This window comes from Lissotriton helveticus, chromosome 1_1 (assembly GCF_964261635.1).
Source record: "Lissotriton helveticus chromosome 1_1, aLisHel1.1, whole genome shotgun sequence".
Taxonomy (NCBI): domain Eukaryota; kingdom Metazoa; phylum Chordata; class Amphibia; order Caudata; family Salamandridae; genus Lissotriton; species Lissotriton helveticus.
The window spans coordinates 721,896,042-721,968,130 of record NC_136057.1 but is presented as its reverse complement, the minus strand read 5'-3'; positions in this window follow the sequence as shown (position 1 = coordinate 721,968,130).

Sequence of the window (72,089 nt, the reverse complement as noted above, 5' to 3'; positions counted from 1 at the left end):
GTGTCACACATTTCTGTATTAGTTCCACTTCTACTTAAATCTCTACATTAGCTATACATTCAGAATATAATTTCAGATACTATTAGCACTCATGGCATTTCTCCTCATGATTTATGCTTACTACAGGTAAGTGTGATGCACTCATACATTTAGGTCAGTTTGCGCTCTCTCAGTTCCCCCCTTTGATGACCTCTCGGGGTCATCACTAACATTTAAACTGCAGTTATTGCTGGCATAATTTGTCTCTGCGCTTCCAGAGCCCTCAGACTCCTGTACTGATTATCTTGTATGGCAGCCAATCTCTGCAGCTGTTCTCTTTGGGCCCTTTCTGACCTTCTTGCTCTGTACCATTTGAATACCCTCACCAATCCCCACAATATAATCCCACAGATCAATATTATGATGATAGGTTTTAGTATATACCACACAAAGCTTTTGCCTATGGTGGAAATCCACCCTCCAACTTCACTCATTCCGTGGCCCACCTTTTCCCAGACATTTTCTCTACTCAAGTCTTCGATCTCCTTGTGGATATTAGTTATGTTCCTAATAACTTTCCCAAGGGGCTTTGAATTGTCTGGAATGTAAGTACAACATTCCTGGACCTTCAAAGCCTTACAGACTCCGCCCTCTTTTGCTAGTAGGACATCTAACGCAAGACGGTTCTGAAGAACCATAGCCCTTATCGATTGCATCTCTCCTTCTACCAGCATTAAGGACTGAGCAGTGCTGGCAGACAACCTGTCGACAACTGTTGCCAGTCGTCTAATTTTAACATCATTAAGGATTACTCCCAAAAGAGGGAACATAGCTCCAAAGACATCTCCAACCATTTCTGCATCTCCTACATCTCTCTTTCCCCTTGATGATGTCTTGCCCTCGATGATCACTAAGTCTTGTGCATGATATATTTTGGGGAAGACAATTGCTAGGTAACATGATCCATACCAGTTGTCAGGTAGTCGCACGTACGCATTTCTTCCACATACAAAATACACATTTGGAATCACTTGCATTCCCTTCAGGAAATCCTTAGTATAGTACTCTATATTGAAAGCATGTTCACAGTCGACTTCTCCCACGTATACATTTTCATAATACGTTTTGGCTCGGTGAAGACATAGCTTTCCTCTCTGCGTCTTATCTAAAGCTATTGGACCACTACTACCCTTTCTCTTGTGTGCCTTCTCTTCCTCGGTCCAATCTGTTTTCCATTGTCCTGATTTTTTCAAAATCTTTTGTCTCCTGTAACGATCATCCACCTGCCCTATGAACTTCTTCTCGACTTCTGACACCTTGCATGTCAGGTTATTTCTACGGGCATGTGAAGTATCTAAGGTAATCCAAGGAATGAAGAATTTGGCCAATCTGTCTTCACTCTTCCAGTAGTCCCATTTGTTCATCTGCTTATAATTTGGGACTTCTGGCAACACTGAATCATAGTTGGAGAAATAGTATTCAAAACTATCTCTCTCATAAAATATACTAAGCAATAAGCTACATGTAATGCCATATGTCAGCGGGAGGTGATGGTATCTAATGCCTTCATCTACAGACGCCGGCAACTGCATGCAGACGTAACAGTCCTTAACCTCCATGGCATCCACGTATTCATATAAGAGTTTAGCATAAGCATTTGACCTAAAGTCTCCTTGGGACTCATCTACGTGTAACCTGCGGGCTTCTGCAGCTAATAACGCTTTCTCTTGAATGTTTTCCCTTTTCACACCAGCAACAGTGGGTGTAAGCGTTTCTACAGACTTCACATCAGTTACCTTCGCCTCTTCCTCATGTCCCTTTACATAAGAAATTGTTACCACTAAAGCTATTAATATTATCACTCCTACTATTAGTGTACCTATTATACATTTAGCTCTGCGGTTCTGGGTGCCGGCCTCCATTTCGTCAGACAATATGGCTCTCTCTTATCTTAGCAAAAAGTTCTTTTCCTCTCGTTCCTTTACAGTCTCTTTTTTTCCTTTTTGTCTTTAGAATCCACACAACTGGAAGCTGACAACCTTTTTCGCAAAAGTCCTTTAACAGTTCAATAAAGACAACCCTAGCCCTTCTCCATCAACTCAAGGGAAGTTCCCTAAAATTCTCTGCTTCCTGGGCGCTAGGTAATCTTCTTTTTTCTGTTCACTTTATTTACAAAGTCCTTTAACAGTCTACTATCAAGCCTGTGCCTGCAGCTTCGATAGCAAAGTTCAGTATTTCCAAACGAAGATTGTGCTCTTCATGTGCTGTTATCGTTGTACCAAAGTCGGGGAATTGCAATTCTGAAAGAAACATGTGTTTTAACTTGCTGAGGCGGGGAGGTCTGGGGAGCATGAATGTTAGTGACCCTTCTTGTTCGACTCCGGGTACCAACAGTCGTATTTCCACGGTGACGATGGGCTCAGAACTGGACACCACCACCGCTCGAATCCTCCCTGTCTCCTGTTTCACAGACATTTGTCGCCAGATATGTCCACTCAGGAGTGGAGTATCTTCTGTTAGGCACACGCACTCTTCTTGACCTTCTTCGGTCCGGTGCTTCAGCGCCCTGAGCACCTTCTTCCGGGTCTGAGTCTTCTGATATCGGAGGAAGGGTTACCTCTGGAGTTGACCTCAGGCTAGAACTCCTTCTTTGCGGCCAATTAGCTTCTCCACGTGCCCTTCTACTCCTTCTCCTTCTTGTCTGTTCTCGCTCTCTGTCAGACTTGTCAGTGTCTGACTCGTACTCCCAGCTACTTTCTCCTTCTGTAGCGTCGTCTGTTTCGCTGTTGTACTGACCGTCCTCAGCTTGGTCAGACTCGTTCCCTGCTTCCGCTGGCACCTCTTCAGCTTGGCTAGCCCCCTCTATGGCTTCTCGGTCCTCTGCTGGACGTCTATCCGAGAGAGGAGCTGTTTCTTCCCGAGGTGCTGGAACCCTTCGCGTATGTGACGCGTGGATCCAATTGGGCAGGCCTCCCACCTTCACAGCCGTATTCGCAATCAAGATGATCTGGAAGGGCCCACGCCAACGAACATCCAAGCAGCTTCTTCTCACATGTTTTTTCACCAGGACCCAGTCCCCAGGATACAGGTCATGGCACGGGCCCTGGCACGATGGAACCTCGGCAGCCTGCACCTGAAGGGACACAGAACGAATGGCGTCAGACAGCCCCTTACAATAGTCCAGGATCATATCATCTGTGATATTTAACAGTGCAGTAGTTGGGACAGATGGCAGCCTCATTGCTCTCCCCATTAACACCTCATGGGGTGACAACCCCGTTCTTCTGTCTGGGGTACTACGAAGGCTCATGAGAACCAATGGCAGGGCGTCAGGCCAACTCAGGGTCGTTGAGGAGCACACTTTGGCAATTCGGGCTTTGATCGTGCCATTGATCTGCTCCACAATTCCTGAGGCTTCTGGTCGGTAACTACAATGCAACTTCTGATCGATATTTAGAGCTGCACAAATCATCTTCACAAGCTCGCTATTGAAATGCGTTCCCCTATCTGATTCCAAAGAGGCCGGCACCCCGAAGCGCGGAATGAGTTCCCTAAGCAGTAACTTGGCCACTGTGAGGGTGTCGCACCTACGTGTAGGGTATGCCTCAACCCATCTGGAGAACACACAAACAACCACCAGGACATAGCGGAGGCGGTTGCACCTCGGCATTTCAATGAAATCTATCTGCATTCGATTGAATGGACCTCCAGACCTTCCTATGTGACTCAGTGCAACTGGTGTTCTTTTCCCTACGTTCAGCTGCTGACAGGTCACACAACGCTGACACACTGCTTCTGCTGCTATTCGAAACTTAGGATTGTACCAAGTCTGTCTAAACACTCTCAGCATAGCATCTCTCCCTAAGTGTACGGGACCATGTATGAGTCTGGCCATTGGACTCACCATCTCATTGGGCAACACTGCTCTGCCGTCTGCTGAGACCCAAAAATGGGACTCACCCATTACACATCCTGCCTTTTCCCATGTTTCTTTTTCAAAATCAGGAGCATTTTCTTGCATGTTTGACAGTTCATCCCAAGTATCAACAGTTTCCAATATCATGGCTAATTCAGTTCTTACATTTATTCCACCCACTTCCACCTCTGTGAAAGAGTACCCTTGTTCTGCGCAATACCGCGCAACTTCATCAGCATATCTATTGCCTTTCGAAACGAAGTCCTCATTTCTGGTATGTGCGGTGCACTTTACAACTGCGATACCTGCTGGGCATTGCAACGCCTCTAACAACAGGCGCACAAACTCTCCATTGCGAATGGGAGAGCCTGAAGAGGTCATGAACCCTCTTTGAGACCATAACTGCCCGTAATCATGAACCACCCCATAACCATATTGGCTGTCGGTGTATATGGTGACTCGAATTTGATTGCTTGCCAAGCAAGCACGTGTCAAGGCAATAATCTCGGCTACCTGAGCGGAGTGTACTCCTTCCAGGCACCCAGCTTCCACAACTCCAGTAATTGTACAAACAGCATAAGCTGCTCTCAACTGCCCAACTTCGTCTCTTACACATGAGCCATCGACAAAGAAAATTTCATCTGGGGTCAGTCAGTGGCTCATCTACGATGTCGGGTCTGGGTTTGGTGCATAGTTCAGTCACATCGAGGCAGTCATGGTCTGTACATTCATCATCATCCTCGATATCATTTGGGAGTGGCATCAAGGTGGCAGGGTTCAAAACAGAGCATCTCTTGAGGGTCACATTCTCTGCAGCAAGAATAACTTGCTCATAGCGCGTGAGCCTGCTGTTGGTCAGATGCTGTGTTTTGGTCCTGGTCATCAACAGTTCAACAGAATGGGGCACGCACACCTCTAACGGGTGCCCCATGACGATATTTTCACATCTCTCAATGCTGACACCCGTTGCAGCAACGGATTTGAGACATCCGGGCAACGCTGCGGCTACTGGGTCTAAAGTAGCCGAGAAATAAGCAACTGGTCTACGGGCATTCCCATGGATTTGGACTAACACAGACAACGCGCAACCTTCTCTCTCACAACAGTAAAGAAAAAATGGTTTATTGTAATCAGGCATTCCCAGTGCCGGAGCACGACACAGGTCCTCTCGCAGCTGTAGGAATGCCATCAAACAGTCTTTGTCCCATGGTACCGGATCGCTCACCTCCTTGTGCGTCAGTTTTTGCAAGGGCTTTGCTTTCAGTGAAAAGTTCGCGATCCACTGTCGGCAATAACCCACCATCCCTAGGAACATCCTGACCTCTCTCTGTGTCTTAGGCGCATTCATTTTCATGATCGCCTCTATCCTGTCTGGTGACACCTTTCGTTTGCCTTTCTCTATTCTGTGTCCCAAGTACTGCACCTCTGTCAGACAGTACTGCAACTTTCCCGGGGACACCTTGTGCCCATTGGCAGCTAGGTGATTTAACAAAGCAATGGAGTCCTCCCTGCAAGCTTCTTCTGTTTCTGACGCCACAAGGAGGTCGTCTATGTACTGGACCAGAACTGACTTCTGGGGCAGCACTAGACTTTCAAGATTTTTCTTCAAAAGCTGGTTAAAGATCGATGGGCTCTCTGTATACCCCTGAGGGATACGACACCATGTTAGGACGCGATTTTCCAACTTAAATGCGAAAAGAAAATGGCTTTCTTCGTCCAGAGGGATCGAAAAGAAAGCCTGACAAAGATCAATCACAGTGAACCACTCAGCTTGGAATGGAATCTGAAACAGTATCACTGATGGATTCGGTACCACTGGACAACATGAAACGACTATGTTATTAATCTTTCGAAGGTCCTGTACTATCCGAAATTTCCCATTTGGTTTCTGCAGACCCATAATCGGGGAGTTGCATGGACTACCCACGATTTCTTTCAGTATTCCCTGTTTAATCATGGACTCGATCACGGGCTTTATGCCTGCAATCGTTTCTGGAGTCAATTTATATTGGGGTGTTCTTGGGAACTCAGCATGCGGTTTCACTACAATTTTCACTGGGTCCACCCCTTTGACCAATCCTATCTCTTCCCCAGTGAAATCCCATACTTCTGGTGCCACTGTCTCTCTCAAGTCCCAGGGGAGCTCATCTACTGTTAAAGTAGGGTACAGCTCCACGCATATTCTTGAGTTTGCAACTTTGAAGTCTGCATCATCATCATTGGTCAATACCTCCACTCCCTGAGGTGTACAGTATATAGTACAATTCAATTTACACAACAGGTCTCTTCCTAGCAGACACACAGGACTTGAATCGCAAACCACAAACTGGTGCTCATCGCTGTACTTCCCTATTTTCACCTGTACCGGTTCTGTCAATTGGCTGGTTATTCTCCTGTTTGCGACCCCTACCACTTGTACGGTCTCTCCAGACATGGGCAGGTCTGGAACTGCAGCTGATCTGATCGTGGACCTAGTGGCTCCTGTGTCCACCAGAAATGTCGTGGGGCACCCTGCTACTTCTGCTTCAACATAGGGTCCCCTCTGATCCACTTCCAAGGCTGCCCCGAGGGTGCAGTCTTCTCTTTCCACTCTCTGTCCGGTTAATGGGTCCACATAATAGCACTCTTCTCCTTCTACAAACAGGGGCATCTGTCTATAGGTCTTACCCATGGTCCCTACTCGAGGAGGTTGCGGGAACTGGGCTCGGGGAGGAGCCCCCCCCCCTTTGAGCACCTTTCCTTGGTATGGCGTCACCCCTTTCGTAGGCGCTCTCTGGACCTCTTCCTCCTCTTCCTCTTGTTCTCCTATCTCTACATTGTAGGGACACTCGCGTTTCCAATGCCCCACCTCGTTACACTGGTGGCACCTTGTCGTTTTCTTCAAGGCAGCTATGTCTAATCTGGGTCTAAAGGTGGAACTCTCCTCATTGCCCTTGTTCTGACTGTACTGCTTCTTTCCTCCTGTACCTGTTCCTTGCTGCTGTTGCTGCTGTCCCCCCTTTCCTGCTGCCTGCATCTGTACCACCATCAACTTTTCTTTTAGTTTCTTAGCCTTGGAGTCTATCTCATCACAGCAGTACCTGGCATACCTCAGTATTTCGTCTAGGGGTTTACTTTGCCAACAAATCGAGTGTTGCTGAATCATTAAACTAATATCCGGTCTCAGTCCCAGGACGAACTTGGACACGAATTGCCCTATGTCTTTTGGATCCATTACATCCAGGCCGCTATACTGTTTAAACGCCTTCAGTAATCTCTCGTAATATTCGTGGACGGTCTCTTTGGGTTCCTGTCTGGTTCGGTCTATTCTGACCCAATCTATGTCTTGCATTGGCACTTTCTCTTTCAGCCAATTCATCACTCTCTCGAATTTTGCCATCACAATCTCGGACGGCCCATTAGTCTTAGCATCTCTCTCTGGCTCCGTTGTGGGCCACTCAGCGCTAACCTTGCATGCTGTCCACAGATCTCCTGGTACTACAATGTCGAACAGCGTGTTCAGATCTATCCATAGGACCTTTGAGATTTTTACAAATCTCTCAACTTGCTTGTACCACTCCACCGGGTTTTCCCGCAATTTGGGGAAGGAGGTGGTAAAAGCAGCTAAATCTCCCCTACTCCAAGGGACATGCACATAGTTCCCATTGGCGACTTCACGCAAAGGGTATGCTTCTATTCCCTGCAGCCTTCCTGGTGTCGTCCCAAGCGTGCTTCTCCTACCGGTCCCTTTCTTGGACCACCTTTCTTCCCACTTATCTAGTGCCCTCCATGTCCTTATTCCAGTGATCAGTTCCCTTATATGCGTTTTCAGCCCAATCGTTCTCCTCTCATCTAGGTCTCGATCTGTGTAATGTAGCCTGTGGTTACCCTGTAATGCTTTGGTTCTTGACAGATCCACCATATATTTGCCTGCTAGTTCGACTAACTTCTCATGGATTGCTCTCGCCTTTCGAGTGATATCCTTTGCCATATACAGTATTTCATCCTGCTCATACATTTCCATTCTTTCTAAAGGCAGGGTACCATCTATCATGTCATCCAGGTCTGACCTTAAGCTGGCGACATCGAGTCTCTTAGCTTTTATCTCAGCTCGCAATATGTCTTTCGAAGGGGGCTCACTGGTCTCCCTACCATCCCAACTTCGAGCTCTACGTTTGGGCTCGGGAGAGTTAATGAGTACTCTCCCTTGCTCCCATCTCTCCAGGTCCCATGCTCGGCCATCCGATCTTGGAAGGTGATGGAACACGGGCCTGTTACCCCCACTCTTGTTCTGCCCACTCTCTTCTTCTTCTCTCCTTTCACCGTACGCCTCTCTGTTATTTTCCCTCTGGTCGCTACTCTCCCTTTGCCTAGTATCGCTCAGTATCCGATACGATCCTTCCTGGTTCCCCATATTCCCTGGGCTGCGCTCGTTTCCGTCATCACAGGGACTATGGTGCGACCTCTCACAACTCCCATTCTGTTCTCTGGTGCCGGGCACACAGTGTGGACACTTAAAGCTGTTTCTGTACTCTTGCGCTCTCCTCTCCCCTTCACTGAGTATTGGGCGCGCCACCCCTCCACTCCCGGGGCCCCCGTTTTCCAGGTCTGTTCTATCCCCACTCCGGGCCCAATGGGTGACTCCCCTACTATCTCTCTCTCTACAGTCCCACTCCGGGCTGCTCTCCCCAGCCCCGCAGTGAGTCCGAGCTCTGCTGTCCTGACTTTCCCTTTCAGCTTCTGCAGCTATGATGCTCTTGTGAGCCTCCACTGCCTCATCCCACTTCTTCATGTACTCATTTAGCTCTTGAAAGGATTTTCGTCCAGTTCCCCTCAGATCGGCTGGCCATCTAGGGCCCCCAGGATCCCCTCCTGGATCCCCTGCTGTGTGCATCGGGGTGCTCCACTCTCTCGGTATCGGCATCTGACTTGGGGAATTGATCGTATCGTTCCTCCTTGCCGTCTCTGCTCTTTCTCTGTCCTTCCGTACCCGTTCTTCCCCTCTTGCTCTCTCTTGGTCATATATCGATATTATAGGACCTATGGTAACAGGTACCTGTAGTGCATCTGGTAATCCGTAGGATGTGGCGCACTCCGTTTCCGGCGCTCTTTGTACCACAAACCTCCCGACTACCTGTTGCACCTGACTAGGCTGGGACAGCTCTTTCTTTGCCTCAGGATCCCACTCTGAACTGGGAAGCGGTCTATGCTCTCCTGCATTGCCCCCCTTTTCTCCTTCAGTATGCTCGACCTCTCCCCCTGCTCTATTATACGGGGGTGGCCTGTCTGTCAATAATCTGTTTATCAGGCTGTCCTCTGTTTCGCTCTCATCATCTTCTTCTAAGGGGCTTTTATTACCGGGCACCTCTAACACTGGGTACAATTTATTTACTTCCATGTTATGCACTCTCCATCTTTTAGCGTCCGCATCCCACCTGGCGTCCTGCACTGCCCTTACCGATCGTTTCACCCTTTCTTGTCGTCTGTTCATATTCTTTTCATGCGCTGCCCTAATCCATGCATCAAGGGCTTCAAACTGGGTCGGTCTAGGCAAGGGTCTCATTGAGGTCATGACTGATTTTAATCGATGTAACACCTCTAATCTGAACGTCCCGTACTTCGGGAACGTCAGTTCCTCATTTCCTTCAGTAATCTTACTCCACTCTGATATCCAAAGGATCGTATGCAGCCCAACATTCACTGCCATGTAACGAGCTGGCGTACCCTCCGGCGGGGCTTCTTCCCCCTCATACGATCCCCGCTTCTCTTTTTTAAACACCGCTCTCAGCCATTTAAAACACTTCATAATTATGCGCACAATATCCAGCCTCGCTACTCTGTTTACTTCCTGATGACAATCCACCAATCCTGTCGCGGCTTTGCTAGCTTGGCCTATCGCAGCGCGGTCTTTCTCCGGTCGGCCAATCACGTCGCGACACTTTCTGACGTCTTTTCTAGCTGGCCTATCACGGCGCGGTCTTTCTTCGGTCAGCCAATCACTGCGCGACACTACCTGACGTCACTTTTCTCCGCTTCGCAGCAGCACCCCTCCTTTCTCAACTCGTCTCCCGGTCATGCATGCGTCCCATTCATACACCGAAAAATGACTACTTCCGACCAAGCGGTCACTTCCCTCGACTGTACGTCCACAGTCTATATGTAATTGTCAACACAACTGACGAAATGTCTATCGTCTCTCTGATAGGTTGCTTACACACACAGTAACCTCCGACCAGCGTCCGTTACTCACGCACTCACTCTTACGTTCCCCCTATCTCGGTCTTTCGGGTGATCAATGGTACCTCATGACCCCCTTCACACTATTTGACAATTACTCTGGGTGTCCGATACACCCGAACCACTTAAGCTCTCCTTGAACTTAAGATTTCCACCGGTTGCGCGCGCTCACAACCTGTTCCACAGTCACTCTACAGACATTCAACTCCGCCAGACATTACAACATAGATACAATACAAAAACACCGCAATCTAACACGCATGACCCTTTATACTCACTCTCGACCGATACTGCTGCTTTTTCTGTCTCACGTCATCCGGATCTTCTTCGGCGGGCGGTTCTTCCGATCATCGATTTCTAGGGGCCTTGGGGTAAGCTAACCTGGCCTAGGTCACCGTCCTCAAGAAGGCAACCATCCTCTATAGCTACCAACTGGAAGGGCGAGATTTTGATCGATACCTTATCACTATTGATCCAAACCTCGATCTGGTCGACTGAACCTTTATTGCCTGTCTTTGAGGAAGAAAGTGCACCTCTCTGCAAGTTAGTTCACCCAATAAAGGACTCTGCTCCCAAAGATCACAAACAACTTCTAGCTTTCAAAAGTTTATTGTAAAGATATGATAAGCTGCAAATACAGGCATCTCAGAATGAGATTCACGAGATACACAGGTCCAACTACATACATGTGCTCTCTGAAAGCCCTCAGACGAGCAACGGAAATTACTAACACAAGTTCTAAGAATAATAAAGCTATCAACATTGACGCATATCTCTCCTTCATTTAAGTTGGAGGAAAACACACAGGTTAGGCTGTCCCTACCCTGCTCTAGATGGTATCCCTACTTAACCAAATCCCAACCTAACGAAGGTGTCAGCAGTGAATGACCCCCAAGGGAAGTCACTCACTCTAAGTCTCTTGGTGAAAACCTATAGTTCTCCAGTCATGACCCCTCTCTGCCTACCCATCCGCTCTCTAAAGGGTCCTCAGGTATCTGCTCTAACTCCACCCAGGGGTGCTGTCCCTAATACAAAACAGTCAACAACATTTGAGACGCCCCTCGTGAGACGCCTCTCACGTGGTGTAGCTTCTGGCTTTTTCCATGCTGCTTTGTATTGGGCCTCGTACGTTGGAGTTGACCTTGCTTCTCAGACTCTTCTCCGGCCCGCTGATACCCCTTAAACATTCCAGAACCCTCCTCCATGTCTGGGCCGTCTACTGAACAGACCTCTATTCATTTTATTTATAATCGGATCCTCCCTTTCTCTTGCAGACAGACATCTGCAGCCAAGAACCCAACTCTCATAGACTTCCAAAAAGGCTTGCAACATTTCTCAGCCCAGACATGTACGTATAAATCAATGTTTAAAATAATTCAGGCCCACAGCATTTCTCATAATGATTATAGCATTCAACTTCTTCATTAATTAAAGCATGTTAATACTCTTATTCTATTATTCAGTAAACACATCTATAAATCATGGCCCATTAATGCAATGGCCAAAACATTATTTCAATCTATGTCGTGAAAAGAAACACTTTCTAGCTTTGGCCCTGAGGCCTACCACATTCTGCGTTTTACCACATGCCATCTTACATTTTAGCAGCTACACGACATGAATTCAGGAATAATCACATCTAATAAAATCATATAGTGTCACACATTTCTGTATTAGTTCCACTTCTACTTAAATCTCTACATTAGCTATACATTCAGAATATAATTTCAGATACTATTAGCACTCATGGCATTTCTCCTCATGATTTATGCTTACTACAGGTAAGTGTGATGCACTCATACATTTAGGTCAGTTTGCGCTCTCTCACACGCATTATGTGCATTGCATGTTTCTTTGAATTGCATGCTCTCCAGTTTGGAGAGTTACCATGATGCAGTTCTAACCATTCAAAAATCTTTTTTTAATGTCAGGTATAATTCATTCAGTATCTAACCAGTCTTTCTATTGAATGCCTAGGATTTAAGCTGCAAGCTGAGATTGGAAATGTCTAATGTGGCAATAAAGTCATTAATGTTTCCTGAAAGTCATAGGTGATAGCCTCAATATTCATACTCTCGTAATTTGTGTTGTTTCATTTCGAATTTCCAGCGTGTGCACTGTGGAGGTATCTGAGAACCAATTGTAACCACCCACATCGTATCTGTACCACAACCAGACATCTTTGCTTCATGATGTCCTCTGGCTTTGAGTCATCATTTTCGAAGCAGACAATTAATGTCTAACAACAAAGTTGTAAGGGGCAAAATTAAACTGAGCAAAGTTCTATGTAAACAGGAGAAATATATTTTAAATATGCCCCATCTAAATTTCCACAGTTCATCCTGCAACGCGTGGGATGATCTGCAAAGGCATACAGTCTTTAGAGAGTGCTTTGAAATAGAGTCTGACGACCTGACCCCTGTGAAAAGGTTGCTGTGCTGACAGTGGTGTTTTGTGGTTGAGCAATCTGGCTAAAGGTAACCCACACTCCTGCATATCGTTCACAGTGATGGAGCGGGGTATTAAACCTCAATCTTTTGGTAGAGTCATTAAACAGATTCCCACACTAGTCGTATGAACCTTTGCTATTTAACTTAAAGCATTTAGGGAGAGCTGACATTCAGAACTCAGTTGCATTTCAATGAAGCAAATACAATTCCAGAATAATGACAGAGAAAATGGTATGCAATCACAAAGGTTTATTCTTGAATTAGTAAATCATAAAACAAATCAATACATTTGAAAGAATTTATAAGATGTATTATTAAAGGAAAAAATAAAGTGTCCGAACACTGACTTTAAGTTTTATAAAGTACAAGGTGCAAATATCCAATATACAAGAATGCAAGATATCCAAATCAAGTGTTCCGTAAATAAACTCTCTCGATCTAAATTATGTAATGAAAGTGTGAAGGGGATTTCTAAAGGGCAAATGTGGAAGGGTCAGCATCATGTGACCCTCAGTAGAAGTTCAAAGACAAACGAAAGAGTGTTTAGCATGAATCTTTACACTCAGGGAAATTAGAAAGATAGAGAGTTCTGCTCTTTTCCAAGTTGGGAAAGGGTCTCTAGTCCAACTGCTTTAGAACATAAATTAAAAGCATAATCAAAATCGACAGAACATCCATATCTCGCTCCCACAGTCCAGAGCCAATCCTATGGTGGCATGTGCAGAGAGCCAACAACACCCTAAATGCCTAGACCAACACAATTGGGTAAACATCTGCTCATCCTTGAAAGTTGCATCTCCCTCGTACGCCGGATACAGAACTCTCCTTGAATCATAGTTTCTCCTTCCTTGCTGTCAACTTCGCATATTCATGCCTTTCTACCAGTCTAGTACAGAATAATGAACCTTTCTCTTATTAATAAGGCACCCGCAAATAAATGGATAAGCAACATACTGACAGCTCAAAATGTGCAACACTGTTAAGGCCTAAAGTTATTTAGAAACTCAAATGGAAGTACAATATAGCATTAGTAACCATAAGGAAGAACGTTATTATCCTTATAACGTGTGTTTTTAATAAATGTAAATACATTAGTTATTTATTCACCCCACTATACTGCATGTAAGTTCTAAATGTGCACAATAATATTATCTGTGATAATGCATAAAGGTGAAACACACATTAATGAGTTACGGCATGTGTTGAAATACAGATTGTATATCATAACATATGAATGCAGTATATGCAGAGGGTGAAGTCTAAATTATGCTCCAATAGCATAAGTGCAAGCCTTAGTTCTCTCATGGTTTGAGTGGAAATACCTTCATCTCTTTTCTATCGGAGTATACTGCACTCCTAAACTAAATGTAGCATTGATCCTCCTTCTTAACAGGAAACTTGTATTCTATTGTTTTATATTGCAGTAGAGTTTCATACCCAACATGTAGCCGCACCTCTGAATCTCATCAGTTCAAGGGCCTGCTTGGAGGTGTTTTTTATTTTTTTTTATACATTATTTATTGTAGAGTGACCGAAGTGGAAGGTGTTACTGGAGTTGTGTGAAGTTTGAAGATGTGTGCCAACAATGGTGCCGCATATTTCACAGCACATTAGCATGAAATATTTTGGAGAGTGTGAGAAGAGATGCAGCTGTTCTCTTACTTACTAGTTTGCATGGGTCTTAGTCAATGACTTGTGTGTAGAATGAAGGGAAGATCCATGCCTTTAGTTCTTTAATGCTTTTTCAAATGGAAGTGATTGTTAGTTCTTCTTATTTGAGCAGTCATTAAACAGAGGAGAGTTTCCACTAGTTTAAATCCTTCCGATGGGGGGCTAGTCAATAATGGAGCAAGCCTTAAATGCAGAAATCTTGTTTGTCATCCCAAGTGAAGCTTGTGTGAAAGAAAGAGTGGAGTTGTGCAATGGATTGTTTGTGAGCTGTATATGGTGCTTTAAAGGTGATTTTTCTAGTCACAGTGAGCCAAGTGTAGGATAAAGGAAAATACAGTTATGATTTCATCCACATGGGTATGTTAAGGAGCTGTCAGGTGGCTGCATTTTGAATACTTTGTACTTTCTGTAGTATTCATTTTGGACTCTTATACACAGTCCATTGGCATACTCAGAGTGGGGAGAGTGCTAGACCAGCTTTGTTGAAAACTTCTCGTCATGTGGAAGCTTTGTGTGGCCACGTCATTAAGAAGACATAGTTTGATGTCCATCAGCACTCACAACTGTGTATACTTTCACTGACTGTGTCTTAGTTCCTGAGGCCATACAGTTGATGACTGATGATTCATTCAGTTGCCCAATGAAAGAGTCTCTGTTTCTGGTTACTGATGTTAAGTGGGTTAGGAAACATCCAGTGCTCAAACTCATAAATCTTTTTCATATGGTACATGAGTTGAGGTCAGATGAACTTTAAAGATTTTAAATCATCAGAGTGTCGTCTACACAGTTATGGCAGTTGAGGTTAAAGGACGATCCTAGCGGTGGAGTGGAATGGTTTAGCGGAAAAACTGAGAAATTATATGGTGATTATTCTTTCAGATAGGTAAGATTAGTTCTTTGAATCGTTAGTTAATAAAGTCTTTGAAGGAGGGTGATGTGATGAACTGCATTGAAAACCAACACATTTTTGCATAGAAGTAGAGCCAGTACCCCGTTATAGCCAGCAGTTCTCCGCATTCCATTATGCCTCAGCCAATAAGACTGCAGTACCACTGTATGGACAGAATCCATTTTGGTAATCTAAAAATAGGTTTTCATCAGTGAATTCTGATCTTTTAATCAAGGAACATTTTCTAGTAGTCATTAAGCTCTAAGGGGTCAGTACCAACTTTTAATGAGTTTAGTTTAGTATGTCAATTTCAGTTATTTTGGGAAGGTTCCAGTCACTAAGGAATTATTAAATATGGCAAAGCCCAATTTACATTTTAGAGGAGTGTAATCTTGAAAATGGGAACTGATTACGGGTCCACCTGTGATCTTGATAATCCTTAGACTTTTGTTTTATTCAAAATGCTTTCGCTGTAACCATTTCACACTGCCCATCTCTTTAGATAAACCACTTTACACAATAGCTGCATAACTTCCCAAGAAGCAAGTTCTTAAAACATCTTTCTATCGTAAAACCCAGACTTTTACACAATGGTGTTCAGAGGTTTGTGATTCATCATGTGTGAGCTTAGTTATGTGTCCCTCACAATTTAACGATTCTACAGAAGTAGTAAACAAATCATTCTAATCGCCATAAAAATTCAGCAAATTTGCAAGATCACATCTACAATGGAATAACCCCATTTATATCATCAGCTTGACAAATCTGACGAGTCTAAAAGCACATCTCCTTCAAGGCCTTCAACAGCTCCGATAGGGCTATTTTTAACACTGGGCTGGTATTTCTGCAGCACAAACTCTGCACTTTGAAATCAAACAGATTATTACATTGAAGAATTGGTGGGTTATTCTTTATGGTTCCAGCATCCGAGCTATAGCAACCACACATCGGAAATCCAAAGCCCTTCTACCCACCTAATTATCCAAACCTGTCAATTTTCAGCTGATTGACATCTTCAACCATCCAAGCTTCTCGAACAACCTAATCTCTAACAAATGAGCTGACGTAGAGCCCAGCCAGGTATCTCAACTACATACATGTGCTACGGTACTCTAAATTGTGTCATAAGCAAAACACCTGGTCTGTACCAACATAACAAGCAAAGCCCTCTAGCCCTCACACAACACCCACCCTCCTATATAAGTATACAGTGTCCCAACATCACGTAGCCTCACATAATGGGGGGTATTGTGACAAGTGTGTGTACAGTAGACCATGTCTCAAGACCACAAATGTAGTATATAACTGATATCATTTGGTGTAAAACAGCTACGAGGGCAAGTAAGTCAGTTGGTAGGTCATCACTTTTGAAACATTGTGGACATTTCTGCCTTAGTTTTAGTACTTCCTATGAATCAGTACCTTTTCCGAGGTCCATATTCTTACATAATTAAGTAGTACATGTGGTGTTTGACAATACAACAGAAGACTGGCCAATATATTTGAAGGTTATTGTAGAAAATGCCCAGCCATGCTCATGTTTCTCTTTTGCCAGGCTTAAGGTAATTACATTTTATTTAAAACAATGTTTATTCATTAAAACCCTCGAAGCATAAAGTAGCACTATAAAGAAACTGCTATGCTAGTCTAGTTTAAGCTATCAATTTAGTCACAGGTTTCAGAGTTTTGTAATGTCTGCTTCATTTCAGGCAATTTTCCTAAATGCATCTTGTGTAGAAAATGTAAATACAAACTTCTTCTTGCTGCTGATTGTTTCATCTATATATTTGGCACATAAAGCTTCAGTCCGACCTCAGTGAGTTGCACACAGTAAACTGAAAATGACTTAGCCATTCTGCACCAACTTTATAAAATGGAAATACAATTAAATATGTTTTTCACCAAATGGAAAGTTTTCAGCAAACTTCCCTAGTGGCCACCATAGATTAATTCCACATTACTATGGATTCAGGAGATACGGAAGCCCTCCTCCTCCTGGGCCTTTCTACAGTATTTGACACAGTCTCCCATTCTATCCTCCTCCAATGCCTACAAGACATCAGAAACCAAGGACACACAATCCAATGGATCTGGTCCTTCCTAACTGTAAGGACCCAGTCGGTTGCCTGGTACCATACACCTCGGATGCCTGTGATTTCATGTTTGGAATTCTGCAAAGATTATCTTTGATCCAGACCCTCTTCAACCCACACACGATCCCTCTACTCAGTTCTATCTGCTCTGAAGACATCCATATCCTCTCCTACGCTGATGACACACAGTTCAATCTTTCCCTCATGGACAAGATATCAAGTACCCGGATCAAGTTCAATGCCTGCATGACTGAAATCTCCCACATGATGATGCAGTGGCGTCACTAGGGTTGGTGTCACCCGGTGCTGGTAACCTGTGTCACCCCCTCACAACTTACCCCATGGACCTCCTCTGTGACAGAGCCAAGGCCATCTCGTCCGGCACGCCTTCCCGGTGGTCATCCTGGCTCCTGCAGACCTGCCGTTCGTCCACGTCCTTGGTCAGGGTGTCCCTTCTGTATCCGCCAGCCTCTGGTCGCGCTGGTTGTTCTCCCACTGCTTTCTCCTCCGTAGCGTCCGCTACCATGTCTTCATTCATTTTGTCCTCCTTTGTTCTCCTGTTTTCACCTCCTTGCATCCCCTGCGCAGTTCCGGGACATCGGAATATAAAGTCCCTCCTGGCCTTTGCACCGGACGTATTACACCGGCAACAGAGGAAGAGACCAGGAAGCAGGACTCCTTGATTCCCCCGGGGCTCCCGCCACAAGCCCCCAAGGCCTCTTCCTCACAGTATTCCCCTACCAGACTTGGCCAATCGGGCCAAGAGTCAACCGGAGCGCGAGAGAGGAAGTCCACATTGGAGCGACCCAGAAGGTAATACTGAAAGGACTGGAGGGCCCATTTAATGGCAGAGGCGTGGCTGCAAAGTTTGGTGAGCAGCCAACACAGCATAACCAGATTGGTGTCACCCCATGTGCTGGTGTCACCTGGTGCGGTGCTCACCCCCACATCCACCTAGTGACGCCACTGTGATGAAGACCAATTGTCTGAAGCTGAACACGAACATGACCAAAGTTGTGAGCTTTGGGAAGAGCACTTCACTGTGGCAGTCCACCTGGTGGCGAACAGAGCTAGGACTGATGCCCAACCCCCTACCCATGCTAAGAACCTCAGAATTGTCATTAACAGAAAACTCAACATTACCACCCAGCTCAACCCCATCACTGCTTTGTGCTTCCATAACCTGAAGGTACTCTGGATGATTTTTAAATAGCTCCCAATCAGCACCCGGAAAACCCTCACACACGCCCTCATCACAAGTAACCTGGACTATTGCTGGGATCAACAAAAAACTCACTTGAATGCTGCGGACTATTCAGAACACAGTAGCCATAATCACTCTTAATCGCACCCACTGCACTCGCATCCCACCACACTGGAATGAGCTCAACTGCCTCCTACTCAACACGCACAACACACTTCTTACAAACAGTTGCAAGGCACTACATAACACTGGCCAGCATAACCCAACAATCATATCTGCTTTCACAAACAATCCAGACCCCTCCGCTCAAATAGGACTCCTCCTTGCACACATCCCACACATAAGTAAAAACAGATCTGGTGGTCTAACCTTCTACATCGCTTCTAAAGTGTGGAATAACCTGCTGCCACACAAAAGAGGCTCCTCCTCACGTCTTGAATTTTGGAAGAAGTTGAAGACCTAGCTTTTCGAGTAGTCCCACTAGACCATAGGTTTGGCTAGACTCGCAGCTGCTCAGTGCCAGGATACCCTCCTGGGTGATAATACGATCTACAGATCTGAATAACTTAGCACATAAAAGTTGATAGAAGTGTGGTCTCAGCACAAGAGCTAAGGTGTTAGCTTTAAAAGCAGTATCGTGAGTGAGTGAAATTTTATGGTACGTCTTTTTATCAGGTACATAAATGTAGCCTCATTAAAAGTGCTGAAGTCAGAGCACTGGAAACAAATTACATTACTTCAGAGCAAACATAAAGGCAATGACTGCCATCTGCGTCAATTCTTTGAAGCCAAGTGGATTCGGAGCGGGATTTCTCATGGTGGTTTTTAGGACTGCACCTCACTGATGACTAAGTAAAGGCAAGCAACTGATTTCACTTGGGATCATGGCTGGTGCTATGTTGTTTGTCTGACGGAGTTACCACTTCAAGGAAAGCGAGTGTGCAAATGGCAAAATATTATTGTGCCTGGGGCTCCTGAAATCTGCACTGCAGCTGTTAGGGCATTTTACTAAGCTGTATGATGACAATTAACTCTGATCGCCAGCAAAGCAGATTAGTTTGCATCATTTATAAAACCCATTTTGGAAATATTAATATCATTTGTTTTGCAGGGACAAGATTTTGGGATCACTTTGCGAAACTGCCAAATCTGTGACAATGGTAGCATATTTTTTTTATTGTTGTGACTTTTCTGTGGTAACTGGTTTTAAGGTTTTGAAAAGTGTTAAAAACATCGTGAATTGATTGGGACCAGTCACATATCTATTCAAAACATTCCACATATTTTGTACTAAATGGCTTTCCATGCTAGGAGTAATTTGAAATTGGGGAGGTGAGTGAACGCAGGGTATTTGCATTTGTGTCCTGCAGACGTTATGCCGTCCTCAGCAGTCGAACTTTCAGATTTCATTTGAATCATTTCCTGAGTCAATTACCCTGTGAGAGACGAAACATGGGACTCTTCAATGACAGTGACTAGAAGGAAATGTGTCAAAGTGACTGATAGCAGAAGCCTCAAGAGGCACCCGCTAATCAGGGCCCACAACTAAAAGCCTGATGTTCCCCCTTTAAAATATTTATGAATATTTCAGTGAATTCCTATGCAATTTATATCTACTGCAGTAATGTCTTTCCTGTTCCAGTTATTTCATTATGGCCAAAGTTTTTGTGATGCCACTACCCTTGATTCTATGGAGATCAATAGCCATTGTTCCTCTGGCACGATATGTGATGTCATTGGGAAGTGAAAGGATGCGCGACTCCCATACTGAACATTTTTCTGGACTTCTTCAAAACCTTCATTGGCCTCTCATAAATAAGCGGACCATTTTTACAATCCCTTACATACGTTATTTGGCCTTGTTCAGTGCTGGCTTGATGTGTCTGAATTACAGATAAACTCTCTTCAGAAATCTTAGGTGAGGTCAGCGACTACCCACCACCAAACGATCTGATCCCTCAAGCGCGAAGAGCTAGAATTGGAGGCAAGATGTTTCCTTATGAGCCCGCCCAAGACCTGAAACTCATTGCCAAGCCATCTCCTTTCCCTTACTAACCATCTTGCCTTCAGTAAGTTTTTCAAGAGCTGGCTCTTTAGCATATCTGTGTCACACTAATTATTTGCTGGCCACCCTCCCCTTCCTCCCTGTTCTTCACAAGTGCTGGGATACCTTTCAAGGTCCAGGCCGGGCTATATAAATTGTACTCCTATTTGTATCACTTCTGCTACCACTATGTTTTATGAAAAGTGACTTTAATATATTCAAAATGGTTTCATTTGTCTTCATTTTGGCAGCAATTTATTAAATAGATGAGAAAATATGAAAGAGTGGAGCATAAAAAGATTATACCCTGAAGTGACTATTCATGTCTATAGTAGAAATGTGCCGGTAGTTGTCACAAATAAAGATGTAAAATGTAATTACATTCTTAAGTGTTCCCTTGTTGCTAAGCGGTGCAGCGAATGTTGGAAAAAAGCTTACCATATATCGAGTGAATTATCTTATTTTAAAGACTTACATGTAATAAATTATAAGACATTTTCATGAGCTAAAATTTAAAGTACTCATTTAGCAATAACATGATCTGACAGGATTCAAGCTTAGTTAGACTGGAATTTACATTGTGCACGTTGGGCATTTCAATGCTAGGCTCTGTCCCCTCGTTTGAAATACACTAGATGTCCTAGCACCAGCTAAAAGGAAGATGGAGGCATAGATACCATTAATTAAATAGTGAGTGCTCCATCTCTATCCTTGGCTTGAGCAATATCTGTAATAGCGAACTAAGGTGGCAGTAATCGCCACTCAATTCTTGCATGCAGAGAGGAAGGCTGATGGTGGTGCCATCCTGCTCTGAGCTGGTGGTGCGCTTGTTTCTTCATTACAGAGGCCCTGAGAATCCCCGGGGATTACCCCCGCCTGTTCAATGTGCAGCAGGCCAGGGTACGGTCTCAAGTGGCCTTCTGAGGCAAGTGAATGGGGGAGGATTCCTTTTTCACCTTCACCTCAGGGAGCAATGGTAATCACTTGGATTGCTTTCAATGGAATTTTTGGGTTTCAACGTTTTCCCAGGTTGTGTATACACTCCAAGGAGGTGTGTTTGTATTCCCCCATGCCATGTTGAATCCCTGGGTTTTGCCCCCAATCTGATGGCAATGCAGAAGCTTCATGGTACCTAATGTTTTAAGAGCTACAGTTCCACCAGACGGGATGGTGTATCGGCATGGACCCTCCACCGTAATGATGTTCACCAGTACCTTGTCACTCTTTGTAATGGCCAGCCTGCCCCTCAAATTAAGAGGTCATTTTGTTGGCAGCCATGAGTGGTAGCAGGAAACCGGCTTGAGCGAGACAGTGACTCAATCAGGTCTAATCAAGTCTTAAAAACCGCTGCGATTCTCGAGTGAAAATATGTGATTTTTCCATAACTCACATAGAGCATAGATTAAAATCTGAATGGGCTCCTTTTGTAAACCTTCCATGTACATGATCGTTCACTCACTGGTCTGTGTTTCGACTTTCACTTATCATATTATGGAAGATGTAATAACTTATGGGTTTCATACATCCCAGGAATGTGAGTGCAGTTCATATTATAACACAAGGCATACACACAAAATTGTTTGACTTCAAATAGATAATAACAGAAATAAACATTTCCAAATACACACTCCTAATTCAAAAAATGTGTTATGGCCAATTGAAAATAGCGAAACGTCTTCTGCAATTTATCAGTTCTGGCTGTTCTATGAATATATCTTAAATGCCTGCTGGCCTGTAACCTCTTGAAGTATGGATTTGGGACTCAAGATTGTGATCTGAAAGCTTTAACAGGCATTTAGTGGAGCATGTGGCTGGAAGCAAAGTCGCCTTAGGGAAATAAGAAAACATTGTTTTGAGCATGAGCTTGTGGAAAAATCATAGGTTCCCCTTTTACTAAGGAATACATTATTTATGTTCTAAATGTATAATTTCCCGAGCCCACAGGACAATTCGACAGTGATTTGCAGAAACGTGCAGGTAGGTGCTAACAACGTGATCTAATATTTCATGCTCGCCATCTTCTTGTAGCAAGAATCCAACAGTAGAACACAATACTGGCACAGGAGAACTGACAGGTTAATCCTCCATAAGAAGGCAATTGCATCCATTGGGTGCAGTTAGCAGTATTCACAGTGGTTAATTAACGAATGGTGTTACAGTAAGTCTCAAAACCGAGAAAGACACCAACAAATAGACATTCTGGCATCCCATTTGTTGGTGATACAGAGCCCAATGAAAAGAACTGGATATTTCTCGTTCCATTAGTTGACCCCCCCATGCACCTTTGATAAAGCAGTCAATGAGTACAATGTTGCAATCTTCAAGATGCAGAAGTCACTCCATGACATTAGAGGGCCCCTTTTATTGTACCATTAAGACATTGGCCACTCTAAATAGGATGCTTAGTGTTGATCCAGTTTTTCCCACTAGATGGGTTAAAGAAGAACACTCTCTAGAGCCTTCATTGTCTCCGCACAAGTGCAGGCCTTTTGCACTAACCACATCTAAGGCCGTATTACGGAAAGTGCCCGGTAGTCGCATGGGCATGTGCACGTGCACCCACCTTTTGCGCCACAGTACTTTGGTATTAAGGAAGTGGACGCAGACAATTGTGTGGTTCCTTCTGTAATACTGATAGCACTGCCGTACATGTAAGACCAGCACGATTGTGAGTGGAAGTTCCCTCTGCAAATGAGGGAATCACTTTGCCTCTGCACCCACCCCTGTAATACGGTGTGGGTGCAGAGGCAAAAATGCCTTTTTTGAGGTGCATTGGAAGTGCACCACCAAAAGGTAGCGCCCTGTCAGTCGGCCCCTGAGGGCAGCCTTCTCGAGGGTTGCAGGTGGGTGCAGTCATTCTCTGCACACACCTGCAGTGGAGCTCTCTCCTCTCTTCAAGGTGCAGGCAGATTCCCACCTGCACAGAGACAGACGGAGTGACTCTGAAGCAGCCACTCTGTATTTCACTGCAGTTAGGGCAGCGTGAGTTCACGTCTACCCAGAGGGTTGCCACCAGCACGGTGACAAACGGAGTGGCTTAAAAACAGCCACTCTGTGTTTCACTTGAATGCACTGGCCCTAGGTCAGCACAAGTTTGCAGCTACCCAGTAGGCAGCACATTCATCATAATAGGGGGCATTTTACATATTTGCACCCAATGCACCTGTTTAAAGGTGCACCATTGCACAACCTGGGAAACAGTGCCCTATATATAATAAGGGCCCTGGTGGCTAAATAGTTTTTGCAGCTCTGCCCTAGCGGGTACTGCAAAATACATGAAGGTTTCCTAGCCTATATACATTTGTAATAACATAAATATAGTACCGAACAAAAATGGGTGCGCCAGATGACATTTCAAATATTGAGGGATTGTTTAAATTAAGTTTGCAGTTGTTATGCTTGTTGTATAGATTTGCTCACACCCTGCAATCATTTTGGGGTAAATCAAATTTGGGGACATTGCTATACATTCATATGCAAATACGTATCTATTGTTTTTTCCTACCAGTTAGTATAAAGCTAATTGTCGTCTGATTGATGTTTTTGTTGCAATTATTATATTGCTTAACCACAGACAATGAATAAGTTCCATGGTCCATGATTGTAAGATTGGGAGCATCAGCTTGGATCAGAAGGACACCTGTCTCTGGCCATGCACCCTGCACTGGGCCCGCGCAGACCGTTTTCTGATTCTTTTGGACCTATTCACTAGGGTGCTGCTTGAGTTCTATGACCGAGTGAGCAGGGGACCCAGTCTGGGCGTACTGTTCTCACTGAAGAAAACAACAATGATGGGAGGAATTAATCTTATCTGCACCATTTTGGGGTTTCTTATACTCCTGTTGAGAGGGGACCTGTCTGGATGCTCGTTGGACTGTTACTGCAGCATGGTGGGAGAAACAATTTGAACTGGAATGTGGCCCAAATCATTACCAGTGGCTGAGATTAATTCAACCAATCCACCTGCTACTTTTTGCAAGCTTGAATTTGATACCTTAAGTGTGATGAATATGCCCAGACATGGGTCCCGTGCTCAATGTACCATAGTACTCAAACACCCTAATGACAATGTGCTAACAGGGCAAAACTGGTCTCGGCTAGCTTGTGTACCTATTCAAAGCTGATCTTGCCTGGCAGCTCGAGCTGGTCTGTTACTATTGTACCAAGACTGAGGCTGTTGTGCATAAGGCTGGCTCCTGTCTGAGGTGGCATGGTGGATAAAAAATCAACTGAGATGCAGCCCTGAGTAATTACAGGTGACTCGATGTAATTCAAACTTTCCATCCATAACTTATCTGTATACCTCATTATACTTCCTTTGGCACATCGCCCTCTCTTTAACCCGTTCTGTGCGGGAGCAGTACCTCCCTAGTGCTGCCGTCGGTCAATGGCCGACGCAGCCCCGCCCACTCTTTAGAACGCCCGCACCGCGGCGGAAAACCCCCCGCAGTTAAGGGATATGTGACATTGTGGCGCAAGCATAGATTCTGGGCCAGACTGGAAACCAAAACCATCCCTGCCAAACCTTCACACTCTACAGAAGGCAGCAAAAGGCACTGGCCCAGGAGATCACGTTTGGGTCATCGCAAACCATCCTAATCTTAAAGCGTCTCCTAGTCTGCTGCCTACCAAGGAAATGCCAGCCTGGCTAGTTCGCCTGGCATATAGTCGCTCATGCTGCTTCACTGTTCTTCATTGCATCACATGACTTCTGTGCTGTTCTACATGGCCAAATCACTCTTTGGCAGTTTACTCGAGACTTCCTACTTGCCGAGCAACTGGCTTTATAGCCGCAGTGTATTCATAATGTTGGCAATTAACTTACATCATTCTAACAGGTTACGCCTTTATCTCTTGGGCATTGAGGTGACTGTACTCCTGTAACATTCAAACTGATTATGAATGCCACTTGCACCCTTAATCTAACAGTGAGGTTAATGGTCTTTGAAGATTCTTGCTGTGGCATTCCTGCATGCCCGTTTGAGCTGTCAGAATCATATTTCTGCCTTGGATTCAATGATGTTCACTGCCACAGTGACACATTACCTCAGGCCTGTGGGCTTTAGCTTTCAAAGACAAATGCACTCTCCCTTGCTAGCTGCAAATTGAATGAACACTGAAAGGTGAACATTCGGAGACTAAATGACTAGCATGGGGAAACTGCGCGTCCTTATTCAAAGAGGCACACCACTGGAGAGGCACATCACGCGCCTCGTCTTCAGTGCACACTTTCGAAAAAGCTCTTAGGGTGCCTTTTGAATTTCATTTGCTTCTATTGAACAATATGTTGCCAAAATATTTTACAACAAATACCAATTCAATGACAAAACCAAATAGTGGCCTTAAGAGACCTGCATTGTAAAAGACTATTTATGTTTTTAAATAGCTGCTTTAAAAAAACATTGTGATCCCAAGAAGCAAAGTTAAAGTTTGACATTCACAGGAGCCTCATTCATATTTCTCCTCTTTTCACTCCCCCTCCCCCTCAGACGACGAGTGAGTAATTACAGAGTGAATAATGTATATTTTTATATGTGTTGCTTGAGCGATCTTTTGTTGAAACAGCTTTCATAAATTTCTGCAAATATATTGAAACACAGTGACTTTTAAGCTTACACTGGAAAACCTTAGCATAATTTTACATTGGTTTAGGAAACGTCCTCGCACAGTGATGACCTGACTTGGTATCAGACAATATAATTCTTCTGCAGAACCCTGCAGGAGATACTTTTTCTGGTACCATATCTTAACTCCCACAAGTAAAGGGTTCATTGAGTCTGTGTTGTGGGCGGCAAGTGGGTGTGTTGCCAACATCTTATCAAGAAAGGAGCTAACAGATCATCTATGTATTTTTGTAAAAGATCTGTTCTAAGGAGGTGTGCAAGCCTACTATCAATTAAGGGACATATCCGAATGGATGAGTTACTTGTTATCAGTGGTGGCAGCCACCTATCTAAAGTGGAAAGGCGGCTAATGGGTGGAAAGGGCAGGGGGTAGGGGAGAAATAAAATACAAGTGTAAAAATATAAACAAGACAACTGCCACTCTGCTCCCTCTGACGCCTGCCTCGCTGCTCCTCTCGTCTGGGAGGAATGGCATGGGCTCTCAGTGCACAGGTCCACACCTGATCCAGACACTGGTCTCATAGCATTACAGCAGTGCCAGGAATGGTCTGGGTGGCAGCATTTGCAGCTCAGATGGTACATTGGAGCCTGTGGCTTTTCTCCAACCGGGCTGTGTAACATAAGTGTGTATGTGTGTTTGGCCAGTATTAGAGGGCTGGCCAAACAGACATGCACACTTATCAGTGCACACTACTCCTCCTCCCTTCCATGCCCGGCCCGGCCCGCCCCCGCCCCGCCCTATACCTATTGTATCGCTGGGCCCAGACAGCATAAATAAAATGATAATAACATTGTGTTATTATCCATTTATTTATCGTCTGCGGGCACGGGCTGTGGGGCGTGCTCCTCAGCCATTACCGGTGAGACGTCCCTGCTTTTGACGACTGTAGTGCCAGGAGTTGGAGTGAGCAAAATAGCAGCAAGTTTATCTTGCGTTATTATCCGCGAGGGTTAGATATAATGATTGCGTTAAATATAGGTTTTTTTCTCAAGGTAATGTACATTTAAACAACAAAACAATATACCAGACCACTCCTACAGCCTGCACCTTGTTATCAGGGGACAGTAACGTAACAATACATACATTTAAATTAAACACAAATTGTATAAATTATGTTCCCCTGTCGGTGCTAGTGGATAGCCTGAGGCTAAACTTTTGTGTGATTTCTCTCCTTGTTCTTCGACTCAAGGTTTTTGGGAAGAAGGATGTCATTTGACTAATGCTCCATGTGTTCATACCGATCTTCACCGAACATTTTTGAAGAAGTGATGCTAAAATTCATTGCCAAATATCAAAAGCCATTTTTCTTGAATGAAAATGGAAACCAAAATCGATGGGTAAAGTTTCGGGAGAAAACTAATTGCACAACATGAAATGGATAAGAAGAGATGTGACTAGCAAGGCAGAATTCTTCAGATTTTCATGTTTCACTTCCAAGAGGAAAATATTGGTTAGGCCAGTCAATGGGGCTCAGAGACATGCAAGTGATTTGAGGTATTCAGAAAGGTGCTACATGTGTTACAAATATAGACAGCAGAATTTAAACAAAACACAATATACAATTTGTGGAAGTATTTCAATTCTGTTTCTTCCTTCCTTATATTTTTGGGGGTGGTCTGTATTTTTGTAAGCTTAAAATGTCTACAGAGGCATTCATATGAAAATGCCTTTATTTAGTCAAAATGTGTGCTGTTAAACCTATAAATATGGTTGAGGGTTGTGGTCTATCTGGTATAAGGTTGAGTACATCCTTTTATAACACTTTTGCTGCCAATGTGTCTAGCTGTTAGAACGGCATGCTGTGGCTGTTCTGTTTTCTAATCTCACCCATCTAGGACAGAGTAAATATGTCGCTATAGACTAAATCTCCCTTATTCTTATCTACAACATTTCCACCTACACCAATTCTCTGGTGGTGTAGGGGTGATTAAAATGAATGTTTCTCCTTTAAAAAATATATTAATATAATACATTTTTAAAGTGTAAACCTTGTTGTGCAAGTACAGGTAGACATTATGTATAGCATATCACTCTGCACCAAACATCAAGAAATATGCCTTTCACTTTAAGGTGAGAAACAATCATGGGCAAGATTCACAAACTGCATTATGTAGTAATACACTTTGTACACATAAGTACTCACATAGTACAAAATGCAATTCACATACTTGCAAACTTCTATCTTTTTTGGAAGTGTTAGAAATGGGGGGTCAATCGTTGGTAATGGTTTGCACCTTTGTCCAAGTAGGGACCCTTTTTCCTAGTCAGGGAAATGGGGATGCACTTCTAAAATAACCCCTGCTCACCCCTTGGTAGCTTGACACGAGCAGACAGGCTTATCTCAGAGGCAGCGTGTAAAGGATTTGTGAACACATACAATAATACAGTGAAAACACTACAAATGGACACCACACCAGTTTAGAAAAATAAGTATTCTTTATAATAATAATAATAAAGGGGTTTATAAAGCGCCTGGTGACGCCATCCCAGCGTATCCCCGCGCTGTGGAGAGAGTCCGACAAGAGGAAGAGGGCTGGAGACCTAAAGAGTATACAGGTAAGTTTTTAATAATTTCCTAAATTTAATTTCAGTATCTGCTAGTCTGATGTTCATAGGAAGAGAGTTCCATGTGTTGGCCGCTAACACCCGAAAGGAGCGTCCTCCCATTCTGGCTTTTTTTATCCGGGAGATTTTGAGTAAGCCAACTCCCTCAGAGTGGAGAGTTCTGACGGGCACATATGGAATGGCTAGATCCGTCAGATAGGCAGGGGCTTTGTGTGAGGTAATCTTATAGCACATCAGGAGTGCTTTAAATAAGATCCTCTTTTTTATTGGTAGCCAATGTAGAGCTGCCAGGGTGGATTTGGCGGATGCTCTTTTTGGTAATCTGAGGACTAGTCGAGCTGCCGTGTTTTGTAGAACCTGCAGTCTCCTGATGTTTTTTTCCGTAGTTCCAATAAGTAGCACATTACCGTAGTCTAGCCTAGAGGTCACTAGGGCTTGGGTCATGGTTCGTCTGGCTTCTAAAGGGAGAAGATCCAGCGTGCGATTAAGGGTCTTCAAAACCCCGAAGCATTTCCCAACTGTTTTGTTGATGTGATCATCAAAAGAGAGTTTAGGATCAACCCATATACCCAGATTCTTTGCTGCCTTACACGGGGTGGGTAAGGGACCAAGACAAGACGGACACCAATCTTTGGTCCAGCTAGAATCATTACCTCCTATTATAACAACCTCCGTTTTGGAGCCGTTTAGTTTCAAGCAGTGTTGGTTCATCCAGCCTGCAAGATCCTGCAAGCAGGTTTTAAAATTGGCAGCTGCACAGATGGAGGCTTGGGACAGAGAGATGATCAGTTGGGTATCGTCGGCGTAGGAAACCAGTTCGACACCGTACGATTGAACTATCTCTGCCAAAGGAGCCATATACAGGTTGAACAGGGTGGGGCTAAGGGCAGAGCCCTGGGGCCCCCCCTGTTCCAACGCTATGCTGTCTGAGAGGATGGTACCTCTCTGAACCTGAAAGCAGCGGTCTAAGAGAAATGCTTTCAGCCACCCCAGTGCCGCCTTAGTTACCCCGGCTTTGTTTAGACACTGCAGCAAGATGGAGTGTGCTACAGTGTCAAAAGCGGCACTGAGGTCTAGCATAACAAGTGCCATAGTATGACCATCATCTGGTCCAGCCCGTAAGGATTCGGTCGCTCTTAAAAGGGCTGTCTCAGTGGAGTAGCCTGACCTAAAGCCAGATTGTGAGCTATGCAAGATGTTGTTGGTTTCTAAATGTGCCATAAGCTGTTTATTGGCTATTTTCTCCGCCACCTTAGCAAGGTAAGGCAACAGCGAAATAGGTCGCAGGTTTTCCAAGGTCTCTTGGCTCACATTGGGTTTTTTCTTAATAGGGAGTACGATGGCTCTCTTCCAAGCTTCAGGAAGACTGGCCGAGGCAAAGGAGACCTGAAGCATATGTCTAAAGTAAGGTTCCAGTACTTTTAGGCTAGCTACTAGTACCTTGGGAGGGGCAGGATCATGGGGGGAACCTGACTTAATACTTTTACATATGTTTATTAGAGTTTCTGGGAGGAGGACCGAGAAGCCCTGTAAGCAGGACTCTGTGATACTCACTCCTTCCTTTTCCATAAAATCATGGCCAGATGTCATGTTCCTATCAAAGTTGGCATAGATATCTGTTATCTTTCCAGAAAAGTATTTAGCAATTTTGTTGCATGTTTCCACCGAATCTGTAAAGGACACACTATTAGTGGTCAGCACAGAAATTTCCTTAAAAATTTTGAAAAGCTCTCTGGAGGAGTTCTCTGCTTCCTCAATGCGTGTTTTGAAATGCCAGGCCTTAGTAGTCCGTAACTTTTTGTTGTATTATTTATCTAAACCAAACAAGATCAAAATGACAAAAATCCACAATACAGTAATCAAAACATAATCCCTAGAAGGTAAAAACAGTTCTGCTCATAGCAAACTATGGATGTAACACTTTCAACACAAAGTACCTCGGATGTGTCACAATCGTAAACAAAAACAGCTGCTGGGAAGGTGATGCTTGGGTTCCTTATGCCCAGGGAAGGTGATGTGTTGGTTCTTTACTGAAGGGGAGGTGATGTGTCAATTTCTTACTGCAGCCCCAATGTCCTTGTACACTTGGCACCCCAGTGCGATGCGTGGGGATTGGGAATGCGCTGGGTCTTGATACGGCGGCAACGCTGCTGCGTTGGTCTCTCCAACCGGGGTCTCACGATGCATTGGTTCTTGGAGCCACACAGCAGGGCCTTCATCGGAATCAGTGCGGTGATCTCGGACTTATGAGATCAGTGTGGCAATTTCTCCAGCTGCGGGCAGGCGCTGCGTCGGTTTCTTCAGCAGCAAAGGGGTGATGCTTTGGAAACTTGTGCGGATGTGTTGCGCTTCTCGTAGTTGCATCCCTTTTCCAGCTCCCAACTGCAGGCACAACCTTCAGAGGCCCAACTCAGCAACAAGCACCCCTTGGCAAGAAATAACTCCTAACAAGGAAGTTCAGAGTAGCTGGTGGTGAAGATCCTGAGACTCCAGAACAGGAGGCAAGCTCTACTTCAAGCCATTGGAGATCTTCAAGCAGGAGACACAGCACACATCAAAATCTTTATCCTCTCCTTGGCAGAAACAGCCACTGCAGGCCAACCCCAGACAGCACACAGCAAAGGGGCAGTACTTCTCCTTCAGATTTCCCAACTATTCTCCTTGGCAGAGGTTCCTCTTGATTCCAGAAGTATTCTAAAGTTCTGTGGTCTTGGTACCAATATTTATATTCAATTTCTCTTTGTTCTATTGTGGCAGAAAGGCTCTGTGCTTAGTCAAAAGCAGTTCTGTCCTCTCTTGTGGAGACCGCATTGTGTAAGGCAAACCATGCAGGTGAAAGAAAATCTCCTCCCCCTACTCTAAATGCAGCCCAGGTCTATTCAGCCCTACCATGATTCATCTAGGAGGGGCAGGGCACACCTCAACCCCCCCAGTGGCTGTCTACAGTGAATTCACATCCCCACCCCCTTTCACAAAGCCAGATAATTAATCCACAAACCAGCAGAGGCACACAGGACGGCTAAGCAAGAAAATACTCACTTTCTAAAAGTGGTGTTTTCAAACACACAATATAAAAATCATCTTCACTAAAAGATGCATTTTTATATTCTGAGTTTAAGCATACTAAACTCCATTTTTCTATTTTGTCCCAGTGGGATGTTATACGTATAAGATGTTATAAATAAACTCCCGTTCTATTCTATGGGACTGTTAGCAATTCAATAGTGAAAAACGAAATTCATTGTGGTTCACTGTCAGGGCATGTTACACACATCAGGACATGTCCTACCTTTCACATACACTGCACTCTGCCCACTGGGGTACCTCGGCCCTACCCCAGGGGTGACTCACATGCAAGGAAAGGGAAGGTTAGGGCCAGGCAAGTGGGTGTACTTGCCGGATTGACATGGTAGTACCAAACTCTGCACAGACACCGTAGTAGCAGGTCTGAGAACCTTTTGCAAGGCTGCTTATGTGGGTGGCACAATCAGTGCTGCAGGCCCACAAGGAGCATTTGACTTACATGCCCTGGGCAAACAAAGTGCACTGTACTAGGGACTTAGTAGTAAGTCAACCAAGCAAATCATGGAAACACCAATCCATATTCACAATATACACAGAGAGCATATGCACTTTAGCATTGATTAGCAGAGGTGAAGTGCCCAGAGTCCTAAAACCAACAAAAAAGGGTCAAGAACAGGAGGCCCAATAGCAAAAAGTCTGGGGATAAACCAGCTGAAAAAGCCAAGTCTAACAGGCAGAGATCTCAATGTGCCAAGGTATACAATTTAGTATTAAATGTGGCGAGGACCAGGGGGAGTGGTGGGAAAATTGGGAATAATTATTCAAAATAGGTGTGGTTACAGTACAATTAAAGAAGGGTTGGGGAGTGACATGCTATTACAAAACAAACACCCACAATTTACAAAATACACTTCTAATGTTACTACAGCCCTAAAAGTTTCAATATAGGTGTAAATGTACTCCAGCACAGCATTAGAGTAAGCCATACACCACCCATAGCCAACCACCGGAACTGCGACACACTCCCATAGAAAGCGATGGAGGCAAGGAGTAAAATAGCACCCAATATGACATAATATTAAATTAATCAAATGAGTATGTACATATCTCATCTATATAAATATAAATGAATACATGTAATGACAAAATTAGGAATAATTATTGATTATATTTTAATTTATTATTAAACATAATTTAGAAAACAAATTAAACTTTTAAACCTTTTCTAAAAAGCTCAAATGTATTTTAATTAATTAAATTCATATATGTTAATTAGATTTACTAATAATTAAATAAACATGAAATTGCTAGTGAGGGTGGGTATTTTTTTGAAATGTAACAATAGTTTTAATTTAAAATACTGTATTTAAATATTGTATTATAGAATACAAATATATTTTGATGAGTTAATGTGCTGTAACATGTTATTGTCTTAGTTCCAGGTAACTAAATATATAAATACTTTGCATTTATGTTACACATTAAAATATTTACATTTTAAACAAATATAAAAAGTTTATTACAGTTCTCTTTTCTTCCCATGTTGAGATTTCCACCCAGTTGGCAAAGATTACCAGCAACAGATGAAAAGCTACTTGTAATAACTTTATACTAATAAATTCTGTGTAATTGGGCTCCACACTGCACCCCTAATGCACTTAAAGCGCACCTGTCCGATCCCTGGTTTCTCAAGTTTAAGTAAACTGAGCCGATATCAATACATCCTCTGTAAGAATGGGCGGGTACATTGGCACTACACATGCCCTCCTGAAATCGCTTCTCCCTGTACCTGAAAGTGGCACCTGCACAGTCAAGCCAATGGAAAGCTCAGATAAACTCTCGAACGTTTAGGGGCCAATTCCGATGTCGAACGGACTCACGTCCGTCCGACATAGGTCAGGAGCCATAACCGACCGACCTGTTGTGGTCGGTTACGCCCCTGCTAGTACGATGCGACCGAACCCTGTTCGGTCACAATTGTATGTTTCACAATGCAAGCATGCATTCCGACCGGAATGCATGCCTGCATTGAGAAAAGCAGGGGTGCAGTTCATCCCTGCACCCTGTGGCCGGCACCTGAAGGTGCCTGCCACTGGGTGCAGGGATCCTCAGAGGGGCACCATAGGTGCCCTCAGGCTGCCATTCGGCAGCCTTGCACCCATGTGGGCCCTGCTGGGGGCCCATGGGTGCCAGTCTGTCCGGCACGAAAAGGCAGTGAAAAACTGCCATTGTACGCCCTCGGTCGTAAAGAGGTGACCCGGGGAGTACTGGAGGATTTCCGGATGGCAGGCTGGCTCTCCGAACCCGTCGTAGGCCATCTGGAAATCCGAGTTGGATTCCTTTCTGACCGCCCCCATCGGAATGGCTCGGTCGGAAAGGAATCCGTCCGACACGTACCGATTCGGTCGGTTCGGAGCCCTTCCGACCGAATCGGAATCGGGCCCTTAATGTTAAAGCTTCCGAGTTGTTTAGATCAATATCGGAAAATAAACTAAAAGAATCTGAATTGTGTAAGTTAAAGGAAATATATTTATTTGTAATCCTCTCCAAAAGGTAACCATGGTGCTTGGTAGTCAATGAGAAAAAAGATTGCCCAAAGGCTATGGAAATGCAATAGGTTTATACCTCTAATATTTGACTAGCAAAGTCATATAAAGCAAGACATATGTAAATGGTACGGACAGCTTTACTCATCAGTCCATGTACATGGGATGCTGTCTCCTTCAACAATAGCTGTTACAGAATATTTAGCATAATTTTGCTCCGAGGCGTGTAATGCAGGGGTGCATGTGTGTGTGGAGATGACACATTCTGTGCCCCAACTGTAGTAACTGTCTACTGAGCGCGAGGACTCTCGCCCTTTGCTGATAGAATTGGTATGCAATTGCAAGAAGTGACTGGTTCAGTGCTAGCCTTCTGATTGAAATGATTCTAACTCCAATTCCATACTTATTCATTATACAATTTACTTTTTTTAAAAATTAATTCCAAATAACAGTTTACGTTTTCTACAGATTCTTCACGTGTTTTGTGTCCTGATTTTAAAATTGGATCCAGCGACGAACAAACTTGTTCTCTTATCCGACCATTTAAAGAGCCTCTGGTGATTCCATGTTCTATTCCGAGTGAGCTCTCAGGGTGTGTACATAGTGGCAACAATTTGGCCGTCAGATTTCTAGGCATGTACCTCTTTAAATCTGTTGTAGATTGATGGGGAATGGTTATAACCTTTTGTTAGACACTATGCACTTTTATTTCTTTAGTAATACTATAATGAGTTCATGATTAATAGCCCACAGGTATCCTGTAGGCAATACATTGTTTACAGGGAGCAGGGTTTACTTGAAGTAATATGGTGAGTGGTGCGCTGCACATGCTAAATAAAGAAGCACAAACTTTATTACCCCCACTGAATCAATGTTTACAGTGAAAAGGGCTTTTGTGCTACCTTAAATTGATTCTTTTTTTTGTATTTTGAGAAGTGGTATGGCCCTTTGCTTTGTTTATTGATCTGTGTACATCACTTGCCTACTTTTTTTTATTAAACTGTTGTCTTCCTGCAATTTTTATCTGTATTGTACAATGTGAAATATATCAGAGATTGTTGCTTCCAATGCCAAATTCAATGTTTATTATGATTTGGAACTCCTACGAGTCATAAGACATGCAAAGTAAGTTCCAAAACAACAAATCATACAGTTCTTAATAACAAATTAAAATACGTTCTGGAACCTAACAGTTAAAAATCTCATTATACAGTGCAAGATTCATAGCTGCAAAGATCAAAGTAAAACATATTCCACGTATAGTAAAAGTTCATGACGTATAAAGTGAAGTGCGCCAAACAACATATGTGGGGACAGTTGCAAATACCAATTACAGTACCGTGCAAGGTCAATACAAGTGGCTTTAGCCATTTAAATATTCGAACAGCTTCAAAAGTGCAATTCATATTGCCCTCAGATTCCACTTATCATGTGCAAATTATGATACCTAAAAGGGGCCATAGTCAACAAACCAGCACTAAGCATGGTGTAATAATCCTCTCTAAAAGATATTTAAAAATTTATTAAAAAAGCTAAAGAATTTTAAAACCGGGGGATTCAGAGGGAAGGGCCAAAAGACAATTACGGGCCTTCTCTGACATAGAGATGTTATACTTTAGAAATACTGGCCTTAGTAATCGTCGATGTAATGGCTGTATTGGGGACAGACAAATAACACATGATTTAAATCCTGCACCCAGTTTCCACACATCGCAAAGTCTATCCTCCCTGGCTAATCCCTCTTGTTATAATTCACAAGGGGAGCAAATTCAGCCTTAGTAACAGGATGGTTCTATGCACTCCACTGGGAAGGTTTCATGCGAAATAGGGTTGAGTTTGTTGTCACATGCTACTCTCCACTATTATGTCATTCATAAAATGCCTTAAACACAGTACAGTATCTCTCTTGCGACTGACTTCATAAATAGTTTTTGTGATTAGAGTTTTAATCACCTGCTTTGGAAGAGGGCATTCTCCACTTTGCCCAATTTCAAACTGGTCTAAGGCTTTCTCATAATTTCTAAAAACAACACTTTTTTCCCCGGAAGTGAAAAGATCTCCTGTTTTAGCACAGGCCGTATAGAACTACATCACTATTCAGTACGGCATTACCCCACCTTAGGCTTGCTGCCATGGCAAACACATAGGTTAAAAGGAGCCCAAATTTGAGCCAAAGAGCCGCTGAAGTGGATGCAAGATTCAGGTAACAGATTTGGCACCAAATGCGCCATTCCACCTTCCCAGTGCTGTTCATCCACTGATTTACAAGCGTAACTCAATGAAGGCAGGATTTTAGTTTTGTACACTGATAAAACATGTGCAAAATGTCTTTGCCCACAGCATCTTTACAGCTTGCTAAACGTGGAGGCCTGATATATTGCCTTACTTCTACACTGGCCAATGTGATCACTGATAGAGCACTTGCTAGAAAAAATTTGACCTAAATGTGGGTACAGCTTCACTGCATCTAGCTTATCTTTCCCCAAAAACCAATGAATATTTTTCCTAGCCCAAGGGAACTGTATAGCGGCATTCCAGGAATATCTTGTGCTTCACGTATCTATTTTTCAGAACCGGATTTCCAGAATTCCTCTTCATAATTTTATAGGGAATCCATTGTAACTCTGCGAGGAACCATATGCCTCACATCTAAAGCAGAGATTCATTAAACCAGTTGCTTTCTGCCATTAGTGGGCCCGTTATATTAGGGGCACCCCAACCTTATTGACTATTGGAAGTCCAGACCTTCAGTCAAATAACTTGTAGTACCTTTATAGGTAGCTTACCAACAAGATTTTCAACTGAGATGGATCCCTGAGGAAGGCAAAGCCGAAACACACGTAGTATGTGTATAATTGACTGCCAGTTCATGCAAATGTTCCTGTGTATTTTTTTATTCACAAACAAATTCTATTGTTAACTACGCTTAGATCAACTCAGTTCAAACATTGTGCTGCAGAGAACAAGCACAACAACAATGAGTGCATTACTTGGTTAGCACTGCTGTGTAAATGTAACTCATGAATATCAATTCATGCAAATAAATGTATTTTAAATATATACAGAAAAATGCCTACATGAAATATTTATGACTATTTTTCTATAAATTAAATAATTGAATATCCAATCTTTGTATGTCATTGTTTTTTGTATGTATCCTGTTCGTTGGTTTCTTTGTCATTATAAGCTCTAGTCCATCGCCTTGCCTTGGGCAACCCTTTTTCCCTTGTAATTTTCCCTGCAGTTAGGCATTCTCATCCTTTAAGCAGCGGCCCTGTTATTTCCCAAACTCTTATTTTTCCTAACCCTGTATTCCCAGGACCTAAATACCATGATTTTACTTTTGGAGATATTTAAATATTCATCTGCATAAAGCCCTAGCTAATGAAGACGCCTTTGTTAAAGGAGTTAAATCCAACTGTATGGCGTCATCCGCATAAAGTAAACAGCCAAGTTTTATTGTTCCAAACTTCAGTAGGTCCCCTTTACAGTGCCCCATCCTACTAGACAAGTCATTGATATAAAGAGAAAAAAGGAGAGGCGCCAATAAGCATCTTTGCTTCAACCGATTATGGGTTTCCACTTTACTCAACAGGCCCTGATTCCCTCCCATCAGGACCTGTGTCCAAGTTGAGGAATGCAATGCAATAACCAATCTAAGCAGATGCGCAGGAATCCCCATTGCGACCGATTTCCTCCACAGTGTCCCTCGGCCAACCCGGTGGAACGCCATGGAAAAATCTTTAAAGGCTGCATACAAGATCATACCCTTACCTATTGGATATTTTTCAGTCATGTTATCTGAGCTACCACTATGTTTACGAAAACCTGCTTGCTCTGCAGGTACACGATCTTTACCAAAGGCCCAGTCTCAAGGCGAAGAAGTATACTCTTACAAACAGTTTTCAGACTGCATACAATAGTGTGATCTGCCTGAAATTGTCAGGAGAAGTTTTGGGACCCTTTTTATATTATGGTACCACTATGCTTCCTTTCCAAGAGGACAGAATGGTCCCATGTGCATAGCGGTAATGAAACACCAGATAGGGAAAAGAAGCCCATGCAGAGCTATCTTGTTTAATAATGGTTATCGGTAAATCGTCCTGACCCATTGCACCAGAATACCTTGCTCCTTTAACTAAGCACTCTTTACAGGGCGGGGGCCATAAACATTCCAGAAGGGAGCTTCAACGATAGACTCCAAGTTAAACCCAGCCCTTAGAGTTTAATGAATATAACTGTGAGATATATTGAATCAATTCAGCATCAGATATTAAAATGGATTCAGCCTTAATTCTACAGTCACAGTATTCAGCTATTAGAGCTCAATATTTACAACAGTCACCTGAATGTGCAACCTCCCCTAGTTTAATCCATTTTAAATCTTCCACTCCTCAGCATTCGGATGCCTTCAATCTCGTTCTTGCCCACTTCAGTCTGTTTTTTTTCCCTTTGACTCATCAATGATGACTGCCTAAGTTGGTACCTTACTAAGGAATTCAGCTCCCGATGTAACTTTTTTGTTTACCTCCCAGGAGGTAGCCACCGAGTGGTTGGTACCAGTAGCTCGTTTCTCACTTCCACATGATCTAAATAAAGCCATGTGCTTCTCAAACTAAACAATAGGATTTTCCTGTTTGGGACCAGAACTCCAATTTTTAACAAGCCCCCTTCAAGCATGTCAAATTTTTATTCGACCAAGAAGTATGCTCATTTTTAATATAATACACGATATTATCATCTCTGGGATTCCAGGGCTCATGCATCTTGAGTTCCAAATGGATGTTCACTGATAAAATAATGTGGTCACTCAAATTTGTCTTCAGTACCTTAGTACATACTCCAAAGAGTTGATACTACACCACAATTTAATCAATTAGTGACTGCCCCTGGGAGGAGTGAAAAGTAAGGAAGCTGGGGAGTCCTATGGAAACCTCACATTTATAAAAACACGATATTTAGTTCTCAGACAATCCAAAAAACTCAACCCTCACCTATCTAATCTAATATGACCGGGCAAAGTTGTTTCAGGGATGGTACATACATCTTCCAATTCCGGTTACCAAAAGCCAAAGAGGAACACTTGAGATTTTGGCGTTAAAATCTCCCACCATAATTATCAATATGCACTCTTCTGAAGAAGTAATTCTATGTACAAAAGAGAAAATGGATTCAATGAGCGGGTCAGACGCCCTCCCAGGGGGATTATATACATTTAACAGTAAAAAGGTTGAGTACTGGCCTCCTATAACATTACCCAAGGTTAATTTTAGGCACATGCAGAGATTTGACGGATGGAAAAAGACTAAAGGATTCCAATTTATACTGACGCTAAGTAAAATAGCAAGACCTCCAATTGCATGACCTTTTACTGAATGTTTTGCTGCACAAAAGATCATAAAATAGTTCTCAAGAGTAAAATCTACACAACTCCTTGTGTCCTGTAGGCAAATTATCTTTGGATCAAATACCATTAGTAAGCTTAGCTTAGAGCTTGGGTGTCCTAAGCCTGCCATGTTCAAAGACAGGATCGCTTCTAGTGCCATATTTTCTGTATGAAATGACACACAATTTTCTGTATCGTATTAGGTTTAGAATAGAACCAAACTCTTATCCGGATGCCTATAAAGCACTCATCCCTATGACTGCTCTGCTGCTCCTTGCTCCTGGAGTAACTCTTCATCACACTGTAAAAGTATGGTCACTTGTCCCATCCATAGATTCTCTAACCCCCCCATCTACATGGACCGCTATAATTCACTGAGCTTCCTTGCCCCTATCTCCTCACCGTACAAGGAAAACCCCTTACCATCTGCTGTAGTACTTTTCCCAAACCATTGTCAACATGTGGCCTGCAACCCTAGGACCACTTCTGTCAACCATGAATTATTTTCTTTCTAGAGTAATATTACTCTACTCCCCTTACTCTTTTGGAAGACTGTGGTCCCCTGCTTTAACCTTCCATGTCCGTGCCTCTTTCCTGTACAGTGCAATGTTGCCTCGTAGCTACATTATCACAGTCTTGATTGCCTAATATAGAATGTTACAAAACGAATAATTTAAAAGTTTTTCAATACAATTTGTATGAGCCAACTTTTAAAAATTGTGGATCGTGCAAAAAACATAAGATAGCATTGTGTGACTTTGTGTCCTTGCACTTTGATGTTACAGAAGAGACAATATGTAGAATTAATACTTTGGAAGTTTACTGGATGTTGTCTGATTTGGAAGGACTAGTACACACCAGGTCTCACAACACATTTCAGATTGCCAAAGGGTAAGCATGAGTTACTGGGCCCAACTGTGGGGGTTGTGGCCTATTACCACTGATGTCCCATTGCCAGCACAGGGGCTAGGGTGCTTCTCTCCTATGCAAGCCACACTGAGAAGCTTGTACCACCCCCTTTCTGCTGTCAGTGGGATCAGCGCATGACGTGGTTGCAGCCAGTGATGGTTTCTGGGTGTTGCTGCTCCTTCATGGTTCCTACCCGTAAGTCGATGAAGCAGTGGTGTTCCTGCAGGCAGTTTCTGGACTTTTTCCTAAACCCCTCATCTCGTCATTTGAACTCTACTGAAACAGTGACGGCCCCAGTGGTGCTCCTGGCCTACAGGATCTCAGATACAGCAGCAGTCACAATCAGGTCTGATCCTCAGGGTGGTGGCTCCAGCAGTCACATTTTCTAATGCAGGGCCAACAGGAGTCGGTGGACCTGTGGGGGGGTGCATAAGTAAGCTGACCTATCCCTCCAGGGTACTGAGGCCCTCCTCACATTTGGTATGACAGGTATGATTGCCTAACTTTGACATTCGTAGGGTACAGGACTGAGCAGATGGCCACACACTAAGTCAATATGTAATTGCTCTGATGTCTTGGGCAATGGTAATGTAATATGATTCCTCAGCCTGCTGTGTAGTGGCTGTAGGGGAAACAGTAGTTTGCCCATGCTACAATTGCTTTAATAAGTCCCTAAGAATCTGCCCCTTTATGATGCTACATTTGAGCAAGTGCAATTCTTTGTTTGGAAAATTATTTCTTTCTACCTCTTCTAAAACAATTTTAAGTAACTCCTCTTTTTTTTTTTGTAATGATATATATCTCACTCATACTTTATTTATGTGCAATGACGCACATCTTTCGATTTTTGGTCCATTCAAACATGTCTACTTGCTCTGCGCACTACTGAATAACCTGTCTCCAAGGAACTTATTTTGGACACGTCCTTAGCTCTTCCTTGGGTACTAGTCATGAAATTAAATTAAATGAAATGAAAAGAAGATTTGTAGAGCGCGTTAGCTGCCCTGAGGCGTCCTAGCGCTAAAAAAGTGCTTTCTAGTGAGGCTACTAGCATCGAGAGTTTAGTGAAACTTCTTAAAGAGGAAGGTTTTTAACTGTTTACGAAATGAAAGTAAGTTGGGGTCAGATCTCAGGTGAAGGGGAAGAGAGTTCCACAGTTTGGCCGCCTTATAAGAAAATGATCGGCCTCCACATCTTGATCTCTTAATTTAATTGTGGGGCCTGTGGCTAGGAAGGCATGAGTGGAGCGAAGCTGTTTAGTGGGATGATAGGGAGTAATTAGGGGGTGGTTGATGACCGGGCCCGTTTTCCAAAAAGCTTGATGGGAAATGCAAAGAGTTTTAAAGTTGATTCTTTCCCTAACAGGAAGCCAATGCAGGCTTCTCAGGCCAGGTTTTGCCGAGAGGCGGCGGGGGAGCTGAGGAACAGCTCCTCAAGGTAACACACATGTGCATGAATGGATGTGTAAGGCTTGTATTTCTAAATCCACATCCACGTGCCCATTCCTGGTTCACCTCTCCCAAGTGCTATATTCAATCTAAAAAACAGGCACCAAACATTCTAAGCTATTTTCGGTTACCGTGCTGGCACCCAACGTTTTAGCAAATCCATGTGGAAATTCCAAGGGGTTGTTCAGTCCTGTAAGTGGTAACATTGCTATTATATAAACACTCGAGAACTCTGAGAATCATTTATTTTACCTGTTCTCAACGAAGTACAGTTGTTTCCAAAGTTATAATTGAACCACAGGCTCCAAGTTTAAACTAGTTAATCACGTACAGCTTACTGCATGTTTGGGACCAGACGAATGCCAATATCTATTTCTAAGTGTTTGTGGAGTTAAACCACATAATACATATCCTACTAGCACGTTTTAGTCGTTATGCATTCTTAGAAGTGGTTTTGAATATATTATGTCTCTGAATAAAGTAATCCTTCTTCAAAAGTATCAACATTTCACACCTTGTCAATCATTTTAGGAGGCACTGAAGCAAAAAAAAAAGTCCAGACTCGTCTTTGATTCTTGAATTAATTTCTTTTCAACAAACACTTACAAATGTATTATTTAAACACATTTGCTGATTCAGACTCCAACGGGATTTGATTGGAAACTGATGCATGAAATATATTAAAGTAAATACCCTTGTGTGAGGGAATTTAAGGCATTGTGAAATCAGAGACGTTTATACATTTTGTTGGGGGTTGGGACACTTTGCGACTCTTTCAGAGAGCGTTTTTTGTTTGTTAGAAGTCCAGCTACTATCCCTAATCTTAAATATGCGTTTACTTTCAGGTGGGGTTTAACTTCCCATGGGTATCTTCTGCCAGGTTTTGTGCAATGGGAACTTTGGGAATTGGCTTGCACACTGAGCTCCAGTTGTCTCAGTTAGGGCCTACGCCTATCAATGGACCAAAACTCAGCCCCAAGTTGCACCTTGTGCTTCAAACTCAGGGAGGTGAAGCAAGGTACTCTAAACCTATTTCAGGGATGGTCACTGCCATCATTTCTAGTTCTTCTCAGCCCATTGAGTGAATAATAGTCACTCTCAGAAAGGAGGGGTACTCTTCTTTTACCTATCCAGACTACAGAGATCCAATGCACACCACCATCTCTTCTCTACAGATCCTCATGGTGTACAAATGGTTTTGTGTGTGCTGAGGCAAAAAAAAAACGTTCATCTGCACATGCTACCATGGGTGTTAAGAGTGCATGCTCCGCTAAGACCAGCAGGGGAAATTCCTATCCCAACAATTACGATTTGGTGTGTTTAGCCAGCTTATTTGGTGACCTGCACCAAATGTTGTGGTGTAGAATTATTAGTTTCTTCAGCAGAAAATATTTCTGTCCACTTCCCTTTTTTGGATTGGCTTACAGCCTGCGCATTTTCAGGATATGTTAGACATTTTTATTATTAATTATTTGAAGAAATTTATTGCAAATGCCCGAAAAGGAAAATCCTATATTAAGTGTTATAGAAAATGTCTTCCCTCTCTAATGCATGTATTATGCTGGTGGTGAGATTATTGTAGTATTTTCCCTATACACAGCCTTTGTTGGCAACTGAACTAAGCACTGCCATTTTTCACTCTACTGCCCTTATGTGTACCTTGTTTAAAATCCACTTCTTCTCTTTTATGGGAACACCTATGTTGTGTTGGGGTAGAGCAGCGTATTCCCACCTCTGCATTGCAAGGAATGCACAGTTTCTTGAATGTCAGCATTGTCATGTAGTTGCAGATACGCCTCCTCAGTCCAAGCACATACTGGTCCATCATTGTCTATCCGTTCCAGCTGCAGGGTGTTTACAGCACAATCAGAGAGGGGTGGGCTGTGAAATCATGAAGGTGGATATTGACCCAGAAACAACACTGTGTTCGTTTGGCTTTGTGGTCGACTGCCATGATGTTGACCTTTCCGCTTTCTCTGGTTTCATTTTGCCCTAAACCGTGCACCTTTTTCGCTACAGTATTTTTCGTCCTGGGGAGAGGTTCTGGTCGGAAGTGTGTCACTGTGAAGAATACTGCATTGAAAAAAGTCTGTTTACCTGAAAAAGAATCAAGTTACATTTTTAATCAAGATACAAAAGAAAGAACAACACGTTAAATTCAATAGTTCATTTTTTATAAAAGAGAAATAATAGAGTGAAAAATCGGAAACTGACAAAACACAGAATAGGGGAAGAGAGAAGGTCAATAATACATACAAAGTATCTAGGAGTCAGATCAAGAAAAAAGGAGGAGAGAAGAGCTCAATTCTTCAAAGACCCTTGACACGACAACAAAAGTATTTCATTTATTTATCTTTCTGCCTGAGCTTGAATGTTTAGGGGCGCAGACATGATATTTTGATGCTATTAAAGTGCCTTAGCTATCTAGATAATTTATGGGGGTTTTCTTTGGCAGCAGCACAAATGGGAGGAAGGCATCCATTAACCTATATGGATGTGAAGGTATGGATTGACAGTGCAACTGTCACCTGACCTTTTAACTTACACCCATATTATTCTAAAGTTATTTGCTTCTAAACAAATACATATTAATTCCCATGCTGTTTACCTATAATAATTCACATTCCCATACAGCATTGCTTTAAAGCCATACCTATTGGTGTTGCCAGTGCTTGTTCTGCATAGTAGATAAACTGTCTTGCTAGGAGATAGTTATCGTCAATGTGTGTCTGCTAGATATTTAAAGAAGGAATAAACTTTTCTGTGTTGGCCCTGATGGATCATCCAGTGCCCTTACCGTTTCTCAGGACCAAAGTAAAACGTGTTAGCTCCAGACAGAACACTTCACTTGGATAGAATCGTGGACTTCTGTTGGAAAATCTTCTGATGCATTTATATGTTATGTGTGTATTCAATTTATAGAGAGAAAGGATTTCTAACATTTCCAAGCTATTAGAAACCATACTGCTTGAGAGTTACACTACTACACAACAACATGAAGGCAGGCAAGTTCATTTGCAAAATGTGGCGGCCAAAGCTTGCCATGAATGTATAAATCATGTTTTCCACCCAGTGATTAGTGTTCCAGGGTGGCAGATGATCGAGCGCAGGTCCAACGTTTTTACCATTGATTATGCGATGGGTCTTTTCTTTGTCGACTGAGAGGTGGAATGGGGTTAGCATTAGTCAACCACATCAAATTAACAGTGTGATCCATTTGGCTTCACAATGAGGACTAGGAATAGGAGAATAAAGTTAGGTTTTATACAAGTTAACAGTCAGGTTAATGTAAATGAATCACAAACCCATGCTGTAAAGATACAAGATAACAACAGGATAGCCAAACCTCCTAAAGAGGTTCAGGCACATCAGCATGAAACAAACAAGAAGTTCAGTCACAGCAATACAGATAATTAATAACAGAATGAGATGCTCAAAGAAGAGTCACTGCTCCTCTCTCATAACCCCTTGCGTGCTTATTTCGGCCAACGGCCCTCGCATGCACTACCTTCGTAGTGCTGAGCGACCCCGCCTACTACGCTAAACCCCCGCGCCGCTGTTAAGAGGCTAAACATGAGTAATGTCTAAACGTACATAAATTAGAGTCTGAACCATCGAAGGATGATTACATTTAAAAGGGTTTCAAAAAGTTGGGAAATGCAAAAAAAAGAGAAGAATATATGCAGGAATGTATCAGCATTGCAGAAGCTCAGTCAAGAGTCTTCTAGGGATAGGGAAATAAGTATTAGCCTAAGCCAAACTCAACAAAAGGAGAGAGCATAGAGGTCAGTACCTCTCAAAGTCCAAAGAGATTGTGGCCAACATCCATCTGTGAGAACACCAGTTAATACTACATGAATCTTCTGGGTAACACCCTGTTCATGCAATCACGGACTCAGTTGTCCTTTCCATTCTCACGTTGTGAGCTGCAACATTTGCAAGTTCTCCCAGACCAGTTCTGTAAACAATATCGACCTCGAATACCTGCAACTCCTTGATACATTACTGAATGGGAAATGTCAGTCAATGCTCTGGCTTGCCACGTTCTTTGTCAGGATCCTCTCCTCAGTCTATCACTAGTCCAGTGTTACATCTATTCTCAAACTAACAAACCATGTGAACGTACCTGCAAGGACAAAGGCACGCAAACAGAAATGGTAAACCAGTATTTTATGCAGAAAGAATTATGGCATGCTCATGTCAAGCTTAAACGTATGCTTCAATGGTGCACATGTTATTTATGAGCATAAAACTACAAATAAATGAAAATGTCTTCACATAAATACAATATTAGATTCATGTTGTAGTTTAAGTAAATGTAATGTAACTTTGCATTCATGAGTACAAATGTAAGGGCAAACTACATTCTAAATTGAAATACAAAAACATTAGTACACACGGTTACATAAATCTTTCTTGTTTTCAGAAGTAAATGCATTTTAATTGTGTGAGGATGGTTTTATCCAGGCTGTAAAGACTACATTTCATTTTAATAAGGTTAAGGCCCACAGTGTATATGAATTTCTAGTTCTACTGTGCATGCACTTCAGTACTGAGCTCACGTTCAAGATTTCCATGTATAATGTTAAGACACAAAGAATGTGGTGCTAAGTGCACGTATAAATTGCATATTTGTGACTTGTAAGGGTGGACAATTTCACATAAGAACGGGTTGCACACCGTTTTTCAACCATATTTCGTCCTTTTAAACCACAATTTTTTCCAAGTGGCGTGCTCACTGTTTTACGTGCCAAGCCCACACTGCACGTGTTGAACATAAACACCAAAAACGTGGGGCTTTCCTTTAACCCCACTCCAGTGGCGACAGCCTCATTTTCAACAATGCATTTGCAACCATCTTTCATCTTAAATTTTCACTTCGTATTTTCATCCTTATATAGTGCGCTGCACAATCACTTTTCATGTAATTATCCTTCTTAGATTCCTCCTCATGCAAGGTAAATGCAAATTTCCAAGGCTTCTCATGTATTGGCGGGCCATTCAAACCTCTCAACCAAAAACACGTACAAAGGCATGGTTCCTTTCAAGCAGTTTGTTTATTCATCCAATGCATTTCGGACCCAATTAGTCCTTCGTCAGGGAAAATACTGTAAATAACCATAAAACATATATAAGCAATTATCTTTTAAAACCATGAGCTCTAATTCTCAAACGTTTTATACTGCATATCATCCATAACTGCCATTCTAATGTGTCATTAATGTAACATTTTAGGTACCCTTTTACCATCCAATTCACCACCATGACATCTCCCCCTTCGTGTGTTTAATCATTAATTCTAAGCTTCTTCACCCTCCCTCTGGGTCATCACGCATTACTCACTGCTCTTCTTCCATAATTGTTCTAAAACGCCCCTTCTTCCTCCCGCTGTCTTCCCTTCACCTTCCAACCAAAACTCATACTTCCCCACAGTCTGCCGTCTCAACTCTAAATCACTCCTTTCTTTTAAACCTCCCGCTTTCTTATCTCTCGAGTTTTCACATTCTGCGTACCTGCTTGACTGCAAACATCCTCCTTTCTTTCATGAAAATGGAAGCTCTCCCAACTTTGTTACTCCCCCTCTTTTGAATACCAAGCTCCCTCCATCGTGATTCCATTTACCTTGCATGAGGAGGAATCTAAGAAGGATAATTACATGAAAAGTGATTGTGCAGCGCACTATATAAGGATGAAAATACGAAGTGAAAATTTAAGATGAAAGATGGTTGCATATGCATTGTTGAAAATGAGGCTGTCGCCACTGGAGTGGGGTTAAAGGAATGCCCCCCGTTTTTGGTACTTGTAAGGGTGGAACCAAATTTACGCTGCTCCACAGACCATGAGTCGTTAGGCCATCTGTAGAACCCAAACCTACAGCTCTTTAGAGACATTGGTACCTGGTCCCACCTTACACTGGAATCATTAGAGAAAAAAAATTCTGGCATATAATGGGTAGAAGCGGATTTTTTAGGTCTCGGCAACGAGATCTATTGTCGCCGAGTTCACTCGCAAGGGAATACAGAGTGGTGCACGAGCCGACCAGGGTCTGTGGACGCGCACACACCCAGGCAGGCAGGCAGGCAAGCGAAAGACACACATAGACAGACAGACAGACACACGCACGCACACACACGCACACACACACACGCACACACACACACGCACGCACACACACACACACACACCCTCCCTCTCTGCCCACTCCCTCTCTGCCGCCCCCCCCTCTGCCCCCACTCACCGGGCTCTTTCCTTCCGCAGCGGGTCAGTCATGGCAGCAGGCAGACTCGGTGTCTTCTCCGGCGATCTTCAGCTGATGTGCACGCCCACGCTGCGTCTCGTGCGCGCCCACCACGCTGTTTCGCGCCCGTTGATCCTCAGCTTGTGATTACTACTCCTTCTAACCCGGATTCTAAATTACTATTTCTTGGTTCTCTAACTCCACTCTGTTGATTCGTAACAAACTGATATTCAGCACATTTCACAGTCTCGCTTTTGCTTCTCATAAATACAATAAGATTATTTTAAGCAAATGTCTACCCTTCTTTTGGTCCTGTGCCTATTATGCTTCGGACTATAGAGTTTTAGAAATTGTGGTGGAAGATTCCATGAGTGCAGAGTAGTGAGTGCAGAGTAGTGAGTGCAGAGTAGTGAGTGCAGAGTAGTGAGTGCAGAGTGTGAGTGCAGAGTGTGAGTGCAGAGTGTGAGTGCAGAGTGAGTTTGCAGAGTGCAGAGTGAGTGTGCAGAGTAGTGAGTGTGCAGAGAGTGTGCAGAGAGAGTGTGCAGAGAGAGTGTGCAGAGAGAGTGTGCAGAGAGAGTGTGCAGAGTAGTGAGTGGAGAGTAGTGAGTGCAGAGTAGTGAGTGTGCAGAGTAGTGAGTGCAGAGTGTGAGTCCAGAGTGCAGAGTGAGTGTGCAGAGTAGTGAGTGCAGAGTAGTGAGTGCAGAGTAGTGAGTGCAGAGTAGTGAGTAGTGAGTGCAGAGTAGTGAGTAGTGAGTGCAGAGTAGTGACTAGTGAGTGCAGAGTAGTGAGTAGTGAGTGCAGAGTAGTGAGTGCAGAGTAGTGAGTGCAGAGTAGTGAGTGCAGAGTAGTGAGTGAGTGCAGAGTAGTGAGTGAGTGCAGAGTAGTGAGTGCAGAGTAGTGAGTGCAGAGTAGTGAGTGCAGAGTAGTGAGTGAGTGCAGAGTAGTGAGTGAGTGCAGAGTAGTGAGTAGTGAGTGCAGAGTAGTGAGTATTGAGTAGTGAGTGCAGAGTAGTGAGTAGTGAGTAGTGAGTGCAGAGTAGTGAGTAGTGAGTAGTGAGTGCAGAGTAGTGAGTAGTAAGTGCAGAGTAGTGAGTAGTAAGTGCAGGGTAGTGAGTAGTGAATGCAGAGTAGTGAGTAGTGAGTGCAGAGTAGTGAGTAGTAAGTGCAGAGTAGTGAGTAGTGAATGCAGAGTAGTGAGTAGTGAGTAGTGAGTGCAGAGTGGTGAGTGCAGAGTGGTGAGTGCAGAGTGGTGAGTGCAGAGTAGTGAGTGCAGAGTAGTGTGTGCAGAGTGGTGTGTGCTGTTGAGTGCAGAGTGGTGTGTGCTGTTGAGTGCAGAGTGGTGTGTGCTGTTGAGTGCATAGTGGTGTGTGCTGTTGAGTGCAGAGTGGTGTGTGCTGTTGAGTGCAGAGTGGTGTGTGCTGTTGAGTGCAGAGTGGTGTGTGCTGTTGAGTGCAGAGTGGTGTGTGCTGTTGAGTGCAGAGTGCTGTGTTTTGGCAATGTAAATGACAATGCCATTTATTTATGATTTAAAGAAAAAAAAGAAATGTCATGAGCAATGCCAATAGCTCTACCTTTAATGATGCCGAGACCATTGCATTGTAAATGCGTGTCCTTGTGAGGCTCACCCACCAGGTGAAACCTGAGTGACTTCCAGCCCACTGTCAAGCCTCTCCCGGTATATCCAGACTGCTGAGCAGTCTAGATGGGTTTGAATCACTACCAAAATTCAAGGGTTTGTAACAACAGAAAATAATTTGCAGATTCTCGTGCTCATGAGTATTAGCCAGCCGCGGCCCATGGAGGGAGTTGCGGTGGGGCAGAGAGGCGGGGCGATGTGGGGGGTGCTAAAAACCGGCATATGGATAATTGGAGGTAAGTAAACAATTTAATTAATAAAACGAATTTCGTAGCGTGCCCTGCATTGCAAAATGCGATGCAGCGCGCACTACGAAATTCGTTTTATTAATTAAATTGTTTACTTACCTCCAAATATCCACATGCTGGTTTTTAGCACCCCCCCACCCTGCCCCTCCCCCGCAGCGCCTCTCTGCCCCACCGCAACTCCCTCCACGGGCCGCGTCTGGTATTAGCCGTTAAAATCTTTATGAGCTTTTTCCCGCAGAACTGGGGCACCAGGGTCGATGACCGCTAGCCCCAACCCGTGAAACCAAAACCGATCAACTGCCTGTGTGAGGTTCTAACGCAGAGCCTTGAACCCGAAGAAAAGATGAAAGAAATGTTGAGTAAAAGCCTTTCTTTGAAATGCTGTACAGTGAAGCTCATGTGAAATAAAGAATTGGCCTTAAAATAACTAAGAACATAGAGTTACTTCGATGACTATTTTTTACATTTATGACACTAACCCATGACACAACTAAAGAGTGTGTGTAAACATTAGTATTAAGGATTGTCCACATTTACATAGCTGCCTTTACTATGTATGCAGATAAGCATTGATTTAAATTGATTGGATTTTCATGATTATTTTTAGTGTAAGTCATACATAGATTATTGAGAGAAAACCTGATACTAATACACAGTGAGGTTTAGTATCATTTGATTCCACTTTACCATAAAAGGACACCTCAACACTAATAATTCAAAAGTCTGCTTTTTTGATAGTGGATTTCACTATTAAAGAAAACACGTTGTCATATTTTGGAAGCATTCAGCTGGCCTGAAACTAAATACATTTCATTATAGGCATGTATGAAGATACCAGTGAGACTGAGAGAGTTGAATTTATTTCGTGGAAATATTTTTCCCTGGTGTACACGATGTGAATAATTAACATAGTCTGTCAAGACATAGGCACGATACTGAGTATCACCAGCCATTTTGGATTAGACATTTCTGTGTGGATGATTTTTGAAACGAGGATGCTTAGTAAAATGTGTAAGACGTGGTCAAAGTAATGCAGCAGAAATATCAATGCTCTCTAGGGGCAGACTGATATCATTACATGTTAGGTTTAATATTCTAGACGCAAGATATGGATGCTCTTTTTTTAATTAATCTTTGTATTTAGTGTGTGTTGGAACAGTAGTTTTTGCCTTTGCACCATAAAAAGAGAAGTAAAGTATTGAATTGAATCACTAACATCATTTCTTTTTTTCCTGGCTTCACCACACAGCTGTTGCTCAACCTTATGTGATCAAAAGAAGCACTACTTAGAGAGAGGCTTTGGCTCCACCCATAGATTGATTTAAGGGAAGTGATAGGGCTCCATAATACTGGAATAGTGGTTAGCCTCAAATTCCGCCTAGGTACCACCAGATAACCAAGGATGCACTTAACACTTTTTGGTGCTTTTGTCTTTTAAAACTTTCACAAGTCATATCTTCGGTTCCTTTTATTGGATTTTTGTCATTTTATTTACTAAATTGTTCCCTATTTCTGTGAATTGGAGTGGGATTTTTATTGTGTTTTCTGTTTTGGTGCATCTAAAAGCTTTACACATTTCCTTAAGTTATACCTGTCTACTCTGTGCCATGGCTACCGTGGGGTGAGCTCTGGTTTACATTACTGCAATCTTTTGTGGACCAAACAAGCATAGTGACATGTTTATTTTATTTTATTTTTTTCTGCAGAGTTTTATATAGCGCGAACTAGACCCGAACTGAATCAGGCATCAGAGCGCTTTACATAGCACCAGTTACGTTACATGAGGACACGCATTCATTTTAGGCACGGGGAGATTAAGTGATTTGCCCAGAATCACAGGAGGTTTTTGGCATCGTTACCGAGACTCGAACCCAGATCCCCAGGTCGGAGGCCGAGCTCCCTAGCCGTTAGGCTAACTCCTCTCCCACATTATTTCTTGAGATGGACTACAATCCACACCAAATAATACTCTGCTTTCTCACAATGCTGATCTGTGTTTTGTTGTGTTAGGATGCCATTGGATGTATCTGTGCCAAAAACTGAGTCATTCACTGCTGTACTGTCATCGACATTTAGTTGGCCTCATGCTAACATAGTTACAACCTAGTTTTTGAAGCCAGTGCTAGGACAAACAGAGATCAGTCTTCTATGGGTTGACATAGATTTAAAGCAGTCAGTGGGTTGCCAGCTGTCTCCTCTGCTATCTCCAGCCTACACTCATGTCATTTCCCTTTCTCCATGGTGGAAAACAACTCTATTTTTTCCAGCTACCCATCTAGAATTCTAAATATTACCACACACGTATATGTGTGTGTGTGTGTGTGTGTATATATATAAATAGATATACTATATGGCAGCCACTGAGCTTACCATCTTGAAACTACCTGAGGAAGGCGGAAGCTGAAACGTTGTAGTGGAAATATATTTTTGTTCTTTGGTGAATCTATCTGTTTGAGTCACTTCTTTCTTGGATATTTTATTTCTTTGTGACTCATAGTATCCTTTGGGATCCAGATTTTTGCCCTGGCTGGCTGTTGATTTCTTGTGATCTTTCATCCTCAAGTATATATATATATATGGAGAGAGAGAGAGAGAGAGAGAGAGAGAGAGAGAGAGAGAGAGAGATATTGATATATAGATATATAGTAATGGATATATATATATATATATAATTTGTTTTTTAAGTTAAAAAAAGGTTACAGGGTGTTATAGTTAGGCTCAAATTTCACTCGTACAAAACTAGTCAAATTCAGCAAATATAGTTTTCTGAGCTAACTATAACTTTCACCCCGCAATGCAATGCTTATGACCTCCCATATTACATCACTCATGACATGGTCAATGACATCACTGATGACATCTCAAAGGACATCACTCATGACATATCAAGCAAGTGTATGTATTTTCTAAGAATTTATGATTGCTGAAAATATATACTAAGGTATTACAAAAGGTAAATTAGTATACTAGGTGCACTACTAATGAGTGATACTACTTCTAACATTTATTATGTGAGTGGCTTTGTGACTGTGTGTCTGTGTGTAAGTGGGTGTGTGAGTGGGTGTGTGAGTAGCTGTGTAGGTGAGTGAATGGCTGTATTATTGAGTGAGTGGGTGTATCAGTGGCCCTATGGGTGAGGGAGTGGCTGTGTAACTACATGGGTGAGGGGGTGGTTGTCGGAATGGCTGTATGGAGGAATGGGTGAGTAAAGGGCTGTATGAGTGAGTGAGTGGCTGTTTGGTTAAGTGAGTTGATGTATGATGGGCTGTACTGGAGAGTGTGTTTCTGTAGGAATAGTTGTGTGGGAGAGTGAGTGGATGTGAGAGTGTATGTATGGATGTTTGAATTTGTATGTAAGTGGTTGTGTGGGTGTATGAGTGAGTGTGTGTGCTTGTATAGGTAAGTGAGTGGCTGTGTTGATAGACGGTATGGGTGAGTGAGTGGGTGTGTGAGTGGGTGTATGGGTGAGTGAGTGGTTGTTTGAGTAGTTGTATGGGTCTGTGAATGGGTGTGTGAGTAGTTGTGTGGATGTGTGTGTGGGTGTCTGAGAGGTTATATAGAGGTGTTTGTGGTTCTTTGGATGATGTCATCAATGATTTCATTTGAGATGTCATCAGTGATGTCACTGACCATGTCATGAGTGATTCAATATGTGAGGTCATAAGCAGTGCATTGCAGGGGAAAAAGTTATAGTTAGCTCAAGTAACTAGAACTGCTGAATTTCACAAGTGTAATTTGAGCCTAGCTATAATGTCCCTGTAACCTTTGCTTTTTTAAGTGAAATTCTAAGGTTTTTTAGTTTTATTTCTTAACTGTAACCACTAACCTTTGACAATGAGTGTGTGAGTTAGTGCATGAGTGTCTTAGTTGGTCTGTGAGTGGGTGTGAGAGTATCTGGGTGGGTCTGTCAGTGGGTGTTTGAGTGTCTGAGTATGTCTGTGAGTGGGTGTGTGAGTCCATGAGTGGGGATGTGAGTGAATACATGAGTCTCTGAGTGAGTCTGTCAGTGGGTGCATGAGTGTCTAAGTGAGTCTTTGAGTGGGTGTGTCATTGGGTCAGTAAGTGGGTACATGAGGCTGAGTCAGTCTGTGAGTGTCTGAGTGCTCTCTGTTTTGCCCCCTTCTGCTCTGTTTTGCCTTTTCTGACCTCTGTTTTGCCTTTGCTGCCGAGCGGCCCCTCCTCCCCAGGCCGATTTTGGCTCTGTGGACCCCAATCCCCCAGGTCCTGGCTGAAATTCAATGGGGAGACAGGTCCGGCTTTAGGGCAGTGTTATTAGTACAGCTGCACCTGGTGCTGAGTTCAGTGGCACTGTGGTGTTCGTACATAATTATCGGTGTAAAAGCTTGTGCTGCAGAGTACCCTTGTGTGTCCACCAGGTTTCAAGCAACAATAAAAATGCCAAGATAATGCTAGGGATTAATGTTCCTGCTGACACAAGATCTGAGTTTTGTCTGGTGGCAGTTTCCATTAGTGTAATGATAAAGTAGCTTGTGAGGGTTAATATATGTACTTTAAAGAACATTTGCCATGCAAATCACAGAACTGTTTTTGCATGACTAGCTCAGTGGGTTACTGTTTAGAAGGGGGGAAGGGGGGAATGGTCCCACCGGGTGCCACCAGTGCTACTGCTGAGACTGATGGGTGGGCCATGCAGCCCCCCTCCGTGGGGCGATTTTGGCCCCGGGCACCCCATCCCTAGGGCTTGGGCTTAATTAAAGGGGGAGAGTGGATGGCGTGGACCCCCTCCCTTTACCCGATTTCTGCCCTGGGGCCCAGCCTTAATGCAATCCGCCCTGCCAAGTACTACACATCAGGTATAGACTAATGCATCTTAGTTCTGGTGCCTGCATCACCACGATAAAATGCATTAGTATGCATAATAGCACCCCTGGGACCTACGGGAATGTGGCGCTAAACAAGCCTGGCTTAAATTCACAGAAGCAACTAGGGCACCTTTTGCTTGCTGTGGCAGTAGTGCGTGCTTTGCTGTGTGATGCTGCTACAGTGCCATCTGACAAATTCGCTCACTGATTACAGCTGAGCTGGCTTGGAGGGGGTGAGTGCCGATGTTCATATTATTTTTCTTTTTTATGTCATCAACTCAAAGCGCTCAAATTTTGATCAATCAAGCCCACTGCCCAGCCACCTTACCGGCTCTCTGGCTGGACCACATGGCCAAGAGGCATGGTCAGGCACATGACTACAGCACTCGAATCTGAGCATTGTCTGTGCAGTCCTCTTGTGGATCCGTGGGTACCTTGCCTGCTGTTGCATTATTTATTTTCAACAAGGTACATAAGACAGTGGTTACTAGATAGCAGCAGATGAATACAAGCTAGGGCAACAGTTTCTTTTATGCCTAAGTTGTAGCACCCACCCACCCATGCACGACTTTCACAGGTTTGTGTGATCTGAAGAGCTTGTACTGACAGGTTTAGGTTTCACATATGTTGTGAGTCCTGCTGGCCCTCACTAGCTGGCTGAGCCCAAGCCCCATTCATAATTTCAGATGCCCTTCTGAGGCAGAATGTACATTTTCTTCCTCGCATGATGGGCCACAGATAGAGGCAAAGTGTACCCCCCCCCTCCCACCCCACCCCCCACGCTCCTGCATCCCATCCACATACATGCCAACGTTTTAAAAGAGGAAAATGGGAGATTCTTAAAAAATAATCAGGAGAATGGATTTCTTCCATTGACTTCATTTGAAGGCAGGCAATTTATTGCGGGAGACAGCCAAAATAAAGCCATTTTTGGCTTTAAAAAATCGGCAGTCTCCCACCTGAGTCATGTCCATTGGTTTGTCCAGATCCAGAACGTGGATAAGTGAGTTTACAGACTTTGTATCTCGCCATGAAGGTTCCATCCAATTTTGGCCTCTGGCTGGGGTCAGATTACATGTGAGATGTACATATGTACAATTTCAGAAACATGTGGGGAGTAAAATAATGAAAGTGGCTAAAAGAGAGAGAAACTACAAAGGACTATGAATGGGAGAACTTGACCAATTGAAGCACTCTGTTGTCCTCTTCCTTTCCACAGACCGCAGTAATGTTTAAATAAAAGCCTAATGTTTTCAGAATTGAATAATTTGTATTTCTTACTCACAGCAAATTCGATTAAAATTACTATTTTGCTACTGTTAACAGACATTAGTACCACCAACAGGAGTGGCTTGTTTTATGGGAATGTGTATTGTGGTATATGTCTGGCTATAGGAAAAGAATACTCATGGCACACAAATACTAGTCATTGATTTGATTTACTTACGAGTAAGTGTTGTTTGAGGTATCACACATTCAGCATTATAATGTTACCCATTCACACGCTGAAACCATTTTAATATTACACATAAGTGATTAAAAAACATGGCAGTTATATGCAATGCGGGGGGCATGTGGCCCCCTACCTGGGCCAGTTTCGGCCCCAGGGACACCCTGACATGGCCTAAATGCAATGGGGTAGAGGAACCACATGACCCCCCTCTCTGGGCTGATTTTGGCCCCCTGGCCCCATCCCCGGGTACCAGCCAGGTGTCTCTGGGTGCCCTGGTCTTAGCCAGGGCACCCAGTGTGCTAGATGGGGACCACGGGTGAGCCTCAAAGTCCCCATGGTCCCAGCCGGCTATTCCGCTCTTTTTTTACCCTGACCATTTTTTTTCAAACCCTGCTTGACGGATCACCCCAAAACTTAACATGCACAATAAGAATCACTGGCATACTTATTTTGGGAAATGTTGAGAAGATTCGTCTAACAAAGCCAAAGATATAGGCAAGTTAAAAAACACTTTTCCTATGGAAGCATGGCCATAACTATAACTACGTACTGACGACCACCTGTAGAAGATATATTGAAATAAATTGATTACATCAAATAAAGGATACCTGCGTAGGGGTGGGTGGAGCATGCGGAGTTGAACTACGCGGAATTCAGCGGAGTTGCATAAAAACTCTGAGGAATTCCGCGGAGTACCGCTCATTCCTACGAGCACTGTAAACAACAGCTGCCGGATCCAGGGCTGTATCACGGGGGAAACATCCTTTACCACGCAACTTTTACCACGCAGTGCCTTTACAACGCAGGTTTTACAACGAAAACCATTACAACGCATTGCACGGGGGGGCGCTCTAGGATAGGGTATAGTTTTAATTTACTATCCAACACCTTCCCTACTATCCACGGGGACTGGAGTTGGAATAGTAAATTAAACTATTCACTATCCAGCACCCCCCAAAGCAATGCGTTGTAAAGGCTTGCGTTGTAAAACTTGCGTTGTAACAGCATGCGTGGTAAAAGCATGCGTTGTAACAACGTACATCCCATCACGGAATAACTCCCTCATGCGGACTTTATAATTCAGCTGCTGAGGGACTTATCGCAGTGCACACAGAGAACTGCCAGTACGGTTAAGGACCAAAAAAGAATTGGGCTCTGTGACTAAACAACTGAACAAAAACATTGAAAGCGTAAAGAAAACTGTGAAAATCTCAACGAATACTTACGAACTGGTTATGTTCTGATGTTATCGTGTGCTGGAGGATAGAAGTTCAATAGCGAAAAACTACACAACATAGCCAATGTTCCTAGTTTTTACTCAACATCTTTTGATGCATGATCAACACATTAACCAACTTAGAAGAATAAAAAATTGTATTCATAATGTTCAAGTGAGCCAGTCAGGTTCTGGTTACTTCTTGGCAGGGCACTTGAAACACAATTCTGACTGGTCTCTCATCTTCGAGTCTTAGCCCACTCTGGGAATTATTGCTTACAGGTGTTCGGCGTATCACTGTGCATGACGGATGTATGACGTTACAACGCACACTTTTACAACGCATACCTTTACAATGAATTCTTAAAAAATACCTTTACAACGCATTCCACTACAAAGCATACTACATTTACAACGCATACCATTACAACGCATTACTTTACATTGCATATAAGGTAAGTGTTGGATAGTGTAGGGGTTAAAATTACTATTCTAACTCCAGGGGGTGCAACAGTAGGGAAAGTTTTGGATAGTGTAGGGGTTAAAATTACTATTCTAACTCCAGGGGGTGCAACAGTAGGGTAAGTGTTGGATGGTAAGTTTTGCGTTGTAATGGTATGCGTTGTAATGACTGCGTTGTAATGGTATGCGTTGTAGTGGTGTGCGTTGTAGTGTCATGCGTTGTAATGACTGCGTTGTAAATGTATGCGTTGTAATGGATGTTGCGTTGTAAAAGTTTCGTTGTAATGGTAGTGCGTTGTAAAAGTTGCGTTGTAAACGTTGTATACCTGCATGACACCACTTTGTGCACCACACCACTTAAATGTAATGCCAGCTGTATTACCAGGACAATTTTATAAGTCACAACCCAGAACAAAGCAAAGCAAAAACCTCAATCTCACTTGATTGTACCATTAGGGATTCAATAAATTCTTAGGAATTACACACTCAAATTTTAAATTACTACAGCATTGACACATATCTTATGTGGGGCAGAAGCAAGAAGAAATCAAAAACACTCCTCTAGATATATTTATAATTGTGATACTTATACTTAAACTAGTCCATTTTTAAGCATAAATATTAGTCAATTGATGTTTTATGGGCTACTCAGTGCTAGGCAATATGAGCATGTAAATAACAGTAATAGAAAGAGAGGCAAACAATGCACAAGTAACATGACTGCACCATTTCGGCAAACTACATAGTCGCTCACTTCAAGGGCTTTTAATCTATGGCGATGCACATTTGAAACTGCAAGTGGATCCTGACCTGTCTTAATGTGCAGGTCTTGACCTTAATGCGAGATTCCACAGTTTGTTACATTTAGTTATTTTGAAGTTCTCCATTTAAATTTCTAGAGCAAGTCTAATTTTTCATTTGGTAGAGTAGAGTTCCACTCTAGCAGTCCCCCTTCTTGACAGAAGCGAGTGCTCATAAAATAGGCAACTCACTGGTTGATTTTTGTGTCATGCCGCTTTCTGCACCCTCCCAAATTAACGTGAAATAGGTACTATGCAGAGCTTCATCTGGGTGATGTCAGGGACTGATGGGCTTGTTCAATAGATAATTATACATTTAAATTTTTCGTACTAATACGTTCCTGTTAGACAGGCACCAAATGAATAATTGTAAAGAAGCATTCTCAAAAAAAATGACTGCTGGTATATTCTTCAAAAGGCACAAAGCATGTTTTAACCATAACAGATTTCATGCGTTCACAAACTCCTCACAAAACCAATGGAAAAGTGCACTGTCCTGAAAAATTGGCCACGCTGGGAGGCTGTTCATTTGTAAAAGCTCCATTAACTGATTCGGTCACTTGTATCAGTGAGGCAATCTATATTATAAAGCTTTAAGGATGTCTTTTGTTTGAAAGAAATGTATACTCTATACCTGTGGTATGTATTATCAATACACTGGGGCAAAGTAAAATTTCAACACAAATAATACAAATTTACAACGTTGCTCGGTGTCTCTTTCAAAATCTAAGGGCAGTATAATATCCTAGCTTGAAACTAAATATTCACAAATATTCGAAGAAGTATTCAGGTCACCAATTAGAATAGCATTCCAAAATTAGGGCTACATTTTGACACAATTCTTCGGCTCAAGAAGTGGGGGAGTTATAAGAGAACCCATAGCCACCACTCACTAAGGCAGTACATCTGACATGATTACTGTCATTTAGTTTGCCCTTCTCCTTTGACCCCTCAGGGCTCATCTCCTTTCCCAGGCTCCAGTTGTGCAGGATGCCACAGATAATGTTACTGCAACTGCATAAACGTCAGACCATCTCATTAGGTACCCCAGTGGTCATGTATCTATGAACTTCTCCGAGGAACCGATCAGCTAGAATGATTCTGTGTGTGCAGCAGTGAGGCGTCAATAAGGACTGAGCTATCGCAGCCCAGATATGTACTGGCACAAACAGTTCTGTTGATAAGCAGAGCTTACAATCGGTTACCTAATTGCCATGCAAAATCATTAAGAAATAAATGCCGCTCTTACAAAGTATTCTAAAAGGCCTGAAATACGAAGGTGATTACACTGCATCAATTACAGATAGCAACGCTTCGCGCAGGAAATATTTAATTACAGCGAGCACTTCATTATCAGAGTTAGAGGAAATGCTGTCATTCACTGAAATCCCATTTGAAGCACAGGTTTGCTCTCCACTCCCCCCCACCCACCCCCAATTCCGATTCGAGCACACAGCCCTACGATGGAAAACATGCAGGTTTGATTTAATGTAATGCATTTGCTGCAACACGTAACACTGAGAAAATAACCTTCGTGGATATGCATCAATACTTTACCGCCAAAGACAAATCACACCTGTGGGCTATAATTGAGTGACTAATATTTATTTATTTTTGTTCAACATATGATCTCCTGTAACGAGAGTGATTCTAGAATGAAACAGTCCAATGTAAATTAGTTCACTAACTGCCATGAGCACTAAACTGCACTAATATACCTGTAGAATGTTAAACCCAGTTAGGAGAACAAAGCTGGGTTTAAGGAGACAACTAATACTTGTATTAATGTCCATGCAATAAGGCAACTATTTGTGCTGTCACTTTGCAAATTTTAGGTCTACCTATAGAGGCTTTCACCCAGCCCTCTTTGTCCGTTGTTCTGTTAGTGTGTCTTTCACATTTTTCCACCCACTACAGCATAATGACGGGGCAGTGAAGCAGCCACTACAGCCATTGTATAACTTCACTGTGAGTGTCATTATTTTGCCCTTCCACAAAAAGACACTCACAAATTTACTTCAGTGTCATGCTCTATGTCAATGTGGGATTTTTAGACCAAAAATATATTTGATTTTAAGCATTTTTTAATATTGTCAATTGGCGCAGCTGATTCCGTAAGTAGAAGGTTTTGCTAAAATCATGAAGAAAAAAAAACAGCATTGACAAAACCTAAAGACTGTCAGTCAACACTGAACCATTTGCAGAGCTTGTTTTTAGGGCCTCAGAGTCTGAAGCAGCGTTGATTACGGTAGTTTTCAAGGTGAGAACTTTATTGGATATTTAAAAAAGTAATTGGGAACAGTAGCCGGGTGCATCTTTTGTATGCAAAGACAGAAATTTCAATAGCAAAGGAGGCACAGTGGGAGTTATACTTCCCACAAAGGGACATTCCAATGCATACAGCTGGAGTGTGAGTTGAGAAATTGAATTCTATGGAAAAGGGACTATAATAACCATTCATATTAGCAAGAAGCTTGGTTTTGATTTGAAAACGCAAGGCCATATTACTGAAAGAACGTTCATAAAAGTGGCAAAATGCCTTTTCAATGCATTTCGTTTATAAATTGGTATCGTTAGTATACCACACTAAAAGGCATCGGAAGATAGTGCATTATCAAATCAACGGTATCAAGAGTGAAAATTCATGCAAAAGTATATCCACTTTATTAGACTGAATCATTCCCTCTCCGGTTCTTAACCTCAGGATGGCAACTCCCTAAATGAAAATGCATGCACTCATGGTCATAGCTACAGCCGAAGGCCTGCACGTAACAGTATGATTTTTATTTCAGGTGGCTTAGCTTGAAAGAAGGGAGAAGCCGGTGCTGTTTGTACACACGGCAATGGGGCTAATGTTCAGTTCATAACCTTTTTACATAGTGCTCCATATTACCCCTTTTACAGCCTCTATGCACTGTACATAGTTGTTTCTTAAAACCTGCAAAAAAGGTTTCCCTTTCATCAGGAATGGAATAAAAATTTCAGATTTATTCACAGTTGTAGCTGACTTTAGGGCAGAGTGGTTGGGAGGAGTTGAAGTGTGGGGGGGTGGGCGAAAAAAAAAGAAGAAAAAATTAGAACTGCCTGCCACAACGCTGATCTTCTGCTCCACTCGTGGCTCCACTGCAGGAAGAGGCTCCCAGCTGCCCCTGCAGCCAATCCTGAAGCTGCTGGCATCTATGAGAGCAGCTTCACGACTGGCCTGAGCACCAATGATTTGCGCTCCCAGGGAGACTGGGAGCCTCTGCCTGCTGTCTCCAACCCAGAAATGCAGCTGGGTTGGAAACTGCTATCAGTGTGCATGTGGGTTTGGCTGGCCTGAGACGGCTGGCCAAACCCGCATGTGCAATGATAGCAGTGCTGCCTACCACTCCCTCTCCTTACTGCCCCAGCGATGGCCCCGCCCCCCAGGACACGGCATGTAGAAGTTGAAAAATAAAACGATAATAAACCTGTTCTATTATTGTTTTATTTTTCAACTTTTGAAGCTGCTGGCGGGGTGGGTGGGGCCCCATTCCTCCTCCAATGCGGAGGTGCCGCAACTGGTTATTCGGACCAAGTCGCCTAAATTTCAACTTTCTACTTAACATTGTGAAGTAGGGTGAAGTAGTGTGGCTCACTGGTTAGAGGCGGCAGACCCGAGAGCAGAGGACGGCCCGGGACCAGGGTTCGATTCCCGGCGCGGCAGGTTTCTGGACCAGGGTCAGCGGACTCGATAATTCTCTCGCCTCGGTGCCCACTCTGATCAGCGATCACACTTGGCAACTCTGGGCATTAGCTTGCCTCATCTTCACTAACGGCCCCACCAGACTGCCGGGGATGCCTGGTCTCACCCTGGAGATACCTATTAAGGGACCATCTCTCAGGGAAGCCAGGAAGGGTTTCGCAGCGGTCGAAGCGCCTTGGGACCCTACGGGTAAGTAGTGCGCTATATAAATGCCTATACATTAACATTGGGAACATAGATTTAACAATTGCAAAACAATGCTTTCCACTCAGAATTGATAAATTTAGGGTCTGAACCACAGAAACAGTGGCTAAGCAATTGCTTTTTTCAATCATTGATTCAGAGATGTCCTTAGAGAAGCATTGTCTACATTGTAAAGAACACTAAACAACTGTGAAAGGAGAGTATTTCCCATCACCGAGAGTTAAAACATGACTGCATCTTGGAACTGGACATGAAAGAAACATAACACGCTGTATTAGCAGCTACAACTATGAAAAACTGAAACTTGAAATAAAAGTAGTGTCGAAAAGAGCATCTGTATTCCATAGTTTTGTAAAACGCACCAAAAAAGATTTTCAGTACATTAAGCAAATTCAATCCTCTGAGGCACTTTAAGGAGGATTACCCAGTTACATCACCCCCACCTTATGATTGTCTACCTCCTGGTTCTATTTATGAAGCCTCAAAAAGCTGACTTTTGTTATAATCAACAACTAGTTAGATGTGTCACCTGTTGGGGCGTTGACAAATTTAACATCAACTAACTCCTGTAAATTCATAATTAAAGAAACTTATTAAAATGTCTTCCAACCACCACCTTCTTTGTCTCAGTCTACTCATTCTGATATCTTTTTACTGTGGAGCTAGCTACCTTCTGGCCTCTATGCTTTGGGAATAACATCCTAATGCGGGATCCTGCATACATGTGCCTAGCTCTGTATTGTCAATCTTTGCTTCAGATGGCTTAGCGTTTTACCACTTATTGCTATCTCCTTTTTTACTCTCTGGCCTTTTTCAGCTTTAAGGCATTGCTTCTCATCTCTCCGAGGACCGATTAGCCCTCTCATTCTCAGCGCTGAACAGTTTGTGCTCACCATTTCTCAGGGTTCCCACTCTTCTTTCTCTCCCAGGCTGGTTATATCAATTTGTATTTGTTTCTATTTGTATAATCTCAAGTATGCCTTCTCATTGTTTTTATATGGAAATTAACAATCATATTCCCATTCTTTTTTGCCTTTCTCGGTTTTTGAAATTCCCTTTTCCGACTGATTTCTTCTGGTTTGATGATAACATGTTTTATTTAGCATAGGTTGATCATGCCTGAAAACACTCTATTCCCTGACAAAATGTTGCTTGCTGGGTTACATATGTTTATCATTATGTCGCTGGGCTTTTCCTGCTATCTAGTCATACTTGCTCTTTGTAGCGGCCCGTGGAGGGAGTTCCGTGGGGCGTAAAGGTGGGGCTGGGGAGGGGCAGGGTGGGGGTAGTAAACACCGGCATATGGATGATTGCCTCATATGCCTCCCTGATTATGCACAGGGATCATATTTTAGCAGGGAAATGTAAAGGACCGAAGATATATCCTCAAGCAGTCTTCAACCCATAGAAGAGGTGATGCATGTTGCACCCAATCCTGACCTGAAAATAAGCAGAGGTACTATTCCTCTTGTTATATAGCAATTGGTTTTTAGGAGACAATGGGGCTTCCATATTTCAAACCAGGTTTGTGTAAATGCTTCTTAAACTTAGCACAACTATTACATTTGGTCTACATGATCTATAATGTCTTCACTCTTTGAAAAATCATATCTAGCTTAAGCAAATTCATGGCTTATAGGACGTTCATGGCCCAACACATCATGCACTATTTAAGCATAATATTATTATATACAGTGTTCCTGTTTGCACACTTATTGATTTAGTTCCATTCATCTTTAGTCAATCAATCACTGGATTTATATAGGGCAAATAATCACCCGAGAGGGTATCCAGGCGCTTGAGAGACATTATGGTTCAGGTGAGTCAATCAAACAGCCAGGTCTTAAGTGCTCTCTGGAATTCCAGTAGAGAGGTGGATGTCCATAGCTGCAAAGCTCAGTCATTCCAGGTTTTCACTGCGAGGTAGGAGACGGAGAGTCCTTCACTGCTTCTTTGGTGGATGCGAGGGGTGTGGGTGAGTGAGATGAAGGCAGAGCATAGTTGTCTGGTAGGATGGTGGTAGTTCAGGCAGTGGTTGATGGGGCTGGTCCTTGGTTATGAAGAGCTTTGCATGTGTGGACCATCATCTTGAATTGGCATCTCTTCTGCATAAGGAGCCAGTGTAGTGTTGTGAGGTGGACCGTGATGAGGGTCCACCTGGGGAGGTCGAGGATGAGTCTGGTGGCAGAGTTATGTGTGGTTAGTCTCTGCAGAAGCTGTGTGGAGATCCCAGCATAGAATGCGTCGCTGTATTCTAATCGGCTGGTAATCAGGATCTGAGCGACAGTACGTCTGAGCCATTTAAAGACTTTTCGTAACATGTGAAGTGTGAGATAGCAGGCAAAGGAGATTGTGTTGAACTTGGAATTCATGGTCAGTTTGCAGTCCAGGATTATGCTGAGGTTTCTGGTGTGGTTGGTCAGTTTGGGAGATGGTCCTAGTTCCGAGGGTCATCACGAGTCGTTCCAAGGGGTGGTAGTGTTGCAGAAGATCAGCACTTCCATTTAGTCCATGATGAGTTAAAGGCAGTTTTACCTTCATCAAGTTGGAGACACTCTTCATGCACCTTTGGAAGTTGTTTTTTGTGTTGGTGGGATCTTCTGAGAGCTATAGGAAGAGCTGAGAGTCCTCCGAGGAGGATATGATTTTTAGTCTGTGGACTCTGACGATGTTGGCCAAAGGGCTCAGGTAGGTATTGAAGAGGGTGGGACTGAGAGAGGTTCCTTGATGGACACTGCAGATGATGTCCTTGGGTTCGGAGGTGAATGGAGGTAGGCGTACTTTCTGCATTCTTCCATTGAGTAAGGAGGCAATCCATTTGATGTTGTTACCTTAGATACCAATGGGATGCAGTCTTCTGATCAGGATGTGATGAGATACGATGTTGAAGGCTGCTGAGGGGTCGACGAGGATCAGAGCCGCTGTTTCTCCCCAGTCGAGGAGGGCTCTTATGTCATTGGTGGCCGCAATCAAGTAGTGGTTGGTGCAGGATCCTGATTGGGAGATGTTTATGAGAAGGTATTTAGTGTTCTCTCACTGTTTAGCTCACCTGGAATCTTTTTCAAAATTAAGCCCAAAATGTTTTCTGTTATCAATGCAACCTGGGTGAATAAATTCCCTGGCAAATAGAGTGTGTTTTCTTTCTTTGCTTCGTCCTGGGTAATAATCATTCTTGAAATTCAATACCGTATAAGGTGCCAGTTTGCTTAATGTCCTCCTTTTCCACTGAGAACAATGAGTACTTTCTTGAAATTCGTAGTCTGTTTCTCGTAGTGACTAGTTTGCTAAAAAAAAAACTGTATGTTCAAATGGACCTAAGCAGAAATCTACAAATTGGTCACATCTGACAATATCAGAAGGGTGCCTTTTCATTTGTGAAAGTATCTGTAGCTTTTCTTGTTTGTGGGACAACAAGATACTTTAGTTAACCACTGAACACAGGAGCTATTTCACACTTTTTTTGTAGCTCCTTGTGTTCTAAAATTGGTGTAAAAAACATCTCCAGCAATTAAATAAACCTTTCAACTTTAGTCCAAGGTACTGGAAGAGTTGCCTAAAAAAATACAAGTTACACCTTGAGTGTTACAGGCACAGTCCAAGATTCCCGTGTGTACAATCTTTCATTATCTATCTATCGGGAGCCTTATTAGACACACAATGATTATTAGTATAACTTAGCCAGATTATCAGGCAACCATGGTAGAGCTTTTTTTAAACTATCTAGCCTCTGACTCCAAATGAATGTCCCTAAAATAACTCAACCTCATTACAAAAATCTTTTTTGTGTATCCAATCACGGCATTCTGAAAGAGAAATGGCTGTTTAGAACTAATTGGCATTGAAAAGTAGACCTGGTTGAAAGCACAATGTATAAGAGCTTTTTCTTGGTGACAGGAAGCCAGTGCAGTGAAGAAAAGGGAGATAAGATTCGAAAGGTCTCTTCAGCATCACTATTAAAATGGACCACACTTCATAGTCTTGAAGAAACTGTAACCCTCAAAAACACTGCTTTAAAAAGTGTTGTGTTTAAATATTTGGACTAGAACATTTAAACAACTTTATGCATAAAATGCTGCAAAATGCATTTTGTTCTTACCATATATTATTTTGCGTTTTTTGTTTGATTTGGCCAGCCTATTACTACCAAGCATAGGTCATCATACAACAAGCTCTTCAGATAATGAGACCTGCATCAATCAACTATTAAATCTAGAAGTAAATGACATTTTTTAATCTGAGCTATTATATGTTGCCTGCATAGTTTTACCACAGTTAATTAAATATTTAACAGTGATGAAATCGGCTCATTCACTTCTAAAATGGGAATGCGTTTCCTCTTATAGCTCTCATTCCACCTGTTTCAGGTTATTTCAAGGTTTGCTGCTTTCAGAGTCTCATTTCTGTTCCTGTAATTGCTTTCTAAAATATCTTGTTTCTGGCTATTTGCATTTTTATGATTCTTATGGTGTAATATAATTAAACTCGCTGAGGATGGATTCGGGTTCTTTTCATGATAGCATGTGAAGAGGAGGCTGAGCTTATCCCCCACAATCACTGACGCAGGCTGTGACCTGTGGGTGCTCGGAAGGCGTAGCCAACCGGATTTATGTTAGTAACCATAATGTTACATTATTACCATGGCAGTTCGAAAATGTCAGTTTTGATTTGCAAATGTCGTGGTGCCCTGGCTGAAGTGTCAATCTCCTCAGGTCAACTTCCGTTTTTCCTCCCCTTCCGTTCTTACAAAGCAAGCAATCTAATGCTGGATGAACGGGAACCAAAAATCACATGACTCATTTTCAGGAGCTTCACTGTGCACGCAGGTTTGCCATCCACCCTGCTTATAAGCATTTACTATGTATTTACCATGTGTTGGTTCGCAATATTCAAGTACGAGAGGACTGTACAGGGCCAGCATTCGTCTAGTATCATATTCTACTAGGTTGGCTTACAAACTGCCCTTTTAATCTTGCCTAATCAGATACTGCCAGAATTATTCTTCTATCCTTCTCCCGCCTTTTCGTAGTACCAATAAAATAAAGACTCGCAGTGAAGCGACAGCCAGTGATCATTGAGTTACTCTTGGGGAAAAAAACAGGATATGGAGGATGATGGCAACAGGTGGCTGAGTTGATTTTCGTCGGTTCTGATTGGATATTTCATTGGCATAAGCTACTATCACTTTCATTGACCATTTACAGGGTACATATTGTGATAAATGCTAGTGGAGTGTTTATAGGGAAAAAACTCGTCGAACAGTCACATAAAATAGTCATGATGAAATTAATAAAGCGACCATTGATTATGAGGTCATTGGGTAGAAATAAATCAATGCAAAAGCTTATTGCAACAATCATTACAAACAAATGGGGGAAATGATGGCCAGCATATGTAAATTAAGGGAAAACCTTCGTGAGGAAATGATATCAAAATGTGAAGAGTTATTGGAATGCTAACAGAGCCATGACAGAATTGGGAATGTAATGACAAAGATAAAATATTCGACATAAATGATGGATGAGTTATGCGTATAAGGTTGATGGTGAAGTAATAATTAGTGAAAGGGAATTTCTGAATGCACTAAAGTTTAATGTTTGCAATTTGCAGCTGTTTTACATTGCATGTTGCCATGTTTATTGTAACTGAATATGTCTAAGGAGAAATCTGCAGCTAACCGCAGGGCTCAAACCCACAGAGCATTTTGATACTCCAAAGTGAGTTAAAATGATAACTCCATCATTAATACGTCTCTAGAAGTTTGATTTTCCCCTATAGAAGTTATAGCAGAAACTCATACCCTTCTAGGTCTGTTCAGGCTGACACACATTTTGTTAGAGATGCTCCACATTAAAGGCAAAGTTTTGATGAGGTTGGCTGATGTATGAAGTATGGTAACTACATACCCAAATGGATTTGAAAATACTATCAGGGTCATGCCTTAGGGAACCCTTGGCCATATCCTACTGCAGAGGAAGTCATAGTCCTCTCTCATCTTACCTCAAGAGAGCGAGAAGCAGAAAAGAGTAAACAAAGATAGAGCAGCCATCTAGTGGTTGGAAAGGCTATACAAATATAGAGGAAATAAAGGAGGTGTAAGAATATGACATCATGGACAGGGCATGCAGAGGAGATACCAAATATTTAATTGGAATTAAAACCCTATTATATGTTTTCATAAGTGCAAAAGTCATCAAATTTCACTTTTCATCAATTACATTTCCAGAATAGTTTAAGGTACCAAAAACAAAGACATGCAAATGTCTGCAAAAATGCCTTTACCTGGTTGCCGGCCAATGAATACATCACTATGGCCTTACCCTGCTCCACAGTGGGCCACTCGAACCTCAAATAAGCATTTGTACTGTTGGGTTGTAATGGCATTAACCAGGTAACTATAGACCGGGTACGCATAATCATGGCCCTGAAAACAAGGAGCAAGAATAATCTAAGGAAAAAAATGTCAAGCTAGTAAAACATTACTAGATAACTCTTTAGGCCTTTGAAACTTTTCAATAGAACTGTAGCCAGAAGGGACCTAATTCTCCAGTGCATGTGGGCGGTTATGAGTCAGTGAGTCTTGCTCTAGAGTTAGTTCTAGTACTAGAGGTAGACTGGATATAATATTATCTATGGTCATTCTGGCAGTGTCCTCTAAGTAGGCCCTCAGGTTAGCTCTGCTCCAGAGGTTATTTTAACTTTTTTTTAACATAAGCAGGTTGAAATGACACATATTATTTATTCTCACTGAGTTAACCATATATATTTGGGGTGGGTCAGTGTTCTGTTCTGGTTTAGACTACTGCAGCCATCAATCGAGTAATTAATTTGGTATGACCGCGTTTCCTGGCATTGATGATTTGATACCCTAGATAATTGTCTACATATATTTTACACCTATTTGTAAGTAATTGCTTGATATGTTGCCTGCTGTTTGATTCCTGCTAAATAAGAGGGACAGTGAGTTTCTCTAGCTCCTCTATATTAGAGGGCATAACTCAGTTACGTTTTATGATCTTAGAACATGTGTCACAAAATAAGTTTGTAAATCTTTGATCTACTTTCCTTAATGTATTGTAGAATAATGTAAATGTGTTAGATACATAGGATGTCATATATTAACTACATATTTAGGTGTATGCATGCCGATGTGTTTTTGAGTTGGGAAGAAAGACGCGATAAACGGATGAATGCTCTATATAGAATGAATAGCCAAAACAATACGTCAACACACTTTAGCTTAACAGACTGGTATTGACGCAACTTTGTGGGGAACTTATCTATGATGAAATGCCACAACTATGAATGCATTACCAATATCTAATATTTAGCATGAAAGATGTTTACACATATGATTTGGCATGAATATGCACTTTATACAATGACTATTGATGAAGTTGTAAGGAACGTTGTTGCAATGATGAGACGAAAGTTTATGATTATTAAGAGTGAAAATAAAGAAAATATATTTACAGCATCACAGAGTGATGCATGAACATTTTTAATAACAACACTTGAGGCAAACAAGTAAGATCAAGTGGAATGTGTTTAATTAGAGCTTGCCCAATGAACAAAGTTACAATCTGACATAGTCTCTTTTCTGAAACAAAATATTCACCAGCAGGATGGATTCAAAAGCTTATTCATAGAAGGGTATGCTCAATGAGGGATCAAAGTGCAAAGCAAAAAGTGCATCTTGCTCTTCGAGTCCGTGATAGTTTTTCTGTGTCAGTTCTAAATTTTCAACTACAGGTCTACCTTCAACTGCAACTTGTGAAAGTGTGTGCTGGAGAGGTTTGTGATCAAATCTAAGTCTAGAGGAAAGGTGCTTTGGGTGGGCAAACATTTTTTGTTTTCTGAGATTGATGCTAGTATGTTGCCTCAGTATTCTGGGAGTCAGAATAATTCTCAGTTTTCATAAGTACAAACGTCTATCTTTTGGAAAAGCACAATTGCAGTAATATTGCAAGCTTTGAATCTCTAAAGTATACTTGAATCTTCAGGTTCTTTCATTTCGGTTTAATTTTTATACAGTCAGGGACACATAGGTGAGCAAATAGTCTCCCATGCAGGCAGTTGAGCATGATTTGTTTCTTCTACTTTCTTCAAGTCTCAGAAAAGGCTCAGAAAAGTTAGAAAGGCAATTGACTTCCAGGCAGGCTCTTTTACAGGAACACGATTGATTTCTGTTGGAGCAACGGGTCAACTTAAGCTCTAACAGTTTAAGGATCACCAATTTTACCCTATGTGAAACCTTACTATAATATGACTTCACAAAAGCTCTGTATTACAAGACGTTTGTCCACTCAAATGTCACAGGCTATATCCTCTGAAATCCAAGATGGCAGCAAGAACTCTTCCGACCTTATTTTTGTTTTCCCCTTACAGTAAAGGAACACCATGTGAGGAGGCAGAGCACAGGTCTGTCCTAATTCCAGTATATAATAGCTGATGCACTGCCCAAATGCATCCACAGAATCTTCTCAACATGTCTATCATCCTAGGGATAAATGTCTTGAAGCCTGAAATGTTATGCTAACCAATGGTCAAAAGTATAATTCATATAATTCAATAGTCAGTTTATAAATTCATTCTCATACTTTATAGTAAGTTCCCTGCTGCATCCCATTACCTTCCTCACTGTATGTCAGAGCCTCTAAACACACCTCTGAAGACCAATTCAGAATGTTATATTGCCTTAGCCTGTTCCTCTTCAAATGCCTCTTATGCTGGGTAAGTCTTATATTTCTGTGGGGCTAGTATGATGGTTCAACAGTGGAGGTAACACCTCACACATCTTTTGGATGGAAAAAGGTGAAACTCTGGGATGCATGTTCCTGCAGCAATACCAGTAACTCTGTATGCAGTCACCCTCTTGATGTTTTATACCTGCGGGATCAAATATTCTGCTGAAGGAAAACCAGATAGTCTTCTAATTGTGAATATTGCCCTGAATGATGAGTTGTGTCCTTCGGAAACAATGTACAATGTCCCTATTTCGTATTTTGACAAAAGTGGGGTACAAATACACTTAGGACGCATGTACATTCCTCATCATTTGTGAAGCACGGTTTCAAAAATGTTGCATGTCAGCCTGAGAAATAAGAAACAGTTCACTTTAGAATACTACCCTTAGAATCTGTATCTTAGTTCCTTTAATATATGTTGCCATTTGCCAGACACCCCTCTAAGAGACCACTAAGCAAGCTATAAAAGTATATATATGTGATGAGCTAAAGGAAGTCATTTATTAAGGTCAGATCACTAATACCTGTGTCAAATAACAGAGTTTGGTGCTGCAGCCCCAACTATCTAACTAAG